The following is a 72089-nucleotide window of genomic DNA, read 5'->3' as shown; positions in this document are numbered from 1 at the left end:
GCTGCAATGAACATTGGGGTGCATGTGTCTTTTTGAATTATGGTTTTCTCTGGGTATATGCCCAGTAGTGGGATTGCTGGGTCATATGGTAATTCCATTTTTAGTTTTTTAAGGAACCTCCATACTGTTCTCCATAGTGGCTCTACCAATTTACATTGCCACCAAACGTGCAAGAGGGTTCCTTTTTCTCCACACCCTCTCCAGCATTTATTGTTTGTAGATTTTCTGATGATGCCCATTCTAACAGTAATTGGATTTTGACAATATACAATACACCTCTCAGGAGAGGTTACCCACCTATTATCGGCATGGAAAAAAAAAAATCAGTGGACTTTCTTCATTCTGCCTTTTGGTCACTGACGTGCATAGTATCACCTTGCTTTAGCCTTTTGAGCATTTGTCATGGTTGGTTACTCAAAAATGCCACTAAAGGAACTATAACCCTTCCAGGGCAAGGCACATGGCAAAGAGGAGGCTATGCATTGTATCTGGCTTCAGATCGGGGTGCATTAACATCTGTCAACATCTGATGCTGGATCCTCCTTCTGGAAGTGGAGCTCTTCTCCAGCTGGAGACAGTCGAATCAGTGCTATGGGCGAGTAACTCAGTGGGACATTCAGGGCCGAGAAGTCTAGCTGACCTTCCCCACAAGGAGATTCTCTTTCCATTTTTGTCTTGGGTGGTCTGATTTATGTCTTTGGTAATAAAGGAAGTTCCTGATCGAAGCATGTAATTTTGGAGACAGCAGAAAACAGGCAGGATCTAGCCTTCACCAATAGGTTGGTCACCATCACAAATTGAAGAAAAAAGACCAGGAAGTAACGGAGCTGGACAACAGGCCACAAGAAGGAGGGCCAAAGAAATGAGGGGAAGAAGAGAAATGTAGTGTCAGTGTCTTTGGACCTCTGGGAACTGGCGGTAAACTCACTTTGTTTGGCTTCCAGAGGGATTTAATAGAGAGTAAATAAATGTTTGAATAATGAATGAAGATTAAAAAGTAGATCCAGAATCAAATGAATATAAGGTAAAAACAAGACATATTTTAGCTGAATGTAAAGAATGCATTAAAAATCAATGTCAAATAGTTAATTGACCAGTGTTCCTTTGGAGGTATAATCTCCTCACCACTGGGGTGTGCAGACATCAGCAGAATGACCCTCTCCTGAGAATGCCATGCAAAGGCATTTCTGAATGGCAAGGCACCCAGGGACACGTGCCAAGCAGTGGCCCTCTGGACTTATGCAGATCAAGCTGTGAGATACGTATGTGAGATGGCCACTTGGGGTTGCCATACTTCACAGACCACAGCAGGGAAAGGAGGGCTTCCTTTGTTCATAGATCCATCGCTAAAATTCACAGATATTAACAACCCTGATTTATCAGTATCTCAAGCTTTTCTCTTAAGTAAAGCACAGACTTGTGAAAAGAAATAAGAGAAGACACAGAAAGCTGGGTGACTGCCACAAGGCTAAATTGGATATGCCATGAATAATAAAGATGAAATATGCCTTATTATTTGCAAATTTTGACTAAATCTATTAGAAATATTTAATTACAGCTATAAAAGTTGTCATCAAAATGGCCTACCCTAATGTGAACATAAAAAGAGCAGACAATAAAATCTTCATTAGTTAATTAAAATTTCTTAATTTAATGAAGTGTCATCCTGATGGATTAAGTTAAATAAATATGGTATACTCTGTAGTTTACAAATGAAACCCTGAAAATAAGAACAGTTCAAAAGAATAACATTCTGTCTGTGTTTTGCTCATTCATTCATTCCATGTCCTCACTATAGTTACTGTAGCACACGTGCTATCAAATGTCAGAGCTGGAAGGACCCAGGACAATGGATGAGACTTAGTAAACATATCTATCTGCACAGAAGATCAGCAGTGCCAGGGCTCAACCATGGCTCATTTAAAGGAAGAAACGCTACGGGGCAAAGGAACTTGCATTTTATTAAGGGTAGAAAACGTCATCTGCAAGGATCTTGCTGTAATGGCAGCATTATAGACATTATCTGACATCACTGGGTGAACTTCTCAATGTAGATGCCAATGACTGTGTTAATGAACATGGGGTGAAAGAGGACGATGGGATGGCTATCTCTCCCATGGCTGGCTGCATGGCATTCATTCCGCACGGATCTCAAAGTGAGTTTAGAAATCTAATTAGCTGATAAAAGTCCCAGCATAGGACTTGCTGCAGGTGATGCAATAACACTGGCTCTGGTGAAAAAATGGGCCAACCCCAAGGACCCAGCAGGTGGCATTATTCCGACCTTAGGACATGGGCTGTGTTAACCATCCGGTGTGTCCAGATCCACTTGGTAAAGGATTCCCTTTCCCCCCACATCATGCCTCTACTCTGATTGAGTGGTAGTCATGCACACCACTGGAGCTGGAATCGATCCTGGATCTAGATCTAGTCTTCAGAGAATGACTGGCATCACCGTTTCCCAACTGTCCATTCCTAGCCCCTGATGAAACTGTATTGTCCCTAGCTCTGCAACGTATCAGTCCTTGGGTTGGGGACTCCCCAAAGCCCAAGATCCAACTTTGAGTTTACTTAGGGCCATAGCAGCTGGCCAAAACCAGCATGTAGAGAACTCCTTAAGATGTGTGGTGGGAGCCATGCAGGCTGATGGAGGAGCAGTGTGACCTGATCCCTCACTTCTTATCAACACTATGGTGCTTTGTCCCTGAGCCTGGCTTAGTGTGGGACACTTTGACCTTTATTGATTTTTATCTTTTAAAAAATTTACTTATTTGTTTATTTATTTATTTATTTATTGGCTGTGTTGGGTCTTCATTGCTGCACACGGGCTTTCTCTAGTTGCGGCGGGTGGGGGCTACTCTTCATTGTGGTGAGCAGGCTCCACATTGTGGTGGCTTCTCTTATTGCAGAGCATGGGCTCTACGCACATGGGCTTCAGTAGTTGTGGGCATGGGCTCAGTAGTTGTGGCACATGGGCTTAGTTGCTCCACAGCATGTGCTGTCTTCTTGGGGCAGGGATGGAACCTGTGCCCCCTGCATTAGCAGGTGGATTCTTAACCGCGGTGCCACCTAGAAAGCAGACACTTTGACCTTTAAACCTTCATACATATTAGTTGTGCAGACACCCATGTTCAAAATATTGCCCACGTTTCCAGGCCCAGTTCATGGATCACGGGTCCTAGGGAGATGGCCCTGATAATCTCATCTTCACGTCATCTGTATTCCCATTCTTTAGGGAGTCAGGACCCTAGAGTTCCTGGGAAGCTCCCATAACCTCTGGACCAGTAATTTCAAAATGTGAAGTTCAATGGCTTTGTTCTTTAGTGTTCCATAGAGATTGGGCAGTGGGCAGGTAGGTATCCAGGCCCATCATCCCCACCACGTCAGCCAGCTCTACTTGTTCGTGTTTTACCTGCTAGGGTTCTAGTTAAGCTTTTATTTGAAAAAAGGGGTTTTTTAGGCAAAAATAAGGAAATCCAAAGTTCTAAAACTGTTTCTTAAGGTAAATCATGTAGATGCATATGAAAAATGAAGATTCCTTGGCTCCTTGCAAAGAAATTCTGATTTAGTAGGTCTGAAGCAGAAGCCAGAAAACTACTTTGTAGAAAATTGTCCAGAAGGTTTTGACACTGACATTTCAAGGCCTGGGGAACAGGCAAGCCCTCTTCCATAGAACTTTCAGCTATGTAATCCTTTTCAATAGGGCTTTCTGCCATGATGGAAATGCTCTCTAAGTGTATGTGTGTGTCACTAGAGTAGTCATTATATGTGGCTACTAAGCATTTTAAATGTGGCTAGTAGGACTAAGGAACTAAATTTTAAAATTTACTTAATTTTACCTAATTTAAATTTAAGTATTCACATGTGGTTAGTGGCTACAACCTAGATGGTACAATACTGATGATCTCCCTGTGAAAAAGTCTACCCTGTAGCATCCTTGACAGTCAGACACTTTTTTTTTTTGTTTTATTCAAAGATATCTTTGCCCATGCTGAAACTTTTTCAGGTTGGGTTGCATTAATTAATTTGCTTATCTTCTATTTAACATGTATCTGGAATATATGGATGAACAATTTAGGGTCCCTTTCTTCAAAAAGCTCAGTATCTAGTGAGGAAGATTCTAGTTAGGGAAATCAGCAAGTCTAGTCACTTCAAAAGAAGTAAAGAGATTCTGATCTTGGCAGACTGATTTTAATTCATTCTGAGTCCTTCAGTTTCTGACATCCATGATGGCTTTATATCAGGTCAGTTTCTGCTTCAATAGTTAGAGCCGCTATGGAATTTCAGCAATCACTTGCTGATGGGGAGGGCCCCATCAGCGATTAAAAGCATAGGCTCTGGAATGAGACAGCCTGGATCCTAATCCTCAGTCTGACCTTTATTAGCTGTGTTCCCTTGAGAAAATTACCCAACCTGTCTGTTCCTCAGATTCCTCATCTGTAAAATGGGTATAGTACTATCACTTACCCACAGCTATTGCTGTGAAGAGTAGTTGGGATAAAGTATACTAAGTGCTGAACCCACTGCCTATACATATACACAGTGAGAGCCCATAAAAAGGCAAGTTTCTATGGCACAGTGATTGAGAGCATGAACTCTGGAACTCGGCTGCCTGGTTTAGAATCCCAGATCTGCCACTTACAGCTCTGAGAACTTGGAGCATTTATTTTACATCTTTGTGCATCAATTTTCTCCTCTGTGAAAATGGGATATGTTAAATGATAGGGATTATCTAGAGAGGTTAATATGCATAATTAACTTATGGTCTAGCTTCTGGTACAATGCATAAGCATTTATACTTATTCATACTCTTACTGCTAATTGTTGGTTTCCTCTCTTCAGTCTATATTTTCCAAGTCATCCTCCCCCACAGTAGTCAGAATAATCTCTGGAAGGCATGCATTTTACCATGTCATTTAAGTTTGAAGTCTTTCTGTATCTTCCTATTACCCTCATAGCTTTTCACTTTCTCGTTTGGCTTCATCTCTCATTGGGTTCCCATCTTTTATCTCCCACCTCCAGGAAAAAAAAAAAAAAAAACTATATGCTCCACCCATATAAAGCCCCTGATGGTGTTAAGGCCTCTTGCCTTTGCATGTGATGCTACTTCTATCTGAAACAGCTGCCCTCTAGCCTTTGCCCCTCTGCATGTCTCTCTCTAGTCTTCAAATCTCATCTGCCTTCACCAAGATGGCCTCCTTGACTTCCCCCCAAAACCAACTAGGCTAGGTTGGGTTTCCCACGTCCTTCCTATCATGTGGCTTTGTATTTATATCTATCATAATCATTATCAAATCAAATCATATTTATGTTCTCTCACTAGAATGTGAATTCTCTGACTTTCATAACCATATCCTTGGCAATGCGCATAGGGGTCTTACACTCAGTGTAAGTAACTCAGTAAGTGAGAAATTAAAAAAAAAAAGTGACTGAGTTCTGAGCAAGAAATAAAGGATGTTTTCACTGAGAACTTCCTGCCTTTTATCCCTGGGTCCATGATCTTCACTTATCACTGCAAGAATTCAGAGATGCTAATTCGACACTCCTTTGAAAAAAAATTTCACACAGCACATTATAATTCCACAGGTACAGTCTAGCTATCTTGAGGATACAAAATGAGTTAATAACAGGTAGTTTAAGTCAACATACCATGCATGGCTGATTCTCAAACAGCCCAATTCTGTCTAAGGCTAGAAGGAGACATTTATTAAAAACACTGGCAAAGTCTGTCAGAGTGAGACCTTTCATATCCATAATTCCTACCATCTGTAACATCTTATGTTACTTAAGATTCCCAGTTACCAGTAGCTGTGTTAATCCATCACCTGTCCTAAATATTTTTAGATGTTCTTTGTATACCCTACCTAGCTCCCCTTTCTGTTTTTATAAATATATGTGCTTTACTTGCCACAATTAATTTTATGCTGACCTTATCATATCATGGGACAATACAAAATCCTTTGGGATGATTTTTCAGAAGTAGTATAAAGTGTAATAACAACTTAGATTGAAACAAAAGAAAAAATTCCCAATCTCCTAATTAAAAAGAGGCATTCAAATTTTCCCCTCCCATCATAAAGTATTATACATATAATTTCCTAAAAGGTTATTATTTCTATCTAGATGAGAAGTTACTCTATAAAATCTGTGTTATTTGTAATAAAAGGGGAAAATACACCTTAAGAAAATTATTAATGCTAATGATTTCAGATTGCATCTATTCTACCTGTTCTTAATCAGTATGAGAGAGCTATGTACTCTTCAAGTTACATTTTTGTTTATAAATTTATCTATGTATTGGCTGTGTTGGGTCTTTGCTACTACACACGGGCTTTCTCTAGTTGCAACAAGCAGGGGCTACTCTTCATTGTGGTATGTGGGCTCCTCATTGCCGTGGCTTCTCTTGTTGCAGAGCATGGGCTTTAGGTGCACGGGCTTCAGTAGTTGTGGCACACGAGCTCAATAGTTGTGGTGCACGGGCTTCGTTGCTCTGTGGCATGTGGAATCTTCCTGGAGCAGGGCTCAAGCCTGGGTCCCCTGCATTGGCAGGCAGATTCTTAACCACTGCGCAACATAGGAATTCCTCCAGTAACACTTTGATGTAAAGAAACTCTTAGTCAAATAAATATGAGCAATTATTTACCATCTGATAAATAAGAAGATTCTACACCTCTGCACCCCTATGTCTTTTGTAATGACAATATAATCATATATTCCTGAAGATAACTGTCCATTTTGTAAAGTATTGAGCTACTTAACTCCTTGATACAAATTTAGAAGCAAAGGCTGGAAATTATACCCCAAAGAGCCTTAAAAAAATAAAATATCATTGGCGCACTTTACAAATGGAGGCGATTTTGTGTGTAACATGAGAGATGGGTTCCCAGATCAGACTGTCTAGGTCTATCCAAGATGTCAGCGGCAGCTGCGGTGGGCAGTTCCCATGCGAATTGTCTGTGGCCTGCCAGAGGTTGGAGTACCTCTCTCCACTTTTCTGTTTCCTGGGTTTCTCTGAAATGAAGGAAGGTAGCTCAGTCCATTCACAAGTGCAGCCCAGGGGGCTGGCAAACTGTGGGTGCTCCAACATCCAGTCCTTCAAGGAGAAGATATTTAGGGGTTTCTGCACAGTTCCTTAGAAAGTTTTGAGAAGGACTGGGCCCTACTTGTCCTCAGAAGTAATCTGCTCAACAATACATCTGCTACTAGGTCCTCCTCCTGCCCTGTCTCTTTTTCTCTATTCTCCTGCCCCCTGGGTTCATCCCCTAAATAAACTACTTGTGCCTAAGTCCTAGCATTAGGCTCTGCTTTTGGGGGTAATTCAAGCTAAAATATTAGGCTACAAAGAAAACCTTGATTAATTCCAAAATGATAGCAATAGTATAGGTCACACATTCTGATCCTGATACAATAATACTAACATTAATGGCAAAAATTGGAGTACAAAACTCAACAAAATGCTCAACTCTTTAGATATTTAAAATTACTCCTAAATTGTACATAAATGGAAGAAAAATTACACTCAGAGTATAAAATAACCTAGTAAAAATGATAATTAGGTGAAGCTAAAGGTATTATCACAGAAAAATGCATTTCCTGAGATTTTCACACAAAAAAAGAGGAAAAAAACAGGAAAAAAACCCACTAAGTATCCCACATAAGACATTATAAAAATAAGAAAGTTAAAAAATAAAATAAGGAACTGTAACAAAGTGGGAAATAATGAAAATAAAAATTACTACAATAGACAATAAATATAACTAATAATTGATTGGTTACTATGTGCAAGGCCCTTTGTCACATTTTTATCATTAATGTAATTTCACAGATGATAAAATTGAAACACAAATAAAGTTGCCCAAGATTACACAGTAAGTCATGTGAACTGAATGAAAACCTAGGCTGCTGTTTGGACTTCAAATGCCCTCCCTCTCTTAAACCAAGAACTGCTATTCAATAGCTACTTCTTACAACATACACACACATACAAGTGTGCATACATGTATATACACACACGAACAGATAAATCATGTATTTGTCTAACCAAGTTAAAGAAAAGAAACACAAATTCAAAAATGTTAATTCTTAGGAAAACCACAGGTAAAGAGAAAATAATAAAATAATGAATAATTTGTAAAAGGTTTTTTAAAATATTTTTAAATGTGGATAAAATGTATCATATTCTTTGAAAACACAAACTACTAAAAATCAAAAGAAATGTATAGACTACATGAGCAAGCCTCACAAATATGGAAAAAATCAAGGCTATTTACTGAGAATATCTGCCTAAAAGTTGTCAGTTGGGGTGGTTTCTTAAGTGACTACTAACTAGTTTCCGATCTTCAAATGATATAAATTTTTTTTAATTATTGGGTTGATTGATTGAAAAAAAAATTGATTCTTTTAAAAACATCCCAGATATGGGTTATTATTTCAATGACATATTTGGGCAAGGGGAAAAAGGAGACCTAAGCACAACTGTTCACCACCGATTTCTCTGGCACTACCTAAATCCGAGAATAGCATAATGGAGATGGGAACATGGCAACATGCAGGAAAGAGTAACTTCATTTGGGTAAAGCATGAAAAAGTCAAAGAAGAGCCACTTGAGCAATGTCTTAAAGGATGAATAGGATTTCACAAAATAAATTAGGGGAAGTAGAATTTCAGGCAGAAGGAACAGTGTTGTTAGTAATGTTATAAGTATGAAAAATATATATCAGAAAACTGTGAATGTTTTTTACAGCATGGGAAAATGGGATGCATGTTTGATAGAAGGCGAGTGACATGGGAAAATTAAATTGTTAGGTTTGACTAAGCAGTATTTTTGCAGATTGCTAATGTCTGTGAGAAATCATAGGTGTTCTGGGAACTATAAGATTTCTGCAGACAAATACATTTGAGAATTGCTACATATCATATGCTCTACCCTCCTGTGGAGATTTATAATGAATAAAAAATTCCAGTAGTAAAAAGAATAAGTAAATAAAATAATCTGTTTAACCTTGTTTCACAGGTACTTGAAAATTGATTTTTTTTTCATGGAACACCAATTAACATCTCCAAGAATACAATTCAGGGAATTTGCTAAAGGCAATAGTATGGTACAACATTGTCAAACATATGTCACAGAAAGATGAATGTTAGCTGTATGAAGAATGGATTAGAGGAAAGAGAAAGTAAAGGCTGAGTAATCTTCTAAAGAAGAGGTGATGAAGCTTGGAGTAAATAAAGCAAAATGAACTGAGGAGAATTTGACAGATTTTGAGAGCTCTTTAAAAAAGGATATTTGTTAGGTCTTAATAATAAGCAGGAGGCATAGAGGTAAAGAATAAGAAAGATTTATCCTTATGACTTTGGTTTGAATCTAAAAATATTTTGAATATGAAAACTTAAGATGATATATCGGCCTTTCCAAAACTAATTTCTGCCCATCTAATGTGATATTCAGAAGCCCTAATACAAAGAAAAATGTTTTTTCCAGCTACCACGAAACTTTAATTTTATGAAGAACATATTGTCTCGATAACCAGAGTTCTAGAGACAAAGTAGAACCAACTAATAGGGCTTATGGATTCCAGGATACATGGCTGTGGACGGTCAGGGCAAGGAAGCCTAGATTGCTGTCCAAGGTGCTGAATCGATTGCTCTAGTTATCGGAAACTGCTTCTCTTGCGTTCTGCCTGTGCCTCAAGCTCAACTCTCTGATGGAGTAGCAGCCTAGTACCTGACTCAGCAAGACTTCGTCCGACTAGCATACCTGCCCTTGCCAGAACTAGCTGACTCTGACTTTTGATCAAAACAACAGCTTGATTTCTCAGCTGTACTCCTGGCAGATCTGCTGCAAGCTGCAAGCTCTCTGTGCCCACAGAGGTTAAAAATACCCTGACATGTAGGTAAACATTTCCTCCAGGAATAAAGTTGACCAGTCAGAGGAGCTGGTAATCTGTGGCTGTGGATGGCTGTGGGCTGTAGAAGTTAATTCTCGGGGTCTCATTTCAGCACACTCAGGTTTCAAGACCCTGAAGTTTTCCCTTTGCAGGTAGCTTCTATTGGCCACTGGCCTATGTTAAGCTCTGTAGGACACATTTTTTGCCCATAGGAACTTAAACATCTAATGGACAAATCAAACACAGAATTTAAAGTAGCGTGCAGTGGTCTATAGTTAGCATCAAATAAGTTAAATGCATTAGGAGCCCAAAAGAGAGGATTAGCATGGACTGGGTTAGTTAGGTAAAGCTTCATGGATGAGGTGGATCATCAAGTTTACTTGATGCCCAAGTAAACTTCAGATAGACAGTGAGGAAAAGGGTGTGCGTTAAAGGCAGCATCATGGGAGTGGAAATGCCCATGGCACATTTCAGAGATAGTAAATACTCACCTGGTTCAGCCTAGAGCTCCCTATCCCGTTATCCACCCCACCCGTATCAACATGTAACACCACTACCTTTATAACTTCTCCCCATAGTGATTGTATTATTTCTTTCACAAAAAGGAATAAAAAAATCCTTTCAAATATATTGAAATTTGGAAGGAAATAATTTTATAGCCATCTCCAAGTACTTTCTATATTTTCTAGAGACAAGCTTCTTTATAAAAAGGCTTTCAGAACTACCAGTCTTCAACTGACAACATTGAAGACTTTAGCTCTTGGGTGGCTTAGGAATGTTAATAAGAAATGGCTTCTGACTTGAGAAAAAGCCTGTTATGGGGCAAACAAGGACAATTTAAAATGAACAGAAAGTGTAAGCAGAGAGAAAGAGGAATCTGGAAATGTGCAATTTGATAGTAAAAACTGGAAGATTTTATAGAGAAAAGACTATCTTGAGTTTACAACTTTCAGCCTAAAAAACACTTTCTAAACTTAATTCTGGAACATCAGGCAAGAGAAGAGCTAGAATAGTAAAAATACAGTCCCAGGATCTTGATGTGACCAGGGCACAAAAGTTCCCTTTTTTGGAGTTTGACCTTTGAGCTGGAGCAGACGTAATGGCCAAGACCTTTCTATTTACTGAGTAAGAAGTACATGAAGGTGTGCTCGGTCGGGGTGGAGGTTACTAGTAGCAACCAGAATTTTGGTATTGGATAGATTAACATACTTAATGAATATGAGTAGTTTAGATAAATTAACCAACATTATACAGTATTATTTAATTGGTCATTTACATTGTGATGACTAATTATCCTACAGAACTTTCAAACAGCAAGCACCTAGACATTCTGTCTGCTTACTGATAACTTAAAGCACGAAATCAGGTGTGACTGCAGATTGCAAATATTCACCAGGTTTCAAAAATGTGCCGTCTGAGCTCCTCTTTACCACCCTTCTAAGAGAACTCTGATTAACAACCAAATTTCTGGTTTGTATGAAGGGTATTCAATTCCTCACCAGCTGTGTTCCTCTTGACAATTATACCAACGCTTACTCATTTTTTTCCGTGTGTTTTGACTCTCAATACTTATTTAATTAGGGTCTCTGTCTCCCTTCTCTCTCTCTCAAAAGCCCCTTTCTTTTTCTCTCTTTCCAGCTTTTGTCCATTTATAATTTGTCTGTGTGTCAATTTACAGAAAATGTACCATTCCTATTCATTTCCATTTGTTTTGTATGTGGCATCATAGAAGGTCTCTCTTGGGGACTCTGACCCACTGAGAGCACATGCTTAGGTCTTAGGTGATCAGCTTAAAAGGTTCAGGGATTAAAAGTAATGCTCTAGAAAAGGTTCAATGCTTAATAGTTAAGAGAATTGCTTTAGAGTTTAAGTTGCCTGAAAAATGTACTTTTGTGGCATAGGTTAAATTTTGCCAAGTCCATTAAGTGCTACTACACTCAAGAGAAAAAAATAAAAGAGCAAATAAACGCTCTTTTATTTCTTAGCATCCTTGAATAAGGTCTCATGTATCTCTAGATATCAGTCATGTATCTCTGTATTTCATGTTTTTTAAAAAATAGTGGGAGTCTTTGCTAAAATGAATAAATATAGCTGGTACCAAGACTAGTTCCTTTTGGGTATTTCAGATTTTGGGTATATGAAGTAATTGAGGCGTAGAGAGGTGAAGGGCAGTTGGTGTGATTTCCTGGTCCCCAGAGCAGGTGTTTAGCAAATATCTATATTTAGCAGGTATCTATGGTCATGTGCTTATTACCCACTTAACCTTGAACATCATATAAAAGAGGTGTATTTTTAAATATATGTACCAAACTTTAATTTTCATTTCACACTCAAAACTTCTGTACAAAAAGAGGCAAAGCAGGCAAAAAAATTACAATGACTTCAGCAAACAACATATGAAAACTTCTAAACAGCTTTGCGTATGCAACAGCCTTTATAGATGTAGTGGGGAAATTGGGTTCCAAAGTTTTTGTTTCTTTAAGATAAAATTCCAATGCTTGTTATGAACATCTAGAAAACTTTGTAGCTATCTGGGATACAAGATTGAATGAGAAGTTTCTGATGTCTACTGCACCATTAGATTCCAAGATTGAGTAAGCTTCATTTTTCTTTTGAGGAAGCATGAAATTATTGTTACTTAAAGGTGACAATGTATTAAAAACCTCAGTTTACCATTAACATCTTGATAAAAGGGTGATGACTAGGAGCAAACACTGATGAAGCATGATATTAACTAATAGTTAAAGGACAGTATCCAGGATTTTCTTTCTGGTTGTTAATTAATACTCCAGCCCCAATGGGTCACCACAATTCAAAACATTCATGTCACTTATTATTATTTTTTTTTTTACTAATTCCTAGTGGCACATAAAATGTTTCTGAGGACAAAGTTATAATGCCAAAGTAGCAGTGCATCTGATAAATGTAATTTTCACCTTGTCGCTTGCCCGAAAATAAATATCTGAGTAATGGAAAACACTTTTATTTGAAAACTATGAGACATCAAATATGAAATATAGTTAACACTGACATGGATGCTGTGGCTAGCACTTTCCCCTGAACTACTCACGGGTCTTGGACCCATGTGCATGCAGCACAAAAAATGTGAATGTTCAAGGATGCCTGATGCCTGGAGGACAGTCTGTTAAAAGAATTTGTCTCCCACAATAGCTCTGGAGTGGACCCAAGGCCCATCACCTGTTAGTGATCACAGACTTTCAGTTAACCTATCCTCCTGATAATCAGAGGCAGTAGTTCAGGCCCTGGGCTTTTGAGAATCCATGTACTGGTGAATGTTGGTTTTGAAACAAGGTGGCCTGGCTAAATTGCGGCAGGCCAGCAGCCCCTCCCGTATATTTGGTCCCATTTGATAGAAAGTCTAATTTAAAATTATAAATGTGCTCAACTATTTACTCTGGAAGTCCCTTCCCCTCTTCAAGACATAATCTCCTTCCCTGATATGGGAGGAAACTAAACCCAGTGATGATAAACATTGAGTGCATCTATGTTTCTAGTCTTGACAGCTGTTGCCCAAAGATAAAGTGTGGCTGCCAAGTAAAAGAACATTCATTAAGCTGAATATTTAATGAATTTGTTCACCCAGTGTTATCTCAATTTCTGGCTTCCTCTAGGGTTTTAGAATCCCTAGGTTTGAAAAGGTCTTGGAAGCCATCTAGTGCATTTCTGTTCTGATGAGAGAACCCTCATCCAAGCAGCTATATTTGTTCAACTTGAAAAGCTCCAAGGAAAAGGGCCTTTCCTCTCTTTGTTGACTGACATTTAGATACAGACTAGGGAATCTGCTCTGTCACTTGAATGGATTTCTTCGTTAAAAATAAACAAAACCAAAGAGGATTCAAGGGAATGCCAGCTGGCCACCAAAGTCAGGAAAGAAATGGTGTGACAGCTCATTTCTTGGGACATTGTGAATGACACCAAACCCTGATATACCCCCAAACTCAACTTCTGGAATTATCACTCCCTGGGCAACTCTTTCCTTCTATCAGATATAGGCAAACAATTATATGGGTCAGGCTGAGGGTTTATTTAAAAGTGTCCAGTGTCACCCCATAGTATGTCTGCATAGGCCACGTGGTGGTGAAAAGAAAGGGCATGGAGTTAGGAATGAGGCATCCTGGGTTCTTGTCCTACATGGGGGTGATCCTGTTAGACTTCATCCTCTGTCTCATTTTTCCACTGGAGACCAGAAGATGTCCAAGATTCCATTCTAAGCTCTGATCTTGCAGACAGAATGACCCTTGTCATATTGCTAATCATCAAGGCAAGCTGGGGTGATGCTTACTGGACTCTACTTACTAAGGAAGGATGTAGAGTCAGTCTTTTTATTGGCTCATAGTCTTGAGGGACTATTGGAGATTATCTGTTTTATTTGTCCATTTTATAGATGAGGAAAGTGAGACACAGAGAGCTCAAGTGAATTTCCCAAGACCACTCCGAATCAACAGGGCTAGGAATTAATCCAGGTACTCAGGCCAGAGTTTATGCATTGCAATAAGCTAGCAGCTGGGTCGTGGTGGAGCTGGTTAAATATCAGATGACCAGAAAACAAAAATCTCCTCTCTAAATTCCTCTCATTTTCTGGTGACTCATTAAGTGCCTAGGTCTCTGTTGCCACACAGATGGTCCCCAGAGGACAGGGCTCCTATTAAGAGGGCCTGTGTGCCCAGCCTGTGTGTCTGTGTGTCCACAGACAACTGGAATGTTAGCAACCTTACCCACAATTTCAGCCAGAGCTCCATTTCCCTGTCCCTGTAGACAGTGTTGAAGCAGAGACATGACTGTCCTCTTGCCTGAGTGCCCTTCCTCCCCACCTGTCCCCCACTTCCACGACAACCACCAGCCCACCCACAACAGCACATCTATCTATTCTTGCTTCTTTCCCATGAACTGCTGCAAACACGCTGATTTTTCCTCCTGCAAAATGGAAAGGAAACATTAGAGGGTATAAATCAAAACAAGAGGAGAATACGCTCATAAATAAAATCTGTGCAACAAAAAAGCTGCATGTGTACTGTGTGCTGTGCCCTCTGAGGAAAGAGAGGGGGCATGCTGAATTCCAAACACTTGGGTTTGTGTCTCCACATGCATTTTTCTTTTCTGGGATCCCTCTCTCTCTGTCAGGATAACAGTTGTGTTTCTTATAGCTGAGCTGACCCGGAAAATCAAATACTTCATGTTTCTATAACTATACTTCCCAAAGGGATGCCACATCTAGAATTAAAACATGACCATAAACTATTGGGAATTTCTGATTGTTACAGCTGTAAGGAACTCCAGTAGCAAAAGATCAATGTCTCCAAATTTTGCCTTTTGGAGAAAGGGTTTTTGTTTCACACATCAAAGGTAAGGCTCTCCAGTCAATTTATGCTCTGCTGGGTTGAGTCAGTCAGGATACAAATTAAGGTCCATATATTTCAGTGACAAGAAGGAAACGGTTATGTAAATACACGAGTATTAACATCAATCTGTATTAAATTATGTAAACATATACATCTTCTGAGGTCAGTTCAAAGATCCTCTTCATTGAGCAAAGCTTTACTGAAGCATTGCTCGAATCTGTTTGGAAGTCGATTCATCATTCAAGTGTTTTGTAGTGAACCTGGATGGAGAGAAAATGATGGTGGTCAGTGTGCAAACATTGCTCTGAGAAAGCTTCGGTCCTGACTTGTCAGTTCATCTTTACCTTGGGAGACACAACTGATATTTACAAATCAAACCTGGCATCGGTTCTTTAAACAAAGAGCCGCACTTCTTCAATGCCCAGAGTAGTCTCAGGTTTAATATTTGATCTTTCCTTCCAAACGAATTTTATATTATGGTTATTAAGTAGATCTTCTACCTAATCAAATAATTACACGGAGGAGATCCAAGAAATCTCATTTTGTAGGGAGGCAGACTTCACATGCTTGAGTGCAGGATCTTGGCCATCTCGGCCACCCCTGCTGAGTCATAAATTTTAACATAAACATGGGTTTGCATATAACAATATTACCCAACACTTAAACTGTGGATGGTTTTCTACTTTTGTGGGAATGCTTATCCTTATTGCCACCACAAGGGGGCACTAAGGCAAGCCCATATCCAGAAGAGGAGTGCTATAATTCGTATCCTCACATTAGCTGGTATAGAAATAGTTCATGACAAGGAAGGAAAAGAGAGTTAACATGTAATAAAATCTTGACTGTGTCCTAGGCACTCCATGAAAGTTTTTGTTTCACTCACACTAACTCTTTGTAGGACAGGTTATTGCCTCCATTTTACAGATGAGGAAACTGAGATTTAGAGACGTTAAATGATCTATTCCAGATGACAAATATAATGGTGCACGATTTGTAAACGATTTGTGATTTCTGATTTGGATTCAGGTCTGGCTGCCTCAAAAACCTGTGCTGACTTCATCAGAGTGCCTACAGGAGACACCAGATGCCAAGACTCGGATGGAACTCACAGCCCGCCACAGTGCCCTGCTCTTGGAGCCCTGCTTGATTGAATGATGCTGGAAAGTCAATAAATAAATAAATAAATAAATAAATAAATAAATAAATAAATAAATAAACAAAAATCATAAGCCAGAGTCTTCTTACTGAGTGTGGAAGGCCAGTCTTTTGTGAAATGGGCACCAACAGAGAAAACCTTGGTTTACCCACAGCATCTGGAAGGCTCTTGGGTTAATGCTACATCTGTTCTGAAGAATGAGGACTTAGCAGCTGCACAAAAATGGTGCAGCCTCAGTGTGTAAAATGTGTTCATTTCATGTGCTTCTCAGTTTCTTCATTTATTAGATGGGGATAATAGATCTTAGCACTCTGACTTGTGATGATTAAATGAGAGCATGAAACATATGTGTTGTACATCACAGAGGATCATTGCTCCATCCCACTTACACTTACTGAACATTCACTACATGAATGATGTTGAGAGGAAATGAGGGGAATCAAAGATGAGTAAGAGAGCAAGGACCATAAACTTTCCAGATTGCAATCCTGATTGGCATGATTCAACAAACTCCTGCAAATGTGTCACAGCCAAAAAATAAGAATCCCTCCTCTGAAGAGGATGACGCGCATGTGTCCTTGGGAAGAGAGCAGGTGCTTGAGTAGGACTCGTTAGCAGTGAGGAGCTGTCGGGAGCACTGGCCAAATACAAGGTCATCCACACCGAGGACAGAGGGCTCTCAGTTTCGGCAGCTGCACATATGAATCACCCAGGGACCTTCAGAGCAAACCCACCAACACAGAAAGAATGCCTGAGCCCCTCCCCCAGCGATGTGAATTCACTTGGTCTGGGTTAGACCCTGAGCATCAGTGTTTTCGAAAGCTACCCACATAATTCTCCTGTGCAGTCAGGTTTGGGAACCTCAGGTGCAGGGGGAAGTGAGACCCAGGAAGCTGCTTCTTCTGACAAGTCCCCACCAACCACAAACCAGTGCGCCTGGGAGTTAGGCCTTTGACCTGCAGGGTCACTCAGACCTGGGTCTAGATCCTGGCTCAGCCATCTGCTGTGTGACTTTTGCCAAGTGAGCTGACTTCTCTAAATTTCAGTTTCTTCCATCTGTAAAAAGGGGATGATAAAAATAGGGCTGACCTCAACAGGCTGTTGGGAAGATGGCCTGCATTAGCAGATGCAAGGGGTTAAGCCTGGTTTGCAGCCCTTGGATGCTAACAGCATCTAAATTTGCAATGGATGGGAAGGATTGCTGCCCCACAGGGCTGAGGCTCACCTGAGGGCATTCAGCAGCCCCTCCACACTGTCTGGGGCCTGTTCCTTCAACACCTTTATGCAGCCTTTCATCTGGAAGCAAGCACAAGATTTTGTTAATATCCTAGTAATTCCCTCATAGTATCTGTCCATAACAACATCTGTCCATGAAAATTTCACATCATTTCTGCCCATAAAAATCAAACTCAGAAATGACCAACAAACATTCCTACCCCATCGAGCCAATAAATTGCTTCCCTGGGCTTCTAGAATGTTCTGTGTCAGTTTTCATATTATACTGCAACTGAACATTTTATGTGACTGGCTTTTGGGGACAAAGACCTGAGACTTTTATTTTCTTGTTTTGGACTCCAGAGCCAAGGGCAGAGCCCCTCCTCTAGTCTGAGCTCAGTTGAGATTGACTGAATGATCATTTTACACCATCCCTCTGCTCAGAATGTTCTTCCTCCTTCAGCTGTTTGATTGGTAAACTCTTAACAGTTTTCTTAGGACTCAGATGCAGAACACCAACACCAGGAAGCCTCTTCTGACCTCACTGCCTTCACCAGGTAGAAGTAACCACCATCTCTTTGTATTCCCAATAGTACACTGGCATTTCTCAAAGAACCTTGGAGGTTTTAGTGCCCAGCTTAATTTGGTTCCCTCACTAGACCAGGAGAGGGCCGGTAAAAGAGGATAGTTAGGAATATGAACCACATAGAGGCAGGATGCCTGGGTTTCATCCATCCTTCTTTGTTTAGCATCTTCATGAACCTAGCCAAGTTTCTTATCTTTTTGTGCCCTTGTAATATATTTTATTCATAATTTGGGAAATGCATGAAAATGAAATTTATATAGATCACATTATATTATGCATATCCTGGACTTTTTTTCTTTTTCTTTTTTTTTCTTGGCAAAGGAAGAATCTTTCTGGAAAGAATACAGTCATTCATTTTTAACTTAGATGTTCACACACTGATTTGGGTATACTGTACCAAGGGCCTCTTTTATAATGGTCAGTTATAAAAATGTTCTTGTGTGTTGAGAGTTTTTTTCTAAAGGCCTGATAAGCCCTGTTGGATTGATGGGGACAGCCAGAAGCCCAGGGTTGAGAATCATTTGGGGGCATGTTCAGGCTCATCCGGAAAGAATGCTGTGGTCAATCAGAGATGCCTGTCATGGGTGTGGGATGGGATCAAGCTCAGGCTGAAGAGATTTGGTCTCTCTCCCAACAGGGCTCATAGTCCAGTGGGAGAAGAGAGACGAATAGCTCATTATCATCCTCTGACACGTGTTCTTGTACAAAGTGCCCAAGGAGAAATGGGGACATAGATTAGAAAAGAGGGTGGATACTCTTTGGGAATTTCTAGTTCTATTTCAGGCTGATGAAAGCCTTGGGTGTGAATAACAAGATGCAGTCAGAGGTGTAGTCAGGGCCAGACTCAATGTGGGTTTAATAGCCTGTTCGGGAGCTGGGAGCCTGTACCTGTAGAAAACACCCTTGATAAGTGTTAAACAATCTAATAATGTGACTCATACTGAAAGGGATCAGAGGAAGTAGGACTGGAGGTGGGAGAGCCAGTGGGAGCCCCTGAGGGTGAGGGTGTGAGAGCAGCAGTGAGCACAGAGGATCAGGACAAGATGGGAGGATGCAGCTGAGGTCCAGTCCACAGGACTCGGTGATTGAGAAGGTATGAAGGTGAAGAGGGAAGAAGACAGTTCCTAGGTCCTCAGGGACAATCCCAGGTTTCTGGCTTTCAGACTGAGTTGGAGGAAGGTGAAATACCTGAGACAGGAACCCGGGAGGAGGAGCAGGTCTGTGGGGGAAAGGATAACCTTTGATTTGAGGCCAGCTGTACCTCAGGTGTCCACAGAAGGAGGGGTCTGGAATTCTGGGTGAGGTTTGGGCTGGGGACCCGGGTTAAGGAGTAATTCTGTATTGGATCATTCCAGACAATTTTAAGGAAATCAGTTGAAAATGCCATCTCACTCCCGCCTGCTTTCCTGGCACCCAAGAAGAATAGCACCTGTTCTCTAAATGATGCATATCGCTCTGGGCTTGATGACTTTGCTCTCATGGTCCTCCCTGCCTGGAGTACTCTTCCTTCTCTCTGTCCATTTGGTAAAATCCTCAAGATCCACCTGAAACATCACCCTCTGTCTCTGCCTCTACACAGAATGAGGATCTCCCTCATCTGAGTTTCTAGAGCTCAGTACCTCCATTTCGGACTCCAGGACACATTCTTTGTCAGTGCAGGTAATGGGATCTATTTCAATATTTGTTTTTTCACAGTTGATGTGATACCCTAAGGATTTATAAACCCAGCACACGTAACTGTTGGCTCAGAAGCAGATTTGTATCTGGAAGGAGGCCCTTTACACCGTCAAAGAAAAATGGCCCGTCATACATACGTTGTGCTTTGTAAACCCAAAACTTAGAGACACAGGCAAACTTCAATATGAACAAACCTTTCTTGTGAGACCTACATGAACAAACAGACTTCATCAAGACTGGGTAGGGTTGGCTCTAACATTATATAATGTTTATAGCCTCAGCAGAAAGACTCTGTAAATGACAAGCAAGGACGAGCTTTTTAAAGGTTAGGGCTACAAGACATAATGGTACTCAGTGCATTTTTAATTATTGACTCTGTGACAAGTTAACAAATGGCTGTGGTAAATGAGAATGTCCTATGAGTACCAGGTAATAAATTCAACCCATATTCAAGTGATATGGGTTATTAATAGAGCTATTTATACTCAATCTATAGTATAAAAATGTTAAAGCTTCACAAAGAATACAGTAACAATATTTATTGGTATGAAAAAAATTCCATAATATACTGTTACACAAATTAAATACGTTTTTAAATAGCAATTACAGCAGGGTGCTAATTTGTTAAGTATGTACATACACACACACAAACATCTACATAAAATGAAGGGACATATAGATGTGACATATTGACGGTGGTCATCTGTCCATGGTGAGGTTAGCAGAGATATGTTTAATTTTCTGTATTTTGATTTCTTGTATTTTCCCAAAACTTTTATACATATATTTATTTTCTTGATAGATAGAAATAATTACATTAAAAATAATGAAAATTCTATAAAGAACCATGGCTAGATATGCTAGGGAGCCAGAACCTCAAAATGAGTAATCCAAGTTGCATTATTAATTGATAAACTTTCTTACATTCTTCAGACTCATGGGCCCTCTGGGTATATGGACCTTCTGTCAGCACAGAACTAGAGCATCAGAGATGCGTCTAGCGGACGAATGAGTGTAAAGTGTGTACACACCCACTTAGCCGCGTCAGAATAATTTAGTACCAAGAGGTCCTATTCTGTACTTCAAAGTGTACAGGGATACACTACTGGGTGCTGTTGTAGGCACACACTGGGCTGAGAGGAGTGTGCTTTATCTCACAATCAACAGGAGATCACCTGCACACCACAATCATTTGTTTTCCAATCATATTCATTCATTGAGCAAAAACTCTATGGGGTATCTATTGAGCATCATGGTCTATGTACCAAGGACACGGCCAGGCAATGGAGCAGATGTTAGGTGTATAGATCCTGGTCTCTGTCAACAAACTCAAAGTCCATGAGGGAGTTAGAAAATCTAAAATGGTAGGCGCTCTGGGGCCAGAGAAGCAAGGCTCTGCTCCACGCGGGGCACAGGAGATGGGCTCCAAGTGACGTGACATGTGAGGCGCATCTTAGAGGACCCCCCATCAGAGAAGAGAGAAGACATTCTAGGCAGAGAAAAGCGCTCAAGCACATTCCAAGGACAAGAAAAGGCACAGGAAGCAGGCAGAACCATCTGTAGGGTTGGTGGGAGAGGAAGTTGGAATATTGTTTGGGATTTGACTGTGGTGTCTTGTAATCTAGGATGAGACGCATATAACATATAAAAATACACATTTATACGACACACTGAGTAAGCGGAAGGGGCAGCATGCAGCTAAGGGACTGTTCACCTCTCAGCTCCTCTAGAGGCTGAGGAGGTGGGTGTCTCCATGTTCCTGCTATGCCCTCGAGGTTGGATGTGTTTGTTGTAAGCACATGGATAGGACTGGGCTTCTCGCTATGAGGAAAGCTGCCGTGATGGGGTTTGCATCTGGGAGAGCTCACTCCCGGGGAGGGGTGAGGATGGGAGAAAGAGAGAGAAGTGTGTGATGTGTTTGACGACATTCACGAGCTCTTATTGGGGAATTACAGTTCATCACTATTCTTACATCGATCTTGGACGTCTTGCAGAAAGCTCCTACGGGGTGGACGTGGTCGTAGAGGATGATGACTCCCACCATCACCCTCATGCAGAACATCAGCGTTTCTTCACTTGTAAACCTACTCCTGTACTCCCTGGAAGAGAGGAGAAACGGCAGAGGTGTTACATGCATTTCCGGCTCCACAACTGGCTACTTGAGCCTCCTCCAATCCTCTGTTGAGAACAGTCCCAGACCTGCAACAACCAGGTTAATAAGGTCTTAAAGAAACCATCGATGGTAATTCTTCTTGAATCTATCCAACCAGTGTGAAAACAAGGTAAATGAGAGGGCAGTAAATTCTCTTCTCTTCTGCCCTCAGCGAGACAGCTCATCACGTACATAACTCCCCCCATCCATCAATCTTGAATATTTTATAGCAGCTCTCTCTGGCTGTCCCCGATTATAGAGAATAATGGCTTCATTATGGAGAAAACGAATCAAGCTCATTTCTATAGAGCAGCTAACGTGTCTCCAGCCTGGGTTAACTTCCTTTGTTAAGATACAGGCTGCAGATTGAATTAGATTGGCAAAGATACCTAAAAGAAATTACGTACCATTCATTGGGCTGAGAGTATTTGTGGAGTTTGAATTTTGTTCACTTACCTTGACAGGGTCGCTGATGATTCACATAATTCAAGCCAATTCTAGTGGCTTTCTTAACATCTACTTCATTCTGAACTGGGCCCACAATGATGCTGATTACTATTTCCATCTTGGAATAAATCTTAACTTAAATATAAGGGAAACAGCTAAAATTAAAGGCATCTTACATTTGAACAGAGCATCAAGTTTTATAAGGCGCTCTTGATGCCTTTGGCCCTCCCAAACTCCCTGCAACATAGATGGAGTTATGGGAACCTCATCAGAAGAGGAAGCCAAGGTCTAGGCTGGTCAGAACACTTGTCTATGGGCACAGAAGGGGCTACGTACATAAGTGGGATATGTAGAACCCTGACACTGGAGTGCAGATTTTCTCATTGCCATACTGCCTCATCAAGGACCTCAAATGTTTTTTAAAACTAGCAAGTAATTTAAGTGCAAAAAACTGCTGCATGCACGAGAGAGAGAGAGAGAGGTCTTCATATAATCATTTTTGCAATAGTCTTACCACTTCTACTCTTGGGCCTAAATCTTCTCTCAGATCTTTTCTCCAATATATTTGTAACAATACCCAGTCATTTAACCCAATCCTCCATTTGATCCTTATACAACTTCTCCTGCATCTTTGATTTGAGTTTTGATTCTGCCACCTAACAAGCTATGCAATCTTTGGGAAGACGTCAGTTCATCAATTTGGGCCTCATCTTCCTCAGCTCTAAAATGGGGGTACTACACCTATCACCCAGAGTTCTTTATGAAATTAACTCAGTTAATATAAAAGTAACTGTTGATGTGCTGACCCAAATGTTAGATGTTGTCACCATCATCATCACCATCACAGAGACGGGTGACCTCTTGACCATGAGTACACCTCTGATTTAACTTACGGAGTTTCCAGCATGACTTTACAAACGCTCGTCATCGTACTGAGGCAGTCTGTGGTATTCTCTATTGGCAGCGTTTTGTTCTAAATGGGAGACACAAATGGGTGTTAGCCCTGTTGGCAGCTTCTATGTGCAATCGGGCAAAAGGTACCTCGTTGCTCGACGTCACTTACTTCGGAGACAAAGTGCATGGTGGCATTGCTGAGGGTTTTCAGCATTGGCGTGGCTTCTGCATAGAAGAGAGACATTCGATTGGCCATCTCATTGTTGACTTCGTTCTCAATATCTAGCTGATGAAAAGAAGACGAGAGGATGCGGTTGATAAAGAGATGGGCAACATCTCAAAACAGTGTCCTCTGGAAATCGAATTGACAGACAAAGGCTCTGTCTTCTCCCTGTGCCCCTCCTGATGCAGAAATTAAAAGAGACCCAGAGCACGGGTGGGTCAGCCCGAGAGTTCTGGGGACTCACGTGCATGTTGTTGATGCGATTACGGCTGATGGTTCTTCTGTAGTAGCTGAAGTCATTCTGAATAGCCGGGTTCCTCATCTGAAATTCAGAAAGGAGGAAAGAAGGTCATCTCTCAGCACCAGGTGGGGGGTATGCATCAGAAGCCCAGACACTAGATTCTGTACAGATACCAGGACTTTCTCTTCTCCCAAGAGTCAAAACAACTTCTGGTTAAAAATAAATACTTAAAGCTTCATTACTTAAAACTATGCCCTGTTTTTACTGTAGGCTAGATTTCAGGGAAAGTATACTTGTTCCCAAAGAGGAATAGACATTTGAAATGTTTTGTCTGGTTGCCTTTGGCAGATTTTGAATTTCCATGTAGAATCCACCATCTTAAATCACTCTGACCACAAGGAGGGCAATTTCTCACCACGTGACACGTCTCTCTAGGAAAGGAGCTACAGCTCACTTGTCTCTCTTCCCCCACCCCACCCCCCAACAGCACTGCAGAGCACCTGGACACATAGGCGCTCAGTACGAATTTGTTAAATTGTCCAAGCACACGTGGCCAAACCTTCAGCTCATCAAATCGAAGTGTGAAATGCAGAATTTCCGCAAACTCCTTTGCCAGGGCCTGTTCCCGCTCCAGGTGTTGGGTCGGTGTGTAGGGTGGACAGGTCAGAGATTCCAATAAACTCTGAAGAGCTTTTTCTGAAAGTCAAAGGGATACAGACATATTGGAGGCGGCCCACAGAGATTCTTCAAAAAGCACCATTCGCAGCCCCCATTGACACTCTCAGAGATAACCCGCTGGAGTCCTTCCTCTCCATCTTTTCCCCCAGAACTGTGGGAAATGTGATGTGTGTGGATGAGGAGGAGAAGGAACCCCCCCACCCCGCTCCATGCCCTGTCTCCACTGCAGAAAAGCCCCGTGACCACACAGTCTTATAAACGTCTCCCAAAGCTCAGCTGGACCTTCACGTGTTCTGTCATCCCAATTCCTAACACTGTTAGAAAACCACAAACAGGTGTTTTTGGATCATGTTCACGAGATAACCATTCATGATCCAGGATGAGAGGAGGTGGCCCTGAACACATGGGTTCATCACCCGCTTTGCAGGGAGAGACTTCCGGTCTATTCCAGCTCTTCTCTGCATTTACACTCTCACCAAATCCCAGGAATATTTTTCTACAAACCCACTGCCATATCTACCTCCATTACTGTCTTGAAAAGAGTCTCATTCCTCCCACTTGTCTGTTTCTAAACCTTCCTTCCAGTTTTTCCTTCAATATATTTCTCTTGGCACCGAGTCATTTAACCAGTCCTCTAGAGCAGGGGAAGGCAAACGATGGCCCACAGGCTAAATCTGGCCCACAGTCAACTTTTGCAAATACAGTTTTATTAAAACACAGCCATGCTTTATTTTCATTCCCTTAGGGGTTGACTGTGGCTACTTTTGTGCTATACAATGGCAGGATCGAATGGTTGCAACAAAGATAGGATGGCTTACAAGCCTAACATATTTGTTATCTGGCTCTTTACAGAAGAGTTGGCCAGCGCCTGCTCTATCATCCCTACAGGCCTTTTACAGTTTCAAGGACATCACTCGCATTGTCTGTCTACAGGGACATACTGTCTTCTGAGGCCATTGACCTTCGCCTGCTCTGAGAGGTGGATCTTTTCTGTCTGCTGAGCTGAAACGTGGCTCCTTAGGATTTTCGTTCATTGAGTCTAGACACACACTTTGAAGAAACAGAGAAGTCGATCCCTCTCCAACCTGTGAGTCTTCAGAAGCTCTCTCTTCTTGAAAAACTGGTTCAGTTCACTGAACTACCTCCTTTGAGTCTCAGCTTCAAGTTCTCTAAACATCATGGCTATTATTCCCCCAGAGCACTTCAGTTTCTCTGTTTAACTCTTAAAATGTGGCGCTCACTCACGGCAGGAAGAGAGTAAACTATGACCACCACCTTCCTTGTTCAAGGTATATTATATTAACCAGTGAAACCCCACACAGCTTTACTGTCGGGGGAGAGGTTGTACTGTATCGGTGGTCACATGGAGCCCACTCTCAACCAGACTTGATTTTACTCTTACTTCTGCAAAGCCATCCTGTGCCTGCACAGATTTTTTTAAGCTTAAGGACAGAACGTTACATTTGTCTTTCTTGTATTTTACTATATCAAATTTAACACATGATTCCAGCTTCTTTTGGGGTTAGCAGGTAACTTGTGTTTTCCAACTTCTCTATCAGATGTGGTAAAACTGTTAAGAGTCAGACTTAGCTGAGAACGAAACCAAAGGGACACCCATTAGTAAAGACACTCTAAATGCACGAATAAATGCAGGGGAAGAAACTCTGAGGTGGACTGACAGAAATGGACATGGCAGTGTTTTTGCACATGAGTGTCCTCTAATGATGCACAGCGCTGGACGTGGGATAGTTTCCAACACCCTGAAGTTTCCCTGCTACTTTCTCAAACTCCATAACAGAACTTCACACGTAGGACATGAAAACCGTAAACACATACTCACCTAGCCTGATAGAAAACTCATAAAATCTCTTTAGCCTCACGACCAAAGGACACACTGCATTCCAAGCTTTTTCTTGAAGCTGAATGTCATTGGGATTTTGAATGGCCTGCCAAAACATGATGGAATTGTCTGTTTAAAAAGAAGCAGTAAGCTCCACATCAAAATGACTTAAGATTGAGAAAGAATTTGAGTTAAAAAAATACAACTCCTGCTATACTTTGCTAATGTGGACTTCCTCAATGGACATCAGTTTATTGGCGTGTCATCCAAGGTGCTCAATTAGGATGGCAATTTCAGCACTTGAACATAATGCAAATGGCTCAACAATTAGACACCATGTCATCTTACTTGTTTCTCTTATCGTTGATGCAAAAATTAATGCATGTCTAATTGTAAGCAATTCAGTCCTTCTCCATTGCCATTTGATTCTTCTAAAGTAGAGCTAGTACTCATTATGAAATGCAGATTCTGTAGATATTTTTCTTTCTCTATAATATGTGTTACATTCTTGGCAATCTGTGATAGTACCTAAATTACCTAAATTAAGTACTGACCTCTAAGGAGAGAAACAACCTTTTAATAGGCTGTTACTTTCTTCAAAATGCTGTCTTTTCTGGGTTTTAGCATCTTGAGGATTATGATGCTAGCAGTGTTTTTTGTTTGTTTGTTTGTTTTCAGAAAATAGTGGTGGCAGTGTGTGTGCGTGTGTGCGCGCGCTGATACGTCCACAAAACTAATTATTTCAAACAAAAGGGGTGTGAAGCTTCTTGCCTTGAAGGCATTACGAAGTCTCAAAAGTCACACTGACAATTCTCTTTTATGTTTTGTTTGTTGTTTTGTTTTTCCTGCATATTTTTTTTTAATCTCATATCATTTCAAGATGACAGCCGAGCAGGCTACTTAAAGCAACATTGTTCATGACCCTTGTCTGTGATACTAGTAGAACCTGCCAAAATTATGACAAAATGTTGTAAAGTTCACATGAACCCAGACCACGACTCATATTTCAACTGTTGTTCGTTGATTTCATGTGCACATTTCCCTTATATGAAGTAACATAGTGACAAATTACTGTTTAAATGTGAGTCCTGCGATATCAAATCTATGTCAGAGAAGAGCATGGCTAGCGCTTACACGGTCTACAGCACTGCACACTCAGATCAGCGTACTAGAATAAAAGAGACCATTCATGCATTTTTTAAGGACACATTACCCTCCTTGTTCTTCCTAATAGGCTAGGAAATACTAGGGCTATTACTTAATCTTGCTGTGTGTGTGTGTGTGTGTGTGTGCGCGCGCGTGCGTGTACGCGTTGGGTTTCCCTTCTCCATCAATGGTGTTGTCAGTGCAGTATTATTATTGGCATACGTCTCGGATCTCTGGCCCCGCGCCCTTGTAAGCCTGCAGGTCTGCGAGGATGCTCTCGGAGTCCTGGAGGACGGCGCTGATTTGGTTCCATATTTCCCTCTCTCCTTCTGTGGGCTGGGCATCTAAGCAGATGGGAAACGAAAAGATACAGAGGGCTTGGGTTTATACACAGCCTGGGAAGAGGCTCAGCACTCAGTTCTACCTGCTAGACAATCCTGTTTTACTCCTTCAGGCTTGGTGTTTATGCTTTAACGTAATAAGGTGCCAAGAAATGAAAAATCACAAATTCTGCCCATTACTCTGTTCAAAATAGTCATCAATATTTCACACACATTAAACAAAGTTGTGTTGGAATCATCGTAGGCACTCCTTTATTTGTATAGAACACATTTTTGGCACACCTACTACATGCCAAGTGGTACACTGGGAGATAGGAAGCATCAACATTATCTTTGGGGTCCACTTTTAATAGAAGCTATTGAATATTTCTGTTACGATTGAAAGTCTGTAAATCTGAGTATAGATGGGAAAATAACCCCCCTTATATTTCTATACTAAAAAAGCTTAAAATATTAGATGATGAATCCTTCACAGCCATGACAGAGATGTATCTTTCCGGAAGACAGTGATTTGTAAAAAACCTTGGGGTTTCTCTTTGAACATGAACTCAAGAAGTGCCGGGAGTTCATTTGAAAGACTTCTCTACTGTTCAGCTTTGGTCTTCACCATGAAATTTATCCACAGAAATAAGTAACACATTTAAGCTTAAATGATGAAGAACGTGCTCAAACTGCCACAGAAACATCCCCTTAGCTCCCCGCTGAATTCCTACTTGTTTACATTCCTGGAGCCAATGTCTGTTTTTGTCTGCAGGAGTATTTTGTGGGAACTGGTGGGTGGAAGTTGAATGGCGGTGAAGATTGGGTTTTATTTATCTCACAATGCCTATAAAATAGGTTTCTTGCCCAGGCTAGTTAGGAAATTAATCTCCACCTAAAACAAAGGCACTGCTAACATAGAAAAAGGAGAGATGTCATCTCCTAAAAATCTGCTTTCAAGAATTCAAGTCCTAAGGCTCTGAATTCTCCCAGCAGACCTCACTAATGAAAGGGTAGATGGAGTTATACCTGGCCTAAAGGGTAGATGGAGTTATACCTGGCCTAACATTCCCCAGATTGAATCCCAGTTTTGACTAATCTTGGGGGCTAGAAAAAAACAGAATTCACAAAACAGGTGATTTTTAAGTGAGGCATTAACCATGCTGACTGGGTCTTCAGAAAGGCTGAGTATCAGAGTAGGGGTTGGGCCAGATGTGATTGTTCCTGCTTCAGTCACCATCTCCTGGACCTGTACTAATCCAAGGCCAGATCCTCAAGAAGTGATACCCATGGAGATTTTTAGACCAATTTATTTCTTTGGTCCTGCTGAGAGCTCAGAAATTAGTGGAGTTACCTGGGAAACGAAGGTTGAAATTCACCAGTGTATGGTAATTCTCTTCAAGAGAAAAGAAATCATAGGCCTTCAGAGGTTATCCTGAAACCTTGTGACCTGTTCCTTCTAGGAATGAGATGGATTTCAACTAGCAGATGAGGAGGGGCTGAAGTAACATACACCAGGGTGCAGAGAAGGGAGAGACGAGTGTGGTCTGGGAGAAGCGGAAACTGCTCCATGTAAGGGCCGGGGCTGGAGCTGGGTGGCTGGAAGCCCCAAGGGAGGGCACCCATGAAGAGCAGGAGGAAGGCTTGGCAGCTGGCAAAAGCATGGCTGGGCTTGGAAGAGGAAAGGGACCCACCAGGTTAATGTCAAATCCAGCCTGGGAAGCAGAGGAGAGAAACACGTTCCTCCTTTATCCTTTGCTACCCTTCTCCTGTTTCCCCCAAACACTTAGTGAATTGTCTTAGGTACAGTGTTAGTCACAATATATTGTAGATTTCATCTTTTCTTGCTTCCACAAACTTTTCTCAAAGCAATATGGTGTCTTAAACAGGAACCTAAAACCCACAAGCTTGGAAGCCTGTGATTGAGGAACATGTATCAATGAAGAGAATTCCAGAGTAATGCTGGCAATTTCCAAGAAGAAAGCCAGGGAAGAAAACATATGACAAAAATGCAGTGGTCCTAGAAAACAAAAAACCAAACACTTTTCACTCAAACCCTTTGGATGAATGTACTGAAAATTCACAAGCTGAACACAAAGATAATTTCCTAGAGAGATACATATTTGAGAAGGAAATGAAAAAGAGAGTCTGGGACAAAGGTTCTGAGGGCTAAGCCTATTTGAACGTAAATATGAAGAAATATGGAAAAGGAAGATACTTGGAGACCAGAAACGGCTCCTAATCTTGGCTGTCACATGACTCCATCTCAGCAAGTCACCACTTGATAAGTTTTAAACAAAACAGAACTAAAGCTAAGATATCTAGAAGAGGAGCATTGGAAAAACGAAAACAGAAAACCAGCATTCTTTTGATGGTTACTGAAACACCAAAGGAGGAAGATTTCAAAAGCAGTTTTTAAAAATAGAGGCCTTTCTTAAGTACTTCAAAAGTAAGATGGTTTCCAGCAGAGTGGCCTAAAAGTGGTACTGGCCGCAGATAGGCAACCATCTCTCTGTCCCTGGCAAAGTGATACTTTCTAATACAAATCCACACCGATGCCGATGTAACACATCAGTAGATGAGTAACATGGACGGGGATAGCACTTCTCTCCCAGAGGGGCAGAGATGGGGGCCGTGGTGAATCCTTTCCAGCCTGCAGTAACTCCCTCTTGTTAGCCAGAGTGGTCTGTGAAACAGGACCCTCTGTCCCCAGCCTCCCTCTCTGGGAAAACTTTTCTTCTGACAGATATTCTAGTGTCCTATTGGAAATGTTTCTCACGTGGCCCCATTTGCTGGGGGGGCGGCGGGGGCGGGGAGGGGAGTGGGAGAAATCCAAGCCAGCATTCCTTCTTTAGGAATGATTCCCTCTTTAGAAATGCATTGGGTCATTTTCTTCCAGAATTTGTTAGGCTTATTGCAAGCCCTAGTTTTTTCCTCTTTCCTCTGTCATGGAACTGAAGTCAACTTTTCTTCCAGCTAATAATTAAGCCCTTGGTGCTGGCAGCACAGTCCCTGTCTTCTGGGCCAGGCAACTATAAGAGTCTCAGGGGACTCAAATCACTAGTGGCATCAACTTCCAAGTAGAGAGTACCAACTGGGAGAAACCCTAATCTGCCTGTCTTTTTTTTTCCTCAAATGGGAAGAGGACTGTGTAACCTAAGTGACATCTGGTACTGGTCTATAACCCTAAGTTCACGATTCATCCCACTTTGATCTCCCCGCTAAATGATCACACTTAGGACTAATTAGTGAGAATCTGGTCTTTTAGACAGTAAGACTCAGGCCTTATTTGTTTCATTTGACATTGTATCTCTAGGACCTAACACGGTGCCTGGCACACAGTAGATGCTGGTAGAAAAATGTGCTGACTAGTTGAAACATATGATTTAAATATACTTCTTGCTTTGTGTGGTGATGGTCTTTCTGCTTGACTTTGAATTCTGAGATCTCTGGAGACAGCGTCTGTAGTCCTGTCCTTAGTGCTCCCATATGCCCTTCCCACTGGAGACACTTACTAAATATGTCATGACTAAAGGAATAAATGATGAAATTGACCAGGTGACAGAGAACATGGGTTGTGTGAAGCAGTGAAAGAAGTGAAGATACTATCACATCTAGACCCTCTCCTCTGTCTTGTCTCCCAAGATGGCTTTAACACTGTTGCATGTCTCACTATTACCATGAAGATAATATGCATTTACCTACAATCAGATTGGCTATTCACACTTTTATGAACACTTGTGCTTTTAAATCTTCCATCATTTATCTACGGCCTCAATGTTTCCTCAGTGCAGTTAACACATTAATAGAATATTTGATGAGTGAAAAACTACATTTAATGTTTATTCTCCCAATTCTTGGGTTATCATCTTGGAGTAGTCCTTTGAGAAGCATTGGGGTCTATACTTTTGGCATTCTCCAAATTCAGTTTCAGTTGGTAACCGTGTTTTTAAAATGTATTGTGTCTTTGGATGTCAAGGAGAGACATCTTGAAAAAGACCTTGAAGAATTAGTGATTGAAAAGGTTACTATATTTAACCTATCAGCAACCTCCTAAAGCATTTGCTGAGTGAACAGGAACTGAATTATGGGGTTTTTTCTTCTTTCTATTTTTGACACAAAGATTGACTTTTAGTCAAAGGTACACACACACACAAATGCAAACCAATGATATTAATGATGGAAATGGGTCTTTATTTCCAGTTGCAGCCAGTGAATTCTTTGGTGATATTTTTTCTAAGAATCACATTCTAAATTTCTAATCATCACCAGTTATGTCATCGAAATTGAGGAGAACGGTTACAGAAAGCTGGGCTGTTCCTGTCTAACAATGATGCTGTTAAAAGCCCCTGTGATTTACACAGGCAATTTCAGAAACTAACACTTCTAGGAGCCCTGGAACAAGCCTATCCAGGTTTTTCCCCGGGCAATGATTTAAACCCCTATTCTGGACTTGCTATTGTAGAAAGTATGAAAATGCATCATGTGCACTGTGACCTTGAATACATATATTTATTGTCAAGAACTTGCCGAATTCCAAGTGCCTAGATTTTTTAATGGAAAAATACCATCTTATCAATTAAGAAAGCTAAACAGTATTCATTCTGTTTACAGGGGATCTATTTATCCTCCTTTGGCTCAATTTGCTAGTGACAGTGGATAGTAACTGTCAGCATTTTGGAGTCCCTGGGGTCAGGTGGAGGTCTCACGGTGGAGGGCTGTGATATTTACTGAAAGCAGAATGCTTGGCATTCCACTGTGCCGATGGAGAGGAAGGTGGCTGTGGGCTTTGTTTGTCAGGAAGGAACATCTTCTGTGAACATACCCCAGGGCAAGGCAGCAGGGTTCAACCCAGAGCAGGGCTGTCAAATCAAAGGGTTCTTATCTCTGTAAATCAGCCAAGGACGCGCTCTGTCTCTACAAGCACTGGGAACACACACACCTTTTCCTAACAGCCTATTCAGGACTGTGTGGAAAAGCTGACAGAGAATCAAACAAATTAACTGAAGATAATGTGAGAAGAAGACACAATTTATTTGGAGATGTCTTTGGCTTTGAAGGAAGTCCCGGCATTTCATCAATAGGATACATCCCTATCTCTACCCCACTGGTTGTTGTATAAACACCAAGGAAAGGTACAGCAAAAAGGATTTGCCAAAGCCATAAATTAAATCTATGGCTCTTCTTCTCCACCCACTCCCTCACTTCTCCACCCCTCACCCCTTCAGGATAAATTAAGAAACATAAATAACTATCGCATAGTAACATTTGGGGATGTAAAATGGAAATGATTTACAGCACAACACTAACTGCTTATGGAAACAACGTAAAATTGCAGAGGTCCATTGGAAGATGTAAGTGAGATTGGTTGACATATTTATTTGTACAGGAACATTAGTCATCCTATGCCAGAGCCCTTTCCCAAGGAACAATCAGATGAGTAACTGCAAAAGGCAGGGAGCGTTAAGATACTTGAAGGCTTGTTCATTTCATTCACGGGCTGTGGGATCCCTGTGATGTCATGGGGGGAGGGGAGCGCTCCAAGGATGTAGTTTTGGAGACCCAGATCCTACCATCAGTTTTACCACTCACTAAATATGAGACCTCAGGGCAAGCCAGTTAATCTCTCTGGGTCTCATATTAATTCTTGGTAAAGGGAGGGAAGCTAACAAGAGCCCTGTCTCCTCCCTGCATGTTCCTGTGGGGTCTATGACCTGCAGGATCACAGCATCCTCATTATGATCCTACATAATGAGGCTTTAAGTGAAAAGCGTTTAAAAAGCAAAAGTGCTAAAAATTGAAAGAATCTTTGTGAATGAATCCCTGTGTTGGCATAAACAAATTGCTTCCCAGGTTTGTTCTGTTCCTTTGCTATTTGTTTGTTGTTGCTTTGTTTGTAAAGTGACCAAAACTATTCTTTACTTTCCTCTTCTAAGGTTATCTAGCCTCCTGTGAACAACCTCAGCAGATGGGAGGGTACCAGAGAGGGAGAGATGAAAGAAGAGATCAGTAGCAGCAAGAAGTGGCCTGTGTCAACAAAGAAATTCCAGCTGATCTAATCTGACAGCCGCCCTCCCTTGCTTTAAAGAGTAGGAGATTGTAGTCCTAATAGGTCAAAATATTCAGAGTCTTTCTAAAAGGACAATGGTTTGGAAGTTTTAGAATTTCCCTCTTAACTCCACCTCCTTCCCCATCAATGACCACTATTGTTTTTGGCATTCCTATTATGCTCATAAAGGTGGGTTTTTCTTAAAAGAAAATCATTTTTCAGTTGCTATAGTCTAAGAAACACATCTTCAGCCCATCCCAGAACCTGTACTTCTTTTGGCCAGCCCACCACTTGCCCTCTGTTCTATTACAGACTTCTTCTCTGCTACCTGTACTATTTTCTCTTCAATATGTTTGCATCTGATCTCCCCAATAAAGTTATATACTCCTTGAAAAAGAGTTCATATTCTTCTAATGTTCCTATATTTATGTGCCCTATGTCATTTCCTCCATGCCTCTCTGCTCCACTGAGATCCCCCACCCTGGAACTTCCCTGGTGATCCAGTGGTTAAGACCCTGCCTTCCAATGCAGGGGGTGTGGGTTTGATCCCCAGTCAGGGAGCTAAGATCCCACATACCTTGTGGCCAAAAAACCAACACATAAAACAGAAGCAATGTTGTAACGAATTCAATAAAGATTTTTTTAAAAAAAGACCGCACCCCCACTTCTGCTGGTCCTTCCTGATGTTAGGATGCAGGAGATGCTCTGCAGATAGTTACTGAATTAGCATCAGTGAAGAAATCAAAGTTCGTAAGCTTATACTTCATGCCCAGGTCTATGTCAGATACTAAATATGTCACATGTGATATAAATACAGGATGTCATCCAAATCCTTTCCATAGGGAAGTGAAATAATACCAAAGAGACCTAGTTATGTCAGAAAGAATGGATAACACCGGAAAAAGTGTCCAAAAATATAAAAGATCTATTAATATTACAAATACAAACACACATTTATGAGACTACTGAAAGTTTATAGTTAAACAAAGATATTGAAATGGGCTTATAACATATGTACATAGAAGCAAAACATATAACAAGAGCACAAAGGAAGAAGGGTGGTGACTGGAAGTGTACTGTGATAAGTTTCTTAAATTCTTCATGGAGTAAAGAATACATTTTGAAGACAGATGGCAATAAGTTAAAGATATATATAATAGTCTCTAAAGTAAGCATCAAGAAGCATAACTAAAAAGTCAACAGAAAAGACAAAAGAGAATACGAAAAACTGTTTGATTTAATCAAAGGCAGGAAAACACTGAGAAACAAAGAGCAGAAAAGAAACAAATGGAAACAACACCAAGAATCACTCAAATACAAACATTAATTAAATGTAAATGGACTAAACATGCCAATTAAAAGGTAGATATTATCAGCTTGGATGAAAAAGCTCGAGCCAACTACGTGTTGTTTATGAGAAACACTCTATAAAGATAAAGGCAGACAGAATGGGGAAATATATACCATTGCAAACACCAAGCGTAAGTTATGGGCAACATATGACATGCTTAAAGGTATACTTAACAAAAGGTATGTGGGACCTCTAAAAACTATAAAACACTGCTGAGTGAAATTAAAGAATATCTAAAGAAACAAAAAGATAGATCATATTCATATGTGGGAAGAATCAGTTTTGCCTAGATGTCAGTTCTCTCCAAATTGATTTATAGATTTTATGTAATTATAATCAATATCCCAGCAAGGTTTTCTGTAGACATTAAACACTTATAAAAGATAGATTAAATTATTTAGGAAAGTAAAGAAGCTAGAATAGTCAAAACATCTTGAGAAAGAACAAAGTTGAAGGACTTACTCTTCCAGACTTTCTCATTAGTTACGTTTTGGTATTAATTGGTGAAATGAATCAATAAAGCAATGAGAGAGAATCAAAGGTCCAGAAGTAGCCCCATACACATTATAGTTAACTAATTTACAACAAAGGCATTAAAGCAATCCCCCAGGCTAGAATAATTTTATATCACATGAAAAAAGAAATGAACCCAACACCTCTCTCACAACATATACAAAAATTAGTTCAGGATTGATCATTGACCTAAATGTAAAGCTTAAAATTCCAAAACTTTCATAAGGAAAGGTAGTAAAATATCTTTATGACTGTGGAATAGGAATGATTTCTTAAAGAAGATACAGCATGCACTTAGTAAAAAAAAGGAAAAAAAAAAGATAAATCACACTTTGTTGAAATGTAAAACTTCTGTTCGTGGAAAGAAAAAAGTAGTGGGATGAAAAAACAACAATAAAAAGATATTAAGTGATTGTGCAGAAATGGGAGCATAAAATGTAAAACCCGCTGCAAAGGTCAAATTTAAATCAGATCTACACAACTGGAAAACCTAAGGACAGATGTGTCTAATTTTGTGTTGTATTTTGACCCAACCTAATTATGTCTATTTGACCCAGTTCAATTATATTCCATCACTGACTTCAAAAAGAATATTATTGAACAGTCGAAGTAGAGGTGCCAAATGCATTTAAGCTGTTGCTACATACTGTTCAGCCTTCCTTCCTCCCTCCACTTCTTACTCCTTAACTCTTTGCAATCCAGCCTCTGTACTCAAAGCAATAAATCCTGAATCTGTGGGGCAGGTAACTGCCCAATCCATCATCCCCTTTCCAAGCCTTATCCCTTCTGACCACTCTCAGCATTTGACTCTATCTACACTCCCCGCTACTTGAATATCTGTGTCTCCTGGCTGCCTGATCCAGCCTGTTCTCTTCTGTTTATTCGCATGGCCAGCAACTGTTACTCAGGCTCATTCATCGTCCAATGCTCTGGGCTCAATGCAGGCTGAGTGCTGGGTCACCAAAACAGGTGGGGCCCAAGCCCTGCCATCAGGAACCTCAGTTGAGCAAGCAATCCTGCTTCCCCCTCAATATAGCCTTTCTCTCCTGGATCCTCTAAGCACCCAACCTCCCTTTAAGCATAAGTACACCTGAAGTTCTCATCCACTCAAGCTCTTGTCTGCTCTAGGGATTTCTACTATTCTCTTTGGAAAAGTTTTCTAGATCTGTAGGAAAACAAAACAAAACAAAACAAAAAAACCCCAAACAAACAAACAAAAAACACTCATTGTTTTAAGTCCATTCCAAATGCCACCTTTGCAAGAAGACTTCTCTGATCCTTCTGTAGTCATCCACTTCCTGAAACTTGATGTATGCTTTCTCCCTCTACTCCCAGGCCACACCGTGCCTCTCCTAAGTCCCTTATTTTACTTCATCTTGAACTGTGTGCCTGTATTGTCCTCCACACCAGCCTGGGGCTTCATTAGACAAAGGCCGCTCTCGTTTAGCTCTGTTCTCCTGATGTTACCTGGCTGACACAGATGCCCATAATCACTCAATATCCTGTTACTGTATTGAGCTGAGTTATACACTCAAGGAGAAATCATGACCACAGCCCGTCTTCCCCACACGTCCAGTCCATCATCTTTCTTTCTTGAAAGCCAACTTTAGGAAATATGATTTGCAGGATCAAGAAACCATTTTTTTTTTTTCATGAGACATCTTAGTTTGTGGATGATTAAGACTTCCCTCTCTAATCAGGAGGAGAATGATGGCTGTAGCACTTCCTGGAAGCTGCCTGTGATGAGCACTTAGGGAATCAAAGCAGAGAGAGGAAGAAAGCCAAAGACATCTGTGTTCCCATCTCAGTTCCCCAATCATTCCCTGTGTGATGTCAGCCCAGCGATTTATCTTCTTAGTCTCAGTGAAATAATGTTAATCTTCTCCTTGGTATTAAGGTGTGAAATAAACAGGATTTTATATATTTCTATAATGTTATAGTTTTATATTTTCCTTAAATAATATAGTTCTAATCTTAGTAATGAGCCACCAGATGTGGAAATCCATTCCGCACTTTCCCTCTGTAAGAAATTATAGTATATCTACAAATGAAATTTTGGTACCATAAGCTATTACCAGAAATCAAGATATTTAAATGTTCTCTTCAGCCACCATGACCTTTCTTTAAATAACATAGTAAGAAACTGTCCAAAGTACAAGACTGAGCAAATCAGAATCCTTGGGTTGTAGGAGAGGGGAAGTGAGGCCCCTTTGCTGTGGTGGTAGGGCAGGGGATCCCCTGAGATCTTGCCTTGGAACTCTGGTGCTCTGCAGAGCACCACTTGAAAACTACTGCTTTAAATCCCTGCAGATTTTACTTTTATCACTTTAAAGGATTTTAATATTAGACTTGACAAAGAACTCAATACTATTTTTCTGTGGATGCTTGGAAAGCCAAAATTCAAGAACAGCTGAATAGGCCCCATGGGGCCACTGAGTTCTGGCAGGCATTGAGAGAGGCATGCACACGTGCATGTGGAATTCATAGCTTCCGAAAAAGAACAGGCATGTAACTCCCCTAGGTGTTTATACATCCCTCAAGTTGTGAGTGAATGGGGTGCTTTACCACTATTTTGGCCTCTCATGCATGCTGAATGAAACAGTGTAAAGTGAATATGATAAGAAATGGAAGGGAGCAATTAAAAATGCAAGTAGTAAAATTAGGGTGTTGGAGTAATAGGTAACTTATTTTGTAACAATTCTTTAAAGTTATTAATAAATCTTCCCGTAACAACAACAAAGATACACACACACACACACACACACACACACATAGAGTAGCAAAATCACACGAGTAAAAAAGCCCATTCTTTTTGAAGTATCAAATCAATCTGGCTCTTGAGTTCCCAGCTGCACCCCTTACTGAACCCAACTAAACCCAGTATAGCCCAACCAAACCCAGCCAAACCCAACCAAGCCCAACCAAACCCAATCAAATCCAACCAAACCCAACTAAACAGCCAAACTCAGCCAAGCTCAACCCAAATAAACAGCACCCAAACAAATCCAGCCAAATCCAGTCAAATACCAAGAACAACAGCAAACCAAGTTAAATCGGAAGTGAGATCTTGTTCACTGAATATAATCTACATTAAAATCTTTTTGAGAATGCTTGAACTCTGGGGATGCTTCCTTTTCAAGTAGGTATTTCAGATATACCAAAGAGTTTAAAAAGATACATCCAGGGAGCTTTCACCTTTAGGTTTGCTGTATCTTAGAAGGTTCTTCTAGCATTTACTTAGAAAATCTCTGTTAGAAGGTTTAATATATATGTAAGGAAGTTCCAACTTATTTCTAATATAAATAAAATACTTGAAATATTACAGTTTAAAGCAGATTAAAGTTTGCAACAGATGGTGATGACTGGGACAAAGGACATTTAACTGTGCTTGGTATTGTGGAATTGCAATTCAAAAAGAGGAGAACACAAAAGTGAGTGTAGAAACATGAGTTTTGTTGATTAAACATGAATGTGTCACTCATTTATATATATGCTCAATCAAAAAATTAAGATAAGAAAGTCTCTGTATGTATTCAGGAATGATTCATAAGCCATTTTACCTTAGGAAAAAATTTAAAGTTTTTGAAAAAAGAAAAATAACCTTTCAAATTAAAGTTATATCTCAAAATCCTGAAATAGTTTTGTGTTATCAAATAATATATAAAGAACAGATAGAGATGACTCAAAAACACAAAATCTGTAAGCCTCATTTCTGGTATCTATCACTTTTCTTTCATGTCTAGTGATATTTATTCTATGTTAATCTATGTAAATTACTGCATATACTATTTTTCTTTGGAATACGACATTGTAATTCATGAAAATTATTAGGAAAATACACGATGATGATTTATGTTAGGCCTACAATAACTGATTGCTTCTAAAATCAAAGAAAAGCATGGGTGTATTAAAAAGATGTTCTTCCCTATCAACAAGCTATAAAGAAAGTGAAAAGTTTTCATCATAATCTTTTAAATTTTGGAACTTACTTTCAAAATCCAAGAAAAAATGTGGATAGTTTTCAATTTCCCTGGTCAGGACTTTGAGCAGGTTTCCCATCCCAGCAAACCTAGGAGAGGCAACACAAAACCAATACTATTAACAATATAAAAAACAGACTTCTTAAAAGGTTGGACATCTTTGAATAACTTGCATAAATACCACTGAGCCCCTATAACCACATCATAAGACCCAAAAGAAACTATCTTTATACCAGGTGACGAGTGATAACTTAGCAACTATTTTTTTATTTTTTATCCAAAGAATCAGGTATTTTAGTCATAAGAGGCAGAGTTTAGGAATATTTCACAAATTTTTTACCTTTCCTCTTCCCTAATCCCCTTAATCCTTTATAGTTAGTGTTTCAGCTTTGCTTTGTTTCTGCTCCATTGATATGGGAACATACCATGTCAATGGACAAGCAAAACAGAGAGGAGGTTATTAAAACACCTGCCCAGAAAAGTAAGTTTCTTAAAGTTCCTGAGGAAAAGAGTTTAGAAAACAGATTTACATTCCCAGGAACCCCTCTTAGCCTGTACAGGAGGTCATGTTTCCCAGGCAAGTCAGAGGCTCTTGAAATTTGACATTTCAATGGCAACGAAATTAGTGTAGCAATGAAAAGGTATAACATCCAAAAAGTTATTCTCAATAAAATTGCAGCCTGAGGCACTTTTGCAAGGGTGAATCAAATCTGCAGAGAAATACAAATTTGTTACATATCTGTGATCCCAACCTGAAAAAATAGGGAAACTGTAGTTATTACTTAAGTAAATAGCAAAATTTCTACTTCTCTCAGCTCTAGACATGAAAGCATCTTCTTCAGGAGGCCATTGTCCATTCATTCATTCTACACATATTTATGGAGCTGCGATTTGATGCTGGGTGCTGTGCTTTTTGGAAGACATTTCTCTAACTCATGACTAAGACACCTTGGCTTGTGAAGGATCAACTGGAAAAATCACTGGACCAATAAAAGGAAGTGCAGGGCTGTAATTTTCTATCCACATGGCTTCCGACAGTACTTATGTTGTTACAGGAATTTAAAAAGATATGCCACTGTTAGAAAGATGTGTGGTGAAAAAGGAATAAACAAAAAGGATGATGTTGTGCAGGAACGTACATAACAAGCAGTTCCCTTGAGTGCAGAAGGTGGTATAATCTAGTCTACACAATCCCCACTCTGAGAAAATACTCATACACTTGCAGACATCATTCGTCATATAAGTCACTAATGTGAAGCTAGGAAAGAGACCATTTAGGGAGGTCTGTTTGCAATCCTAGCTCTGTTTCCTGTTAGCTCTGTTACCCAAGGCAAGGTACTTAATTCTCTAAGCCTCAGTTTTCTCATCTGCAGAAAGAATTTTTGAAATGTATCTATTTCATCAATTCATGAATATTAATGAGATAAAATATAAAATGCTTAGCACGGTAGTTATAAGAAGTGTTCAAGAAACATTACATGATAATTACCACCGTCATCATCATCATGACTATCTTAACAGCCTTCAAATACTTATTTAGAATTCCCCTATGGAAGACAAATCAGATAGGTTGTATGTGGCTCTAGGGAAGAGAACTAGAACAAGCGAGGAAATAATGAGGAAGATCTTCCTTCAACGTCGTGAAAAAATTGCTAACCATTAGGGTTTTCGGAATACTGGGTGATTTGCTCTGTGAAATAGTGAGTTTCCTGTCACTGGTGGTGTTTATGTAGAAATATGGTATATTATCCCTTAAAAATACTGTAAAAATAAGTTGGGCAGAAAGTTGGAATATATACTTCTTAGACCTTGCCCCCATCTCGAAATATATGAATATTTGGGCATGCATGCACATGTACACACCCACACACACCCTCCCACACACAGTAGGAGGCAAACACCATGCTTCTCTCTTCCAAAAGATTCTTCCCTCTTCCCTATTCCTTCTGTCATTGTTTTCTTCCTCTCTTGCCTTGATGCACGTTTCCTTTTAAGATATTTTTGAGCAAAGCCCTGTAAGAGTTCTGCCAGATTAAAACTCAGAACTGGTTCAGTCCATCCCTGCCCCACTAGGCAACATTCACAAACCCTCCTGGGTCTCTAAGGAAACAATCTGTTTCCAATTGAACGAACAATTCCAACTCAGACCCGGAGGCACTTCTTGTGGGAAGATGATTCTACTGTTTAGTAGCAGCCCTGACTTTCATATAAAATGCCTTAATGGAAGTTAAATATTCTTAATTTCCCTACTTTTGTGCTATTAACATGTCACAGGAGACCTGAGTGGATTTAGCTTCCTCCTAAAAGTCTGCCTTGTGTAGGATTTTACTTTCAGAGTACCTGGGTGGGAAATACGTCGTCTTTAAAATTAGTAACAGACTGAAACAAACATGTGGAAATACATCCAAATATTAGCTGGATGCAGAGTTCTATCTGTTCAAAAGGTTACTTAAGCTGGTTGGCTGATGTGGTCAAATATTTCGAAACGTGATTTTCAAAGGTCAATAACTGGAGCTATTCTAGATGTATTCTAAGTGTTTCACATCACAAACAGGAACTGTCTGGAATGATGACTATAGGACATTATGTAGTATTAGGGGTCAAGTCCAGTCCTAGGGAAGGTAGAAAACATGCATTTCAATGCAAGCTCCTTGAATAAATACAGAAATAGTTCATTTCCTTCACGGCAAAAAACAAAACAAAACAAAAAAACGATGCTTACTGTTCCCCTCCAAAAGGACAAGAATTCATGGAAGTATATTCTGGTTTAAGGTCTGCAACTTGAGTTAGCATCACAGATGGGCACTGGGTAGAGACCATGGTTGTTTTTCACTTGACCGCAGCCTCTACTTGGGAAGACCCCTCACCCAAAGAGCTTTCGCTACACCCCCAGCCACATTCCTCATGACAGAGCCTCTCCAGTCTTTTCAAACAGCTCCGAAGTGCATACAAAGTACTTTTCTATGAACCCGTTACTAATGAGATGACTTAGTTAATCAGTATGAGGATTATGTTTTAATATTTGATCTTGCTCAATAAAAGAATTTAGGTAAGTTACTATACACTCTTAGAGAATGCAAATGCTTACGTAATGAAAGTGAGGGGAAGAGGAAAATAAAAGGAGAATAGTAAGATGAAGGTAGAGAGGCAAGCAGTACGTGAATTACAGGTCATCCAGCCACTAAGATCTTCACATTTGTTGGAGACGACATCAATTTGGATCTAAGCTTCTGAGTGCCAAAGCAAAGGGATAAAAATGCCTCCAGATTTGGTGTTCAGAAAGTAAAAACGAACAGGTTACACTGGAGAAGTACAGCTTTTTTTTTTTTTTTTTAAAGGAAATAATGATCATGGCTAAGAGAGAGCTGAGACAAAGAGAAATCTTCTCCAGCTCAGAGCAGATTGATACTGATACCTGAGGAGGAGCAGAGTCTCAGAGCTCCCGTGGGCACAGAAGAGGTTTTACAGCTGAAAGGGTGGGAGAGAAGGCTGGTTGGCAGTCCAGGACTGTATTTAGGGAAGCTGGGGACTCTGGTTTCCACGTTCTGTTCAGTGACTCCTTGGCTACACTCCTACTGTGACCTGTTGCTGGGTCAGTCCCAAGGAACTTACCGGCTCTTTGCCACTCTTCCCTATGGGGTGGGAGCTTATATTAGAGAGAATACGGCAATCCAGCTGGTGCTGATTCTAGGCAGTTTCTACCCGTAAAGAAGCTGTTTATTAAGTACAAGGGACAGGAAAGGTCCCCCTAATAATAAAGGGGGGGGGGGGAAGAAGAACCAACCTGAAGGAGGAGAGAAGTATAGCAAAAAATATAGATGCAAAAGTACTAAAATACTAGGAATACAATTCATATAGGAGGATGATAAGAGGGATTCCAGGAATAAAGGAGCCCAAGCAACAATTTATAAAGCATGTTTATTATTTAAAACCAGTATGTTGATGTTTGTATTATAAAGTTTAGGCTTCCTTTAACACACACACACACACACACACACACACACACACACACACACGTCTCCCTTGACATCTTCAGAGATCATCTTAATGTGAAGCCTCCCTTGGACATGACATAGCTGCAGTGGTGCCCCTGAGTACTGCAAGATCTGAATTCACTCCTGCAAGGAGGGTCTGGTAGAGGCGGAACAAGAGAAGATCACAAGATTTTGTCTCCCAGGTGAAGACAGAGGGAAGGAGATGCCAGCTGGATAAGTACTCATGGGGTAATGAGACCTGAAAACACTTTTTCTGGCTCTTACTTGGGATGTTTCCTGCTTTGGAGATTGGCATTGGAAGGTGGTCCTCTTTCCATCTGTGGCCACTCTGGATGGCCTTTTGCTCTTAGAGGCACCAGTCTTCCTCCATGACTGTATTCCCTAGGACTGCCCTTTCTCTACCAAGGTGACAGTGTGTGGGAATCTGGCATGATGGCTTTGTATATTTGCTGGGCCTGTTTTCCCAGAACATTGCAGGTTGGGACTTACTGATAAAGATTAGGACACAGCCTTGAGGATCTGCAGCACAGAGCAGGCTGAAATAACAACGTGGCCTACTGATAGTATCAGAAGATGCACAGCGTAAGTGGTAAATAATGAGCTCCTAGAGAAGAGTCTGAAAGAGTCGCACAAATATGAAGCCCCATCCCACGCCCCCATTATTCTGGAGCAAGTCATTTGAGCTCTGAGTCTCAAGTTGCTCAGCTACAACAACAATAATATAATAATCTCTTCTACATGAGATTCTTGCAAAGACTATTGAAATGAGTGTAAAAGCACTGTGTAAAATACTGTGCAAATATTAGCTATAATTATTCAACATTACAACTCATTTTATGGTTTAAGATATTCAGTGAATCAAAGAAATATAATATTCCCAGAATCATATAAGTTGCGTTTTTCTTTGTGTTTCAGGTTTGGTCTCCCAAGATCCATGATTCTTTATGTAAACTGCTTTACCATCAAGCTATAATCAGGTAAATATTTAAAGGTATTAATAGCTAGCACTCCAAGAGAATTTCCTACATGCCAAACACTGTATTTTAGATATCCTTTTTTTTTACTTTATCTTCAAAATATACCTAAGAGGAAAATATGTTTCTTAGGGATTAGAAAACTGAAATGTATTAAAATTAAATATAGAGGCTAATTTTAAAAATATAAATCCTTATGAAAGAAAACTAAATTTTTAAGAGAACAATATTTATATGTGTGTGACACTTAGAGGCTGGGGTCTTCAGATAACTCTATATGAGTGAATTCCCATTTTCAACACAAAAATCCCAAGCAGAAACAAATGCTTTTGAAAATAGCAATAAGGAGGTCATCCTTTTAGTAAGTACTCAAAAAATCATCCAAAACTGCAATTTTTAACCAAATGGTTGTATCCGTGTTTAGTCCTTTTCATAAATATAGCATAAAGTCCAATGTAAAAATAAATATCTAATGAAGAAAACCCTTCCAAAGGGCCTCATGAAATATCTCTACTAAAAAGGAATGAAATGCCAGAGGACAAAGAGGCAACATACAGATTTTCCAACAATCAAAAGAGGGGGTCAGTCGAGATCAACGCCCACTCTGGTCCCAGCAGACTCGGTTTACCTTCCTCAACACTGACTCTTGTGGTGACAGTGATCTATCTAAATAAAAGGAAAAATCAAACTCCTATCCCCCTCAAAGGGAATCTGGTAGCAGTTTGATGGGAAGTTTCTTCTTTTCCCTTTGGTTTTCTAATAAAAACACCACCTTAAATAACTGCCCTGAGGGAACTAGTCAGTCACTGGTTGAACACCCTGAATACCTGGGGCATGTGGGGGTGGGGTTTTCAATGACAGAAGCCATGCACACAGCACTCCAGTGATACACATTCTATTTAGGGAGACAGCACAGGTTTGGTTGAAGAATATAATCGACCTGGAAGCATGTAACAAGTTTCTGATAAGTGGTAAGGGCTCAAAAATGCTATTTAAATGTAAAAGCAGTAGTATGTACTGTAAGCACTGACCAGAGTGAAGATGATGTGAAGATGATGTATGAGAACATGCACATTTTACTGACTGTCCACTGTGCCTGGCGCTGTGCTTGGAGCTTTCACACACTTAAGTTCACTCAAACCTTACAGAAACTCTTTGGGTAGCTATAATCATCTTCATTTATTGGAAGAAAAAGAGGTTCAGATGGTTAAACATCTTTCCAAAGATGATAGGAGCATAAAAGATAAAGTCACATTTGAGCTGGAGGGTCTGGGAACCCGAAGTCCATACTCTTTTTCCCACAAGAGGAAACTTGGTGCTCCAGACCCCTAGGAAGTCCCTGTTTGGGGACTCTCAGAGTCTGTGGTCTGTGGAAAGTGCCTGCAGGGTAGTGTATTATTGAAGGTATGTGCTCCTTTTTCTGGGGAGAGAGTCTACAGTTTCTGTTAGATTTCAAAGCAGCCTGCTCTATACTAGCACTGCTCCATGGCATGTACAGGGAAAGACATATTTATTTAGGAATTCAGACAAGACAGAAAACCATGTGGGGTGGAGTCTTCCAGAAAAGCTAGCTTCATAGAGGAAGTGAACTCCACCCAGGCATGAAGGACCCTGGAAATCGGTACTGGCAGAGAAGAGGCCTCCAGCTCGGGCATCAGGAGTGAGAAGAGAACAAAAGACTCAAGTTGGGTGACTGGTGAAGTCTTTCCAAAACAGAAGGCTTAGTCGTCAAGGTTCCTTTACTGCTATACAATTTTGAAATGGGTCCTTTCACATTTTTTTCCAAATTGTCTAGAAGGAGGGTGTTTCGCTAGTCACTGTAGGAGTGTGAACTGTGTTCCTGCCAAGGAGGCTCTCATCTCGCAGGGGTGATGACTTGGGATGTATACAAGGTATTTTCTATGACTACTTTCTTGGCTCTGAGCTCAAAACCACTTCCATGGGAGTTGGCTCTAAGGCTGCTTAGTACAAAATGATGACTCTCCTAAAGAAATTGTTCTCTGCTAACATTTCAGTTCCAAAAAAGAAAAGAGAGTCAAAGCACGCGCGTGCACACACACACACACACACACACACACACACACACACACACACGCGCATATTTTTTTTCCTATTTAGAACTCTGTTCTTGTTTGGAAGGAAAAAAAATAGGATTAGCTGTATTCCCAGAATGTAAAACCAAATAAAATCATTTTAAAAAGATGTGGTCAGAAAGACACTGGAACTCACCAAAAAAGACACCCCACATCCAGAGACAAAGGAGAAGCCACAATGAGATGGTAGGAGGGGCACAATCACGTTAAAATCAAATCCCATAAATGCTGGGTGGGTGACTCACAAGCTGGAGAACAGGTATACTGCAGAAGTCCACCTGCTAAAGTGACGGTTCTGAGCCCCACATCAGGCTTCCCAACCTGGGAGTCCACCAACGGGAGGAGGGATCCCCAGAGAATCAGACCCTGAAAGCCAGCGGGATTTGATTGCAGGACCTCCACAGGACTGGTGGAAACAGAGACTCCACTCTTGGAGGGCACACAGAAAATGTGCTCACCAGGACCCAGAGGGAAGGAGCAGTGACCCCATAGGAGACTGAACCAGACCTACCTGCTGGTGTTGGGGGATTGCCTGCAGAGGTGGGGGGGTAGCTGTGGCTCACTGAGGAGGCGGGGCACTGGCAGCAGGGGTTCTGGGAAGTGCTTATTGGTGTGAGCCCTCCCAGAGTCCACCATTAGTCCCACCAAAGAGCCCGTGGTCTCCAGCACTAGGTGGCCTTAGGCCAAACAACCAACAAGGTATGAACACAGCCCCACCCATTAGCAGACAAGCAGATTAAAGTTTTACTGAGCTCCGCCCACCAAATCGGATTAAAGCTTTACTGAGCTCCACTCACCCAGCCCTACCCACCATCAGTTCCTCCCATCAGGAAGCACACAGAAGGCTCCTAAATAGCTTCCTCCACAAGAGGGCAGACAGCAGTATCAAGCAGTATCAGCAGTATTTTGTCTTGTGGAACTGAAAACCACAGCCACAGAAAGATAGAGAAAATGAAAAAGCAGAGGACTTTGTACCAGATGAAGGGACAGGATAAAGCCCCAGAAAAACAACTAAATGAAGAGGAGATAGGCACCCTTACAGAAAAAGAATTCAGAATAATGATGAAGATGATCCAGGACTTTGAAAAAAGACTGGATGCAAAGATCAAAAAGTTTACCAAAGACCTAGAAGAATTAAAGAACAAACAAACAGAGACAGGCAACACAATAACTGAAATGAAAAATACACTAGAAGGAACCAATAGCAGATTAACTGAGGCAGAAGGGCAAATAAGTGACCTGGAAGACAGAATGGTGATAATCACTGATGTGGAAAAGAATAAAGAAAAAAGAATGAAGAGAACTGAAGACAGCCTAAGAGACCTCTGGAACAATGTTAAACGCACCAACATTCGCATTATAGGGGTCCCAGAAGGAGAAGAGAGAGAGAAAGGACCTGAGAAAATATTGGAAGAGATTATAGTTGAAAACTTCCCTAACATGGGAAAGGAAATAGCTACCCAAGTGCAGGAAGCGCAGAGCGTCCCAGGCAGGATAAATCCAAGGAGAAACATGCCAAGACATATAGTAGTCAAATTGACAAAAATTAAAGACAGAGAAATATTATTAAAAGCAACAAGGGAAAAACGACAAATAACATATGAGGGAACTTCCATCAGGTTAACAGCTGATTTCTCAGCAGAAACTCGCAAGCCAGAAGGCAGTGGCAAGATATATTTAAAGTGATGAAAGGGAAGAACCTACAACCAAGAATATTCTACCCAGCAAGGATCTCATTCAGATTCGATGGAGAAATCAAAAGCTTTACAGACAAGCAACAGCTAAGAGAATTCAGCATCACCAAACCAGCCCACAAACAAATGCTAAAGGAACTTCTCTAAGTGGGAAACATAAGAGAAGAAAAGGACCTACAAAAACAAAAACAAAACAATTAAGAAAATGGTACTAGGAACATACATATCGATAATTATCTTGAATGTAAATGGACTAAATTCACCACCCAGAAGACACAGACTGGCTGAATGGATCCAAAAACAAGACCCATATATATGCTGTCTACAAGAGACCCACTTCAGACCTAGGGACACATACAGACTGAAAGTGAGGGGATGGAAAAAGATATTCCATGCAAACGAAAATCAAAAGAAAGCTGGAGTAGCAATACTCATATCAGATAAAATAGACTTTAGAATAAAAAATGTTGCAAGAGACAAGAAAGGACATTACATAAAGATCAAGGGATCCATCCAAGAAGAGGAGATAACAATTATAAATATATATGCACCCAATATAGGAGTGCCTCAATACATAAGGCAAATGCTAACAACTATGAAAGAGGAAATGCAAGGCAGAAATAGAGACACAGGTGTAGAGAACAAACACATGGACACCAAGTGGGAAAGCGGGGAGGGTTGGGGAGGAATGAATTGGGAGATTGGGATACCAAATTGTACACTCTAAATATATGCTGTTTATTGTCTGTTAATTGTATCTCAATAAAAGTTCTTTAAAAAAAAAAGATGTGGTCATCATTAGAAATTTGTTTGTTTACTGTAAGTAAGACATAACAAAGGACTCAGGCCCAGGGTGTGGGCATTGTGAATTCTGACTGTTGCCTGTGTACAAGATTTCAATGCCCAATATTTATGATTAGAGAACAAGCACTCAGAAAATTTCTTTTGTAGCTGCAACTATTGGAAAGGAGAATTTCTAAGCCAATACCACTTTTTTATCAATAAAGAATAGAAAGTGAGAAAAAAATAGAACAGCAGCCCTGCATGGTTTGATTTGCTAATATTCTTCTTAAGATCTAAGATGATAAATACTCAATGCCTCTACCAGAAGGGGCTGGTTTTCTTAGCACTTTAAATGAGACAATACCTTTTAGAATCTACAATTTTTAGCATCCCTGGTACAAAGACTTTAGAAATCAAAGACATTTTTTATCTATAACTCCCTATTTTGGGGATTAAGACATCCTGGTGGAGCCCAATATTTTTCTGCAAAAACAGTTAGCATATAAGCACCCTACCAATCATAAATACAGCAATGACATTTTGTATAACATCACCTCTTGGTCAAACATGTGTCTGGACTCATTTATCCTCAATATGAACGTGTGTCAAAGCTAGGGAAGATGATATTGGACCCATTCTACAGATCAGAACTTGTGGGTCAGGTATAGTAAGTGTCCTTCCCAAAGTCTTCCAGATGGAAGTCCCAAATGTCCACAGAATACATTCCACATTAGAACTGGGGTCATCTTTTTAAAGCTCTTATTTTATAAAAAAGCACTTGCCCAAGGACCCAAAATCCATTAGGGCCAAAGAAGGAAAGTTTCCTGGCTGCCAATCTCTTACTCTGTCCACTAACACAAAAAGTAAATGGGACATTGAATTCATGTTTTTAAGGCACTAAAGTGTAAGGTGTAGTGTGTTGCTGCCAGTGGAGGGTTTCTGCTCTGTGTCGTAGGGTCTCCCTAGAACATGCTAAACAGCTACCAAACAAGGACATCCCCACTGGTGGTTCATAACACCCTGTGCGCTTCTCTCCTTCCCTACCCTGATTATCCTAATTCAGACCCTCAGCAGAGCTTGCCTGCATCCTGCAAAGAGCCCCCAAACGGGTCCTCCTGCCTCCAGTTTTGTCTCCTTCCCATTCACTTCCAGCTTTCTAAACACAAATCTGACGATGTTACTTCCTGGCTTAATGTGCTTCCATGGCTCTCCAGGGCCCACAAGATGTAACGCATACTACTGAGTGCACTGGGTGCAGGAAACCTGGCCTCCAGCCTCTGCCGGTCTCCTCTGTCCCCTCTCTTCCTCCGCACCCTTGGGCCCTACACTCATCACACCCTGCACTTCCCTAAAGAAGCCTGCTCTTCGCTGCCTCAGGGCCCTTGCACATATTACTCCTTCTCTTTACAAATATAATGACAGCTAACATTCTGTAATGATCCGAAGGCCACAGTGATGAGAGCTTTTCATGTATTATCAGATTTTAATGTTCACAACCACCATAGGAGCTAGGAACTCTTATTATCCTAATTTTAGAGATAAAGAAATGATCTTAAAGATTTTAAAAGTTTCTCAAGCCCACAAGTGGCAGAGCTGGGTCTGGAATCCAATTCCATCTGACCTCTAAGCACTGGCTCTCAGCCACTGCCTCCTCAGAATTTCCTGTCAAGAAAGAGTTTGGAAATCAAGGCCTGCAGAAGAAACCCCCAAATCTTCCCTCTTCTTAGACTGCACCTGAAGTGAAATAAAACCCACTCCCTTGGGTGAGCTCTGCTTCTCTCTGCTCACCTAACATGCTGTGTTTACTCTGCCACAGTGCCTACAGTGTGGACACATTTTCCCCCATCTCTGAATGTAATGTCTTCTTGGGCAGGGCTGTTTTCATACCTCCTTGTACTCCCAGCACTGAGCACCAGGGCCTGGTACACAGTCAGCCAGAAGATTCCTTTTCTGGCAAAGAAATCCTTAGGATTGTTCTGTCCCGTGGTTTCAAATCATCCATCAGTCCAAAGCAAAATGAGAAATAAAGGCTATGGCATGAGCCTTCCAGAAAGCTAAAGGTATGCGAACATCACTATGCTACAGTGTTCTCATTTATTTTACTAAATGATAGTGACGGCTGCATCCTAAGTCCCAAAAAAGTTTATTTTGAAATTTTACTGGTTTATGGAATTCAAAAGTCTAGGAGTTGCTAACCTGGTCAGTTACTCAGCCCAGCTTAGGAGCGTAGCTGCTGGTCTCTGCTCTCAAGCTGGTGCCTCCAGCTGCACCCTGCGACCTGCCTTAGTTAGTGTTACCATAAGTTTGACCTCCTAACTACAACAGAGCCATGAGATTTCACCAACAGAGTGGAGGGAAGAAGTCCAGTTCTGGCTTTAAGAGTGTTTCTGGCAACTGGATGTGATTTTAGGAGGGCTCTTAAGACAATCTGCCCTTCAACCTGATCAGACTTGGAGAAATCCTGACGGCAGCTGGGGTGACAGCTGCTGCCAATGTCAGAGGAGGCTCGCAGGCTCCCCACACCACCCTCCAAAAGCAAGCGACCCCTCTGGCTTGCCTCCCATGAACCATCCAGGGAGCTGGCCGGGAGGAGAGTACAACTCTGATATGTCTGGTATTCACACAACTCAGAAACACTTTCTCCTAGTAATCACATAACCCATCATACATCATTTATACTCCTTGATTGTTTTAAATGATAAAAAAAAAAAAAAAAACCGGCTGAGCATCAGCCTGTAAAATATCAGATACAAACCAGGTGCTTTAAAAAATACTTCTCAATTAAAGGAAAGACACATTTCTTAAATGATAAAAGCACCTGCATTTCTGGGGGTGGGGGTGTAGGGAATGCATCGATGGAATGAAGTAACCCAGCCCATAAATTCCAGGAGCCTGAATCTGCTAAACCAGGTGAGCGATTTTAGATAGCTGGGCTGGGCCGGACTGGAATTCCCTGCCCCAGCTGTCACTTCTGCAATGAAGTCGTAGGGTTCTCTGTTTCGTTGTCGAATGTGGTGCCAAGAATCCAACAGATGATTTCATTCCAAGATGAAGGAGGGAAACTGGGTGAGTCTATTAAGCACTTTCATCTGACAATAAAAATGAGTTAATGGCTAAAATGTGTTTTCGAAACGTTTTAACACTACAAGTAATGGCACTCAAATGGGAAAATGCCTTGAATATTCTCATCCATCATTAATACCACAGTGTCCCTTAAAAGAGCTGGGCGTTCCCGATGGAATACAAGCTGCTAGAGTCGAGTTGTAAGGCAATCCATGGGAATTCTCAAAAAAAAAATACCAAGAGACCATTACGGAGCCAAACGATTAAGTGCAGGTTTAAAATAGTCCTTTCAATATCTGAGTTCAGTTTTCTAAAATAGACTATTGCCTCCTCATAGCTAATTTCCCCATAAACATCAATATTACAGCAGCAAAAAAGTCTCCGAGAAATGAGGGCAAAATTAGATTCTTTTTTTAGGGAATGTGCCCCCTCACCCCCACTCCGTTCCCCAATTTCCAATACTCGTGAGTATGGAAACAATCAAACTGGGGCTTTGTTCTGGACCAGCCCGCCGCTGGGAAATCACTAGTGAATTTGTTCCCTTCACTTGTGAAATCCAGAACACGGCGAGCAGGAAACTGCTTGATAAGCCTGTCCCTTCCCTAGCGGGGGGGGGGTGGCAGTCCCAGCCCCCCCGGGCCACTTCTGCCCCATTGCAAAGGGAGAGTGACCCCTGCAAGGCAGCAGTCTTCCTATGCCTTCCACTTGCTGAGTAGCGTTGGGAAAGCTATTTATTCCATCTCTCTCCGATGGCCTCGCTTCAGTCTAGAACTTGAAAGGGAACATGGAGAAGCCACCCAAAATTTGGGCTGTTCCAACTGTCAGTGATTTAGATGAAATACACTTTCGTTTCTCTTGGATTACCGATCTCCTTTGTCCAGAATTGCCTCTCAGGTATTTACACCCACAGAAGCCAGGCTCCTCTTGCTCTGAGTGCGGGGCTGCAGTGGAGTCTTGTCTTGTGTGCTATTGGCCAAGCCCTCCCCTCTGAGATGCTGGAGGGCCTCCTCGCGGTCCCCTCATCTCTGAATGGTCCTCCTTAAGTCTCTGCTTCCTCCATCTAATCTTTGAATGTCCGTCTCCCATAGCTGTTCCTCACACCTTTTCTCCCCCTCCCAGGTAAGACCCTCCTCCAGACTCCGATTTTCCTTCACATGCAGAAGACTTCTCAACCTCTAGCCCCAGATTGGACCTCCCTCTTCAACTCCAGGCTGGTAACTCTAAGTGAATTTCCTGCAAGCATAGCAATTTTGGGAAGACCTTAATATTTTTAAGTTCTGCCCTCCACACATGTCCTCCTCCCTCCTTGTGCAAAGAAAGCCATCGTCATCCACTGAAATATCGGCCAGAAACCTGAGTGTTGACTGAGATTCTGCACCTGCTGTCCCCCTTAGACCTCATGTGTCACCAAACTCTATCCAGGTACTTTCCACGTCTCCCTTGGCCCTGACTCTTCTTTAAGCTCTTCTGGCCGAAATCTCTCCCCATCATCTCCAGCCACTATCTTGGGCTCTCTCTCGCCTCCCCGCAATCCAACACCAGTTACCCCCAAGCACCTTGGATCAGGTAGCGGACTCTGCACATGTTACAGGAAATGTGCCGTGTAAAGGGAACACTGGTGAATTAAGTCTCTTCTATTTCTGTTATCTCACAATATAACTTAAAAAAAAAGAAAAAGGTTTTCCCCCAGTCCCTGCCTGGCTCTCATTCCCTGAGCAGCTGCTCCACACATTTTTGCCTGAGGTTTCTCTGCCTCCAGAGTTCACTGTCAGGTGGTGAAATATGACCTTATAGGTCAAGGCACCGGGAATTACGATGCCCATGGAAGGAGTCCTTCTGGGAAAGGAAAGCTCCCTGAAGAACTCCATCCGCCCCAATGCCAGGGACTGACTTGATTTGTAAGTCTAGGTTTTCAGACACTGAGTTTTCTTAAACAGAGGCTCACCCTGTATACCAAAGGTGGCTTTGTAATTGACGGATGTGTCAAAGCATTAGGGGTGTTACTTCCCAGTTCAAATTTATTTGCTGGGGGGGATGTCAAAAATTATAGAAGTACCAAAAAGATCAACAAAAGGAAGTTCACATACTGAAAACCTAAAGAATTTGAAGCCAAGGGAGGTTGGCGTGGTCCATTACATCTCAAGTGTCAAGGTCGTCCAAATGGCCGAAAACCTCCCTTGAAATCTCAGAGGCAGGAGGGGCTCTGCTTTGGTCTCCAGTTTCTGAAAGGAGCAAACTCCTTGATTTCAAAGTACCCTTCGTCACAAACCAAAGTAACATTTTAAAGTAAAATCCCTAGCTTGCACACCAAGCAAGCACTGAAGGCCATCACTGTAAGCTGGGACAGGAAAGGTGGGGGAGGTGGCAGTGTGCTGAATGCCGGGAGGTGGGCTCTTGTGCAGGGACCTGCTTCCTGAGGCGACTCCCTGCCCCAGTGGGATGTGGAGTTGCTGTGCAGAAGGAAAAAGACATGTTTCAGTGTAAATGCTTCCCAAGCTGGCTGTCAAATTAAGATGAGTGTAATTTTTCACATGGTATTCAGAGCCAAAAAACCTGACCCAAAGCTCTCTTTCAAGTTTCAGCTCCTCTGAACCCTCTGTACTTTGGTCACACCAGAATACGGACAGCGCCAGCAGCTCTGGCCTCGTTCTTGCTTCTGTTTTGCGCTCACGCTGCTGCCTTTGCCAGGAATGGCCTCCCCGCTCTCCTCTGCCTCTCGATGGCCTGTCTTTCAAAGCCCAAATCAAATTGCATTTCCTCCCAGAAACCTCCTCTCCCTGACCCCTAGGCTGAATTAACAACCTCTCTTCCTTGCTGTGAGTTCTTTCAAGGGCTATGTCTTCTTCATTTTCAGAATGTTACCCATTTCAACCACCCCCACCCCCCACTCCTCCCCACCCAAGCTCCAAGGACAAGTCCAGCAGGAAGCCTCTTCAAGGATGGCCAATGGACGTTTTGGTGAGCAGTCACTGCATAGCAACGACCATAAGAGTGTCAACTGCAAACAAGGTAACAGAGGAAGGGTCATTGGGAAGAGGAATAGGTTGGAGAAAATAAACATTTCCCAAAATAGAGATATTCTGTTGTTTTATGATCATAGATGACTTTGAAGATCTAATGAAAATCAGCCTTCTTAGAAAAATGCAACTATGCACAGACCCACAAATTTCTGCATATAATTCCAGGAGGTACAATACACACACTGACACCCAAGAACGGAAATCCCTCATTTACTTTAATATCGCTGATTTGAGTGTATTGACAGCCAGGCAAGATGAGGGAGGCATTTCCAAGTATGTGGACCATGGACCACGGACCACGTTGAAAGGGAAAAAGAGTCCTTTAGTGGCAATCGCACAAGCTGGGGAGATTTTGAGCCAGTCTTCCACCCTTCTGAATTTGAGTCTTCCTCGTCTGTAAAATGCAGATCATAATACTTCCTCAGCAGCGCCTTACTGAGTACCTAAGATAATGCAGGGAAAGCACCAAGTGTAGTATCTGGCCTGAGGTCCGCCTCCAGAAACAAATGCTAGTTTTCTGCACCTCCTGTCTCGCGTATAAAAAAAACTGCAACCACAATGCAAACAAGTCATTTCCCTTTCAGCAATAAATTCTGCACGGCTGCTTTGCAGCGAGGGAAGAAGGCGACGGAGACCACCGCCTCGGCGCAGAGGGGAGGCCGGCGCTGCGCGGCTGCTGCGGGCGCGTTCGCGCGGCTATTAATCATACAAGGGCCCATTTGTGACAAACACAGGTCACTCCCTTTGCATGACAAGGCCTATGGGCCCACAGAGGCCCATTATCCCAAAAAAAACAGAGCATTGTGGGCGACGCGGGCGAAGCCGAGTGCACACACACAAGCGGACATTGTGAGGCTGTTTGCACAACCCCGCGGTGCTCCTCGCGGATTTCCTGCCAAGGAGACATTTCCATCTCGCGGAGGCGGCGGCAGACGTTTGCTCATTCAACATGGCTTCGGGCCGCGGGCTGGGAGAGTCGGGGCCGCGCCGCCCTCTGCCGGCCATCTCCGGAACTGCAGGCGGGGGTGGGCGGAGGATGACGCTGGCCGTACAGCATCCCAGCCTCTTCTCTCCTTTCCCTTCTGAGGGAGCGCGGTGCGAAAGGCTTGAGTTTTGGGGTCTGGACAGCCTGTGACACGTGCTGGTTGCAAGTCCTTGGACGAGCCAAGTCACCCCCCCTCAGGTCGCACTTTCCTAGGTGGAGTCCCCAGCACTCCTTTGGCTGTGGCGAGCCCTAAAGGAGATGACATACACCACAGAGCGCCTGCCACTCAGCCAGTGTAGAATAAATACCCGCATTTCCCTTCTCCGCCTGTCTCCAGTAGGGTGGGCCTTGTCATGTGACCTCTGGAACTAGGAAAGGAAATCAACAAGTACCTATGGGTAACGTCTTGGCTTAAACTGTAGCCAGTGTTCAGGGCAGATGTGTGACTTTATCTTCCTGATGTGTCATCTCTCTCTCTCTTTTTTTCAAATTGTTCTCCCTTGCTTTACAGTGTGTGTTCTGTATTGGCAAGGGCAGCCCCAACATGCAGTATTTCAACCAGCATCTGATATGCCTGACCTTCAGGACAGGCTCAATTGAGGGTGGGGGATGAGCTGGAAGAAATTCTCAGCTAAGTTGACTTTCGCAAAGATAAAAGAAAGGGGACTTGCCTGGTAGCGCAATGGTTAAGAATCCACCTGCCAATGCAGGGAACGCGGGTTCGATCCCTGGTCTGGGAAGATCCCACATGCTGCGGAGAAACTAAGCTCGTATGTCACAACTACTGAGCCCATGCACCATAACTACTGAAGCCCACGCGCCCTAGAGCCCATGCTCCACAAGAAGTCACCACAAGAAGCCTGTGCATTGCAATGAAGAGTAGCCCCTGCTCGCCACAACTAGAGAAAGCCCACACGCAGCAACAAAGACCCAATGCAGCCAAAATAAATAAATAAATTTTTTAAAAAAAGATAAAGACCACTCATATTGAACTTCTTAACTGAGCTGTGATGTTTAATGTAGCAACAAGAACACAGAACTTGGGTTTGAATCCCAGCTCAGCTATTTAGCAGCTGGGCGGTCTTAATCAATGTATTTAACAACATTTACTTAACCTCCCAGAGTCTGAGTTTCAATATGAGTAAAACAGAGATGATTTCAACCTCTTCAAGGCTGGTTTTTAGGAACAATGGCACAACATATGTAAATAGCCAGACGCATAAATGGTAGTTGCCACAGTCACTATTACAATTATTATTTTTCTTGTTCCACTCACTGGTCTTAGTTCTGTCCTCCTGGCCATGAAGAAAAGTCCCCTTTCTGACACAACTATTAACATCTATTAAATACCATCTTAGAGGATATATGTTGATAACTTCCAAGTTTATAACTGTCACCTTGATCCCCTCACTTGAACTCCAGACTCATTTATCTCACTGACTGCTTGACTTCTAACAGACACATTAAACTTCACACATCCAAAATTAAAGTTTTGGATTTTTTCCCTAGAAATCTGCTCCTTCTCCAGTCTTTCTTCTCTCAGGAAAGGGCAATTCCACGTTTCCAGACACTCAGTCTAAAAATGTCAGTGTCATCCTTGGCTTTTCTTTCTCTCACACCCCACATCTAAGCTAACAAATCCCACCAGCTCTTCTTTTAGGATATAGCTTGAATTTGATCATTTTTCAGACATGGAGGCATCATCAGAGTCTTAGACCAACCTACCAGCCATCCCATCTCTTGCCAAGAGTATCATACTCACTTCCTAAACAGATTTCCCAGCTCCCAATCACTCAGTCAGTTACCCATCTGGCAGTTCTAATGATGTTTTAAAAGTTTCAGCGTGTGTCACTCCTCTGGTCAACAAAGTCCTAGGTGATGTTACCCCAAGGTACTTCACCTCCTACAACTCTCCCTCCATTGCTGGGCTACTCACTGCTTCTGGCCTCTTCCCTTTTTCATTCTTGACCTTATCACATGTGTTTCTGCCACAGGACCTTTGCTAGTCCTTAGGCCTAGAATGCTTTCCCCCAATATATCTGCATGGGTTTTCTTTAGGCCTCTGTTCCGGGCTTACTTTTCAGTGGAGCCCAACCTAACCACCCTCTCCGACATCATACTTCACCTTACTCCCCACTCACTTTATTTTTCTTTTTAATCTCTATCACCATTGACATATATCCCGCCAGCTCCCAGACAAGGGCCTGACACACAGTTGGAATGCCATACATACAGGTGGCCTGAATGGAGTCGTCTGTTCATGAACACAACTCCCATGATCCCCTGGAGCTTCTCTTCCAACCAAACATAAGTTTCTTCCTCCAGCCCCACAGGAGGAGAGGCTCTCAGGCCATCTGTTATTTTGGCCAGACACTCTTATTTGGATAAGAAAAGGGGAGAAGTAGTCACTCCGGCGGATGGGAAAGTGCGTGGTCTGTGCTTCTAGTCCCAGCGAGGATCAGCATGAACCCCTAAAATAGAAACTGTGTTTGGAGGGAAAGTAGAGGGAGAGATGGCCAGGAGAATCTGCTGAGGACTGGTTATACCGGAACTCTGAATCCAGAAAGCAGAAGCAGGACACTCCAGGGCAGAAATGCAGCTCGGCGCCTTGGACGGGTTATTATGTACCCTGGGGCCTGAAGGTCATGGAAGCTACCCTGACTGTAAGGCCTCTGTCATGCCACCAAATGCACAGGCAGTCACTGCCTCTTGTCATAATCTGTTTTCAGTCACTTGTTTGCTATAAGACCTTGGGGAAGGTCATTTCCCCGCTCTGAGTCTCGTCCTTATCTGACTGGCGAGATGATCTGGGAAACTCCTCCTTGTTCCAACAGCCTGAGGTTTTAATGCAATGAGAATGTCCAACAATTTCTAAAAATGTATTCAGGCAAACTAAAGCCACACCAGGAGCTAAGTTAATTAGAAATGGGATGCAACTTCCATTTAAGACACAGAACTGTGTCCTGACAGTTCTTCCACAGAGCATCCCTGGCTCGTTCCTTGAAGCCCTTTGGGTTTCCAGCTATTTGAGAAGGATGGTTGTGATAGACTCCCAGCACCATGCTATCTCGAAACTGGCCACTGCTGCTCCAGAGTTTACCTCTGTGAAAAAGCAGTAATTCAGAAATCAGGTGGTACGTTTGTTTTTTGTTTTTTGTTTTTTTTTTATTTTTGGGGGTACACCAGGTTCAATCATCTGTTTTTATACACATATCCCCGTATTCCCTCCCTTCCTTGACTCCCCCCCCCCCTCGAGTCCCCCAGGTGGTACGTTTAAAATACTAAAGAGAAGTTGTTCTCAAGCCCTTGTGTACTTCTGAAGCATCAAACATCATGAAATACAAAGATATACTAAGACTAATTTTCATATATTTGATAAAGTGGGTCACAAGGAACCTATATTAAGCAATGCTTGGGCAGCCTGGTTTCATCTATCATGCGTATTCAAAGGTCTAACGTGACGTTCTCTAATTCAGACTCTTTTCCTTTGGAATTCCAGAAGCGATTGAAGAGCCACCACAGTCCCAGTCCTTGGAGCCCAAATCAGATCTCACTGCAATTACGATAATAGTAAAATTGTAACATTACGGCTCTAGGTTGGGGATAATTTGCAAACACCAAAGCTATGTCCATTGGCTTTCAAAAAAATTCCAAGAGATGGTGAAATGAGGCTGTTAATTCCCAAGGCTTTGGAAGTCTATTTACTTTGCCCAGGAAATGGCAGCAATTAGTTGAAATAAGTAATACATTCTTTCAACATTCCTAGAAATTACCTGTAACATCGAAGATTCTGTTTAGTTGGAAACAACACTCTGTGGGCTCTGCCGGGTGGTCTATCCACCTACCTTTCACTTCATGTGTGATTTGCTTCAGCTGGTTCCCACCTCCCCCCAAATCCAACACCCTTCCTCTCCTTTGTCACTGGCTCCCAAGTTAGAACTGGCCTCTTCCTTCTTATGGCCCTAATATATACACCCTGTGTATCCTGCATGTATTTCTATCAAAAATGTAATATTCATATGTGTCTGCTGAGCTTCCTAAAGGCAGGTGTTAATCATTGGACCAGCCTCCATACCCCGCACAGTCTTTAACATAGTACAGGAAGTCGGGGCATAGACAAAGGAGCAACTGCCTAAACACCTGCTCTTTTTAGAGACTGGAGCTACGTAAGACATGGTCCCTGCGGTGGCCTGGGGGCACCATCCAGTGAGGGTGAGAGCCTGTGTTTAAAGATGGCTGTGAAGGATGGAAAATTCTAGTGAGGACTGGTATCTGAGAAGAAGGTGGAAGAGAGGGGAGGACTTCTCTGGCTGGAAGGATCTAGGAGGGTTTCATGTAGGTGGGGCCTGTGGAGTGGGCGGGAGGCCAGGGAGAAACTGTCAGGAAGGCCTGGGGCTGGGAGGAAGGGAACCCCAGGTCCCCCATGGCTGAGATCACGCTCTCTGTGGGTGGAGCTGAGAGTCCTCTGGAGTGACAGCTCTCACAGGCCTGGCCATGAGACCTGTGGCAGGTCTCAGTCTTCTGGTTATGATGAAGTGGCGGGACCAGTTTTCCTATGTGGCTTTTAGACCTGCTATAAAGGTGGTTCTCTGCCAGGGAAACTTACGTCCACCACCAGCCTGGGGCCTGCCGTGCTCCTGGTGCCAGTCCTGGGGGGAACCCCTGCAGGTAGGAGAGGAGGAAAAAGTGAGAGAGAAGGAGGAATGAAAGAAAGGAAGAAAGGGAAGAAGGAAGAAAAGAAAGAAGAAAGGAAGGAAGAAAGAAAGGAGAGAGGAGAGGAAAATCATTTCCCCACTTTCACATCTGGTTTAATAAAGATGTAACTGGCTTCAGGCGTAAGAAGAAACAGACTCATAAAGGTCTCATCCTATGTTTGACGATTGAAAGAAAGAAAACTTGAGTCATCAGAAAAGCAAAATACGGCCTCAGTGATGCCCAAATTAGCTTCTGAAAAAGGCATCTCCCACCGCTAGGAGTCACTTTCACAAAGAGAGGCTTGTGGAGCCATCTCAGCACAAGGAGGCTGAGCTGGGAGAAGTGCAAGGTCAGAGACAGATGTGGCAAAGGAACAGTGACTCCTCATCAAGTGGGGGTGGAATTGCATTGTGTGGATGCTCTTTTAAATCAAAATTCCTGCGTGGTGAGCAGGGCTGCATTCTGAAGTGGTCCTCACTGCCTTGCGCCTTTGGGCAGTGGGCCAGCAGTGGGTCCTGCCCCAGGTAAGTCCTGTCCACTACTCTTCACTCATCTTTCCTAATAGGTATCAGTGTGGACACAGAGGGCCCTGAACCTGAAATTCTAAAGACTCCAAAAATGATGTCATTCAACCCCCTGCCTCTCAAATCCCCATTCTTAGATAAGCATGGTAATAACAGCTGCTGAGTGTCAACCTTGCAGTCAATGCCATTTTAATCTCATTTAATTCTTATAATAACCCTCCAAGGTAGATAAGTAGTTTGGCTTTAAGAGTTACTAAGGCAATACATTTCTGCGAAAACTGCTTTTCTTTGGGCAAATGTAAGAGCTTGCAGTTAAATACCTTCTCCACTAAGGGGCATGCTCATCTCATGTTAAAAATGCCTGGCCGGTCAGGGTAGGTACTTAGTACAAAAGCAGAAGTTTGGAAAAAGGACAAAGCAGGGGGATCAATTTCAATGCCTTGAATATATTCTTAGCAGTAAAAAGGGTTCAAATTCACAGCTGTGGTACCCAGTGCTTACTTAACACACTAACTCACTTCATTCCTGTTCAAGGTCATTTCAAAAGCATTGATCTTGACTGGTTTGCTGGAAGTGAAGCCATGACATTTGGGAAAGAAAAATTAATAGATCCAGCCATTTGGCTTAGTAACCATTCTCCCCCGCCTCTTTCCCTAATTTCTTAAATCATGTTTTCCACCCAGGGAAACATCTGTCTGGTGGCTGAATCAACTTGACTCCAGTTGCAAAATGTAAAGAGTAAAACAAAGAAAGAAAGAAAATGCTGAAATCCTATCCAAGCTCATCAAAATGAATTATGACAGCTCACTCTGGTGAAACGTCCACTTAAAACTATATTTTGGATCTGGAAAATACTCTGGAAGTGTAAACTAAGAGAGCGGGAGACCCTCCCTTAGTGATCGGTACCCCCACCCTGTGCAACTGACAGCGTGCAGAAGTACAGCATTGCTTTCACAGAGGGGGCTCCTGCAGGAGCCTCAACACACACAGAGAAGGCAGCAGAGTCACCGCAGAGCTTCCCTGCTTGGATTGATCTGCCAAGACCACAATTAAACCAAACAAACAACCTTACCGAGTTTATCTCCAGATTTACATTTAAGCTTAGCCCTGCTCTTGATGACTCAACCAAGCACTATCCTGGTTTAAACTTTACCCTGCAGCCGGGGTTCCCAGGCTGGTGTCTGTGGCCACAAATGACTAAATTTGAAAGCTGTGCCCTGCATCTGCTCTAGGGCTCCCAGTCCTCACAGACATATCAAGTACTGTTTAGGCTATTTCTCAATTCCACTTGACGATAGCACAATGTTACTCAAGTGCCAGGTCTGGGGCTGCTTCGCAGTTCCTACCAGCTGAGAACCCAGCTAAACAAAATAATCCCAGGCCATTGGGTGGAGTGGAATGTGGAGTGTGGGAAACACACTGAAGGGACAGTGGAGACTCGGGCTCTGCTTTCACTTACTAGCCTATGGCCTTGGCCATGAGCTTGAGAACCACGGCACTAGACTAAGGATGTGACGTTCCAGTGCCAGATCTCCTTTTCATCCTGTATCTCACAAGTAAACAATTGTTTTAGGATTGATTATTCACAGATACATGAAATCAGGGGTGCCCCCTTGTACTGGTTTCATATTCATTTTGTCTTATGAGTGAGTTCATTTATTGACCCCACCTGGCACAAATCAAAGTTCAAAAAGTAAGCAGGGGTGCATGTTGTAAGCACCCGCTGTGGACCAGGTCTTATGCTGAGGTTCCGCATCCTGGAGCCTGAGACTAGATGGCTATATGGTCTTTACTCCTGCCACTTTTAACACTGCCTCCCATTCTCCCGGCCTCCATTTACTCATCTGAAAAAAGGATCAGGCAGACGCAAGAGCAGGTGATCTCACAGATCCCTCTAAACAGTAAGCTTTTATGAAATTTCCAAGGCAGAACTCTCTCTATAAATCTTTGTTAAAATAAAAAACCCAGGTGTTTAAATGTAATAGTTACTTAAGATTAAAGAAAACACACAAACGAAACAATCCATCCATTGTATGCAGTAATTAATTAATGGGACTCACTAATATTTTGTCCGTCACTGACCAGGCAGCTAGCATCTCTCGGAACCAACACCAGCAGCTCCCGTTTGGCTCCAACCAGGTTGTCAGCAGCTCAGGGCTGTCCCTGCCGGGGTGTGACCTGGAAGATGCACGGGGCGCACACGGCAGGCACCCTCTTCCTACCCTCGGCCAGGGGAGCGGGTTGGCATGGTGACGCCTGAGACAGCCTTCCCCTGATGCCTCTCTTCGTTTTCACTCTGTTATCACTGTGTGAGATCTTGCCCCAGAAGAACAGAGAAATCCTGAGGGCGAGGTCTGATGTCAGGGGAGAACAAGCAAGTCTTTGTCAGGCCCTTCAAGGAGGAGGCCCGGCCAGGGCTCTCAGGCCGCACACAGAGGGGCCTGTGCTCGCTCTGCCTGGAGCAGGGGGCCTGCTCCGTCCTGCGCAGTGGGGGCCCTTTGCTGGTGCATCCTGAGCTTGCGTCCTCGCCCGACACCAGAGCTGGGCAAAGTGGACGGATCCCCACCTGGTGCCTGCAGGCATTTCACACCCAAAAGGCTTAAAGCAGAGCTTACTGCCCACACCAACACCCGAAAACCACCCTCAAGAACTCCACCCTCTAGCTCTTCCCCCAGTCTCCCCCTCAGAATGGCACCCCCTCCCTAATCATCCTCAGTCAACTCCTCCCTCTTCTGTCAACCCAGTGTCCGCTCCCCAACCCCCGGCTCCTGCCTCCATCGCCTCCTCACCACCCCCTGCACGGCAGACTCCCCCAGCTCCTCTGAGAAGCCGCCAGGCTGAGGGAGCTCTCCAGCCTCTGGTCTCCTACGCGCTTCATGTGTCCAAATGGCACAGAAGGTGTCCCACACAAGTGAAGTCTCACTGTGTTTATTGAGCTGCTGGTTCCGGCTTTGAAATGCCATCATCTAGGATGAGTCCTGCACCCAGGAGATGCCTAATAAACAGGCATTAAATGATCAAAACCACAGCACATCCCAGAATCAAAATAAAAACATCCAATACTCACTGAGCCCTGATGACGTGCCAAGTACCGCTATGCGCTGTTACGTGCACGAACTCACATCCTGATGGGCTCTCATTCTGCCGATGAAAACAAGCTGGATGAAAGCTTTGGCCAGCCCGAGCTCACCAGCAGTAAGTGGCAGAGGAGGGTCTGAACCTGGGCTGTCCAGCTGCAGTCTGTGCTACGAACCGTGGCATGGCACAGCATCTCATGATAACCCCAGTGAAAGCAAATCTCACCCACTTCCAATGCACGCTGTGCTATGGGGCCTCCCTTAAAACTAGGGACATGGGCCTTTGCAAATGTCATCACATGTCCAGCTCCTCATATCCAAATCATGGTAACTGAAGAAGATTGGTAGACTGCCATTGCCCTGCTTGCTAGGCTAGCAGCAGAATCAGGGCAGAAAGAGCTGACACAGGGGGAAGAGGGTCCTGCAGGGGTGCTGACGGCCAAGCCCACGTTCACATGAGCGATTCTGCAGGACTCCTCTCTCTGCCGGTCTGCAGCCTGCTCCTGACCCCTGGCTTCCCTCCTTCTTTCCAGGTCAGATGCAGTCTCCCTCCTGGGACCTCTGGGCTGGCAGCTTACAAGTCCCCAAGAGAGAAAGGAAGCTTGCCATCAGGGCCAAACCCAACACTCCAAGCTGATTCTTCTGTTTTTCAACCCAGAGAGGGAGCCAAGCTGAAGTTGGAGGATGGAATGAGGGCAGCAGCTGCACTGGGGGCTTCCAGCAGAAGGCTGGGGGGGTGGGGTGCACTCGAGCCCCCTTTTACTCTGTGCACTGGCTCAACTGTTCTGTTTTCAGGGCTGGTAGAGACCCTCCATGAGGAGGTGAAGGCTCTTGTTTCTCACCTTCTAGACCCCCTGGTGGTGATGATGCGAATTTGAGTCCTACATTGGGGTCCTATGGGACTATGTGGGGGCTCAGCAGGATTCAAGGACTCTTCTTGGGGACAAGTTCAGAAATGGAAGCTGGACACTCAAGCCCAACAGCCTCCTAGTGACTATGGAGAAGGGAAGGCGTTTCCCAGGTCAAAGGTGAGTCAGTGCCAGGCCTGGACTAGAACCCAAGTTAAAGCTGATGCCAGTCATCCCATCCCATCCCTCCCTCCCTCCCTCTTCCCTCTTTCTCTTCCTCTCTCCTTCCCTCCTTCCCTCCCTTCCTTCCTCCCTTTTCCCTCCCCTGCAGGCCAAGCTGTAGAGTGTTTGCCCGCACGAGAGGGAGCTACAGAGGACTGCCAGGCACGCGCATCCCTCACTCCACAAGGAGCTGCCACTGCTCCACCCAGTTCTGCAGTTTGAAGCCGGAGGTGAGGGCCCCTTCCAAGGGTGAGTCTTAGTTGTAGAATCTCCTCCTTGGTCTACGGGAAGCTTTGCCTATTTATAGATAGGGCGACACATAGCATGTGCAGCAGAAGAGGGGCAGTTAGAAGAGGGTTTGAATCCTGACCACCTAATAGCTGTGGGCCTGGGGCAAGATGCTTCGTCTCTCTGCGCTGCAGTCTCCTCTTCTGTAGCGGCACCAAGACTCCCGCCTGCGGTGCTGGTGAACATCCAATACTATGACCTTCGGTGACCTTGGCACATCCAGGGACGTATGTGGGTCAGCAAGGTCGATTCTAACCCACGCATCCATCTCCAGCCAGCAAGTGTGCCTGAAGGTCATGGGCACCAGGCTCTGTGTTAGGTTAGAATAAATTCTATACAATATAAATGTGTGTACACATATATATATACACGCACTTACATACTATACATATATACACATGAGAGTGTGTATATACATACCATATATATATATACACATATATATACCTATTTTTTTTTTTCTGAGAGAAAGGTGGAAGGACAGATACAGTTTTAAAAATCTCTTGCAGTTTTCACTGGGAAGAAGCAGACCCCGGTCTCTGTAAAGTTGAGTTTTGCCACCAGACAGCTATGCGGTTCCATCAGTGTTTCTGGTTGATGGAAATGGATTCCTCCTCCTCCTCTTTCTACTTCTTTTCTTGGTTCCCCTTACCCTATCCTGTCACTAACACCTCCATGGGGGTCAGAGAAGAGATGAACTCAAATTAGTCAATTTGATTATTTTTAGTCACTGTTGAGAACAAGGTGGGTGGATGAGGAGGTGGCGACTAACAGGTTTTTAAAAAGCGGAGCTGAGGCATTAGCTGTGCATGATGATGGCTCCGGCTATTTCCTCCCCACCCCCATCACAGAGACCCGAGTGTTCGCCCTTCCTTATGAGAGTGCGGTTCTGTACTCTCTCCCAGATCCCAACTCCTACTCATCCTTCAATGCCCAGCTCATATGGTCCCTCTTGGAAGCCCCCCTGACTTGCCTGGGCAGACGGCAGGCTTCCTCTCTGCACCCACATCACTTTGCTCATGCTGGGGCTCCTGCCCACCATCTCCTCCTGTGACTGTTGGTTCCTCTGTCTCTGTCATGAGCTTGTGAACTCCTTGAGGGGCTGACCAGGCTTGACTGGTCTTGATACTCCCAGGCCTAGCACAGTGCCTGGCACACAGTGGGGGCTCAGGTATTATCTGTTTCATGAACGTGCACGTTTCTAATGAGAACACTCTTATTTTAGTGTTCAACAGAGAAAGGTTCAGAAATGGGCATCACCATTGGTTTTCTGGCTAGAAAAAAACAGATCAAGATTCCATCATTTCTACTAGAACAGCATGGACTGTTGCCAGCCACCTTCTCGCATCAGAAACAAAGCTCCTGTTCTAACTGTTCACCAGCAATTTGTGCACCAAGATGCACATGCAGGGCTGTCAGCATTTACCATCCCCCAGGGCCCTGGTGGTGGAAAGGCCGTGTATCTACCCTCACAACCATCCCATTCAGCTCATCTGTATGAACCCATTTTATATGAGGAAACTTTTACCTTATCATATTACAAGGAGTAGATATAAAATAAGCACTTTAGAGAACAGGGGTCAAATAAAATTCAACCCTTTGCTTTGTAAAACCACAGCCTTACCAGGTCATCCGTCTTTGCTTAAAGCTCTATTACCGGCTCTGAGCTGTCCTCAGGATGGGCTCAACCCCTTCCTTGGTTAATCCTTCCAGCTTCTGTCTCTGAATGAGTCCCTGTCTTTCTGACTCCTCAGCTCACCTCCACAGCCACAGTGAGTGACGGTGCTGCAGTTCCTCCAAGAGGCAGCCCTTGTGCACACTTCTCCTTTGCCTGGAAACGCACGACACCTTCCCTGAAGTTTCCCACCTTACCCGCTATTCACCTGTCGGACGACTCCTCATCTCTAGGACTCAGTGGAGATAGCGTGTCCCCAGGAAGCTTACCCGGCTCTGTCCCTCACTCCATTCACATGCTTCCAGGGACGGGGAGCTCACTACTTCAAGTGCCCCACCTCTTGGTCCCTCACACCCACTCTAATCGAATACTGATAACTGGTGTATTTTCTAGTCACTAGCAGGCCTCCCAGTGAAGCTGTAAACACCTCGAGGGCAGGGGCTGAATCTCAGCATCCTTTTCCCAGTGTCTAGCACTGGCCCCGACATAGAATAGGCGCTCACATGTTTCCTGAATGGATTGGTCCTCCCTCTACCCAGAAGGCTAGACTTGGCAATAGTCTAGGTGAATAAATTCCAAGACAACTGGTACCAGTGACCTGTGGGAGGTTCCAGCAGAAATTCCCACTCTAGCAAATTGCTTCCACAATGACCACATTAGGACAACTGCTCACTTGGACCCAATTTATCAACGCATCTTCTCCAAGCAGCTTTGAACCAGTGCCGGGCCAAGAGCTCTTAGGATGGGGCCAAGTCTCATTTATCTCCAGAGTCTCAGTACCTAGTGCTCAATACAGGTTTTGGAATGAACAGCAGATACTCTACTGGGCAAGATTATCCATCTTTATTTCTATTTCGGGATATTTTAGGGATGAAGCCTTTGAGATGCTCTGGGGAAAAAGGAGGAAGGGTAGAGGATTCTCTGGAAAAGCCAACCAGAACATAAAAGCCCAGGTCTTCACAGTGGCTCACGAGGCCTGTACCATCTGCCCACCCCTCTCAGTCCTTGCCTCCTCCCACTGTCCCTCCTTCTTTCTGCTCCAATCCTATTGGCCACTTGCAGATCTTTAAAGCTCAAGCACATCCCCACCTCAGAGCCTTTGTTCCTGTTTTCCTTCGAGCCTCCCTCCCTCACTTTGTTCCAGTCCTGTTCCAAGGACACCTAACCAGGGAGGCCTTCCCTGGCATCCTGCCTAAAACAACGATGCCTGTTCTCCCTACTTCCTGTCACTCCAACTTGGCTTTATTATTATTATTTTTGCTTTATTTTAATATTATATTATATTTATTTTTGCTTTATTATTATTTTGCTTTATAACTTAATAGTACCTGTTATAATATATGTTTGTTTATTTATTGACACTCCCCTGATCCCACTAGAATGCAAGCTTAAAGAGAACAGGAATCATGTTTGTTTTTGTTTTGTTTTGTTTTCTGTGGGTCCCTAATGCCAGGAATGCCCCTGCTGTGTAGCGCATGCTCCACACATATTTGTGGACTTCGTGGGCGGCTGGATAAATGAATGCCCCACAAGAGCTAACAGTCAAGGAAGAAAGCTAGTGCCGTGCGCCTGGACCAACACGTGCTGGAAGCCTAACCGTCTCACTGAGGGGCCAGGACACCTGACCCCGCACCAGCTGACCCCAGTTGTGAGGCCCTTCTTCCAGGTGTTGGAAGTATGCTGGTCTGAAGCGAAAAAGCTGCCGGGAGTTAGTTTTCAGCTACTATCTGATGGGCCAAACGATGGACTCCGGGGGTGGGAGGGTGGTGAGCCCTGAAGTTGGATGTAATAGAGCAAACCTTCAAGTGGCCCAGCTGCAGAGGGCAATGTGGCCAAAGTGAGGCAAAGGAAGGCTGCATTGGAAAGGAACTCTGAAATCAAGAGCTGTTAACAGCTCCTCCCTTCTTTACCTGTGTGTGTAGACAAGGCCTGTCCCTAGATTATAGGCACAGGTTCAAATGGAACCCAATGGGGACTCAAAGCTGCACTGAAATACCTCTGAATAAGGTTGGCCAGGGAAAGAAGCTGACGTGTTTTGAGGTTTACTATAAGCAAGAAACCACGCTAATGTAGTATCATCTCCTTTGAGCCTCACCACAAGCCTACAACACAGGGAGGACTGTCTCCGTCTTATGGATGGGGAAACAGAAGCTCAGGAATTTACAACCTTCCGGGCAAAATCACTCAACCCATAAATAGTGGAACTGAGATTTGAAGTCAGGTCTGTCTAATTTCAAAAGCTCTTCTCCTTCCTCTGAATTATGCTACAGCTCCGGGACCCCTCCGGGGAAAGAAACCATAAGAGGAAGAAAGGAAAGAAGTACAAGATAAATCGGTTCCCCTCAAGAATGAGAATCTGGTATAAGGAACAAGTCTGGGATAAAATAATCTGGGAACTCAGAATTAGAAAATACCTGAGAAATCATCTGGTCTTACCTTTTGTACTGTGCTTGGCTTTATAAACATGCTTCTGGTTTTCAGGGAAAATCAAGATATCTCCATGAAAAAGAAGAGCTTCAGGAGAGGACCGCAGAAGGTAACAGTGGCAACCACTGAGAGAGTAACAGGTGTGCGATCATCTCAGCGTCCTGTCACCTCCTTCATCACGGCTGACCTTGGACACGTGGCTGCCCTGGGCCAGCTTAAAGGACATGTGCTAACACAACAAAGCCCAAGGAGCTGAAGTCAGCAGGTCTTGAGTTATGTGGGAGGGGCGTCAACTCATGTCAGGTCCAAGTTCAATGAAGAAGTTCAAGTAGGTGTGGTCCTCTCCTTCCAGGTAAGAAGAAAAGTACCCATAATGGGGAGGAGGTGAAAGAGGGAGAAAACCAATGTGCTGGCAGTGAGGGAAGAGGGAGAGGGGAGCGGTGATCTGTGGCTGGTGTGCTGTGGCTGCGGTGCCGACTTTGCCTCTAAATTCAGCTGCATTTACCTCTAAAAATGTTACAGCAAGTGAGATGACAGCCAGACCTCTGGCACGAGACAAAATTCCATGCCAGGTCAGCTACTTCTCTCCCTGCTGGTCTCAATCTAGATGGCCTGGATGGGCAGAAAGAAGGCCTCAAATGGATTCTGCAGGGACAAAGCGACCTACAACGACCTCTCTAATCTGCTCTCCCCCTGCGTGTAGTTCCAAGCTACTCTGTTTCCTGCCTAAACACTCAAAAGACTCAAGATAGCAACAGCTCCCACTCAGAATGCAGTTATAGAACCCAGGGACATTTAACCACTTCAAAATTGCAGCTACTTTGAAGGGCACATCAATTCTTCATTATGACCTTGGTTTTTTGTTGTTGTTGTTGTTGTTGTTGTTGTTTTCTTGGTGCATGTATATGATGTTAGGAAGCATAGCTTCCAACCAGAGATGACAAATCTGGTGGAAAGACCATCCTTAATACACCCGGGTATTCTGTAAGCCTGTATATCACATTATCTGCACGAAAATGTTGGTCATCCCTGAGCTGTTGACTGTAAGCAGAGACAGTTGTTTCTTACCTGGAGAACTCCCCTGTGACTCAGATTCACCAATCCAGGCTGATGGAATGCACCAGATGAGCAGCTGTTTGGCCAAGACAAGTCTAGCTCCGCAAATCAGGGCTGTGGCCCCCAAGAGTGGTTCCTCTGTCCTTGGTGAGTGATGATCTGCAGGAAGGGAATACAAGTCATGTTACCAGGAGAGGCCATTTCCTCTTCGTTCATCATAATACACTTTTTTTTTTAAAGAGAGCAGAAAGAGTCCCAGAATCACAGATTACCAGGGCTGGAAGACATGCAATAACGTTGTCAAATGCTTTTGTATTTGGGGAAACTGAGGCTCAGAGAAGAAAAGAGCTTCATTCCAGGGTTCAGCCACTCGGGAAGAGATTCCAGATCAGAACATGTCTCTGACTCTCTGGCCTCTGGAATTTTTTTTTAAACTCAGCCACGTGATCAGGCTGGCTTCTCAAACAAGTGGTCACTGACCCTGAATGGAAGGCTTTTCTTTTTTTTTAATGGATCTTCAAAAAGAGAGGTGGCACTTTTTCCAGATTGCTGTTTTTGTAATTTCTGTAGTTTTACCCCGGGAGCTAAAAGAATAAAACAGTCCACCTCAGGCATGTGGTTGGGACGGTTCTCCCTTTTTCCATTAGAAAAATATTGTTATGGAATAGAGGGCACGTGGTGGGTGGACTTGGTTTTTTAATGATAGATGTATGTGTACCCAGCCTCTAGGCCTCCTGGTATCCCCCTGTCTCTATCTCTCTGCCTCTTTCTGTCTGTCTATCTGTCTCTCTCTCCATGTTTCAGGAAAACAAAGTAACAGACACAGATTCTCCTTCCATTAGTATCACTTATTATATGATTTTTCTTTTTTTTTTAATTAAATTATAGTTGATTTACAATGTTGTGTTAGTTTCTGGTGTACAGCAAAGTGACTCAGTTATACATACACACACAT

General features: G+C 42.7%; 1 protein-coding gene across 1 annotated transcript; it reads right to left on the bottom strand.

The window, feature by feature from the left end:
- Positions 1–15146: 15146 nt before the first annotated feature.
- Positions 15147–71293, bottom strand: CYRIA (CYFIP related Rac1 interactor A). The gene is made up of 11 exons (XM_057743226.1): positions 71147–71293; positions 39725–39804; positions 27725–27846; positions 26357–26462; positions 24398–24534; positions 23842–23919; positions 23544–23660; positions 23374–23453; positions 21854–21980; positions 17629–17699; positions 15147–15507 (listed from the first exon to the last, which is right to left on the bottom strand). Exons 2-11 carry the CDS (start codon positions 39792–39794, stop codon positions 15444–15446), a joined length of 972 nt encoding a protein of 323 aa, XP_057599209.1. The 5' UTR covers positions 39795–39804; positions 71147–71293; the 3' UTR covers positions 15147–15443.
- Positions 71294–72089: the final 796 nt, after the last annotated feature.

This window comes from Hippopotamus amphibius, chromosome 7, assembly GCF_030028045.1.
Source record: "Hippopotamus amphibius kiboko isolate mHipAmp2 chromosome 7, mHipAmp2.hap2, whole genome shotgun sequence".
NCBI classification, from domain to species: domain Eukaryota; kingdom Metazoa; phylum Chordata; class Mammalia; order Artiodactyla; family Hippopotamidae; genus Hippopotamus; species Hippopotamus amphibius.
Note: the sequence above shows the minus strand (reverse complement) of the source record. Positions and strands in the feature narration are given on the sequence as shown.

What these genes read in the sequence shown, in the direction of transcription:
- CYRIA (XM_057743226.1), bottom strand. Translation starts at nt 39,794, where the DNA reads ATGGGAAACCTGCTCAAAGTCCTGACCAGGGAAATTGAAAACTATCCA. An exon ending in CGGGGCCAGAGATCCGAGAC is followed by an intron (nt 26,463 to 27,724) that starts GTATGCCAATAA and finishes ATGTTTTGGCAG; the next exon opens with GCCATTCAAAATCCCAATGA. An exon ending in TTCGATTTGATGAGCTGAAG is followed by an intron (nt 23,920 to 24,397) that starts GTTTGGCCACGT and finishes TCTGAATTTCAG; the next exon opens with ATGAGGAACCCGGCTATTCA.